The following is a 53,050-nucleotide window of genomic DNA, read 5'->3' on the forward strand; positions in this document are numbered from 1 at the left end:
TGGTTCAAACTTTTGTTTTTCGGGATCGTTGATCATCAACGATCTACCGGGGTATACAAAAGATCATTGTCTCACTGTGATAAAGTTCATCTAGGACAAACCAAGAGAATAGTAGAAATTCGGTTTAATAAGATTTTTGCAGAAATAGCAAAAACCTTGATAGAATCTGATAAGTAAAAATTCTAAATTTTCTTTTTAAGGTAACTTAAGACATAAACACAATAAAAACATTTCTGTGTATTTCTGTTTTACTACAGTGTGATAATAGTGTAATTGAAGTATCACAAAGATCCTCCGCCTTTTGTAATGAATCATAAATAAACACAACCATCTTAACAGCGTGTCGGTTTTACCCCAAGCAAAGGGTGTCGGTTTTACCCCAACAGCGAACATTTTTTACAAATCCAACAAAAATACTGAATAGTTCAAACTCGTCTTTAATGTACCCAGTTGATCATAGGAGAGGCCAATAATAATGAATACAAATAAAAGCTATGCTTTGAAAAGCTTTTGTTCGATTAAAACCATAAAATCTACCAACAAAATCTTACATCCAGACGAGTATGAACGCTGCTGTCGTATGTTTTGTTTGTTTTTATGACATTCGACGTACCAATGTAAATCAAATTCGTCTCTAAATACTCTACATTGTCGTACTAACGATGAACTGCCGTTATGAAATTAATAAAAATTTGATTTGTAGGGAACGTTGTGGGGTTTCGGTTTTACCCACAATTCCCCTACACATTTATGGCTGCCCATTGATTTTCTCCAACTCAATTAGATTTAACTGACCTACAAATATGTGATTATTCAACATATTGTATGAATCCATTATGCTATAGTGCATATCAAAAAAGAAGAGTTAATTTCTACCAAATGCATTTTTCATCAGTTTGTTTAAATAAATCAAACCCGACTGCTAGCCATACGCATAACTGCATCTACACACGAGGACGCAGGAAAAATGTTACGAGCTCTTGCAGTGTAACTGATCTTTTCCCTCACTGGAAAGAGAATTGGACTGCGATGAGCATATGCCTTGAAATTGGACATAAATCAGACAATCGATAAATTTAAGGCGCCGGAGAATGATGAGATAGCGATAGAATGCAAGAGAGAAAGAGATTAAACATGCATGCTGTGACAAACAATAGAAGAGATTCGGTTTTGTGCGCGGTGGAAATCTGAGTCCAGACCATTGTCCAATCGGGAAGCAAGTTCATCGTGATGGACATGAAAGAACGAAGCGCAGTTGAAACAGATTCCAACAGTCGGAATAAATAAATGAATTAATTGCACGAAACCATTAAAAAATAACGCATGCATTCAGCGGTGGCAGAATGACAGCAGTGTGTGTGCGCCCATTGGATAATTGGTGCTGTGATTTATTATTCGTTTCCATTTGAAATTGCAACAATAGGATCGATGAAATTCAATTATTCAAGTGAGTATAATGTTACGAGTAAAGCATAAGAGTTCGATCGCCTCGTATTTGACAACTTGAATATATAAATATTCTTTTTATTAAGTTTGTGTAGTATGTATATCTACATATTATACACTGCTTAGGATCGCAAATTAGTTGCATAAAGGTAGCAAATTCCAAGAAAATGGGACAAATATGCGATCATGAGTAGTGCACCATAATTCATTTTTAGCTTAATCTTGATCTTAACCAACCTAGTTTCAAATGAAAGGCCTAACGTGACCATTTGACGCTATTATTTTTGTTTTTGGATATGTTGTTTACTTTCAGAGATATGGGTGATTTTGTCAAAACACGACATGTTTTAAGCATATAACTTATAAACCAAGCAATTCAATCACGCATATGCAGACAATTAAAAATGCCTTTTGAACAAGCTATGGGTTGTCAAAATCAATTCACGAGCGGTGGAGATTCTAAATCAGAGGTTTTCAATCGAGGGTGAATTAGACTAATGTAGGGGTTGAATTATGCGGGGTAAATTTTAACTTGTTATTTTAACATTCCTGTAGGAAACCTTTACATATTGGTTCAGTGAGTCAAGAATTAAAAAAACTGCCTGAGAGAGTAGTGGCGTTCACTCAATTGAAAATCACTGGTTAGCAATTTTCACCAAAGGGGTACATGATAAGTATCAATATACGGAAAGGGGTACATGGAACGAAAAATGTTGAAAACCACTGTTCTGAATGCTTATTCCCCATTTACCAATTTTCTATAGCAATAAATGAGTCTGATACTGGTCTTAGGTGGTTTAGGGGCAAAACTAAACCGATTTTGAATATCAGGGTATGAAAACACATCAACGTGATTCAAGGAATTCGATTCCGGAAAATTTTATGAATTTGCTTAATAATGAATGAACTATTTCTCAAAAACTAATATGTAAATAATGATAATAATAATGATAATAATATGCAGATAAAGATCAAACTTTTTCCAAAGATAAGGTGACACTCAAATTAGGCATTGCGATCAATCGTGAGTTTGATCGGTTAATGGTATATGTATATGAATACACAGATCGTTATACATTCCTCCTAGTAGTAAGGTAAAAGTTTTTTAACATTGAATATGTTTTACTCGACTATATGGGGCTGGGGCTAGGAGTAAAACTAAAATTTGAAATTCGATCCGCGTCGCTAAACTGTGGCATAATTTTAAACGATTGTAGCGCTGTTAATTGTTGATGGATTTACGTCATTTATTCCCAATCGAATCAGAAAAGTCCAACTTAAAAGTTGTTTGCAGTTTTATTTTGCTAGTTCAACTGTACACAGCGTCATACAAATCTCCCAGCTTGATATAAAAGGAATAATTATGACCGAATTCCTTCGTTGTCATGCCTACTCTGTTAGCAGCATGAGTATGATTATTGCTGCCGCTGGTACGATTTCGCAGCGATGATTGTACGAAAGATAGTGATAGAGTGTTAGCCGATTTTCGCCATGTTCGAAGATCCGTCCGAAATTTTTTAGAATCGTGACCGACCATCTTAGATTCCAATGAAACTTTACACGTTTCACCGTCATGCAAGACTAAATATTTCCCACAGGTAATAAGATTATTTTGACTCAAGAGCAACTTTTCAAAAGGGCGTTAACGTTTCTACGTTCACGCATTTCAATTTTTTTTGTTCGTTCGCTTTCATGTAACTTTCAAATGGTTTACAATATCGCCTTGATGTCAAAGAGAAAGTTACACGAAAGTTTACGGGCCTTTTGAAAAATTATTATTGTTGATGGAGAAACGCGACTAACTTATGAAAAGGTCGTAATAAAACAAAATAATTGTGTTGTTAAAACAAAAGTTAAAATATCTCGAGAACTACTACATTTTATAAAATTTTTGTTAAGAGCATTTCGATTTAAAATGGCGTTTAGAATCATATTCAAAAAGAAAATTGTATTTTTGACTGCAAATAGTAAGAATTATTAAAAAATGTCAAAAGTTGTTGTTAGGAAAACTTTTTTATTGAAAGCTTCTCCATGATCCAAATACACTAAAAAGGTTGCTTTTACGTCTTTAAAACGATAAACATTAAATTTTTGACATTTTTTGATGGGGTAACGCGAATGACTTTTAAAAAGAGCATAATTACACGAATTAATTGTTTTTGAAGGAGCAAAATTTCAAATATCTCGAAAACTATCGCATTTTGGAAGATTTTTGTTAAATGCATTTTGATTTCAAATGATGCTTAGAATTATATTCTGTAATAGAATTACAATTTTGTATGTCTATTAGTATGAAATTTAAAAACATGTACGAAGTTATTGTTAGGAAAACTTTTTTACCGATTTTTTCTCCATCATGCATTCAAAATGTTTCTTTTCTCTTTAGGTTTTTGGTAACAAAATATACAAAATTTAAAAAAATGGGTTTTTTCGCAATTTAAATTTTTATCATAAATTTTTGTTTTTTTGAAAAATGACACAACATTTTTTTCAGTGTATATTTTTTTCGGACAGAAGTATTCATTCCCTGTAACTTGTTCCCAGATATGCTGTATAAAATACAGTAATCGAACAAAAAATTTTGAAATTCATATACGTAGAAACGTTTACGCCCTTTTGAAAAATTACTCTTGTATCAAAATATTCCAATTTCCAGAGAATATCATGGAGATTCATACAGCGAACACACCTGCAAAGTTTCGTTCGAATCGACGATGATCATATTTTGCGGTCGCCCGGTTTCTCATGGAATCCCTCAGTAGTTCATGGACTCATGTTGTCTAGAAAAAAATAGATCATTACATGTACTACTTTTCAATTTACGAGCATTTTCGTAATTCGGGGGGTAACCCCGGGGGTACCTAGCGACCAAAAGGGGCTAGCTCACAATGCACACGTCCTTTCCTTATCTTTCGTTTCAGAGTTGTGGTGTCTTTGGCAAAGATGTTGTGTGACATCTAGCGCTTTATTTGATCATTTCATATTAGTTCGGAATTTAGTTACTAGGGCGGCGCTGTTATCAACTTTTTAATGTATCGAGATAGAAAGATGGTGTCTACGGCAAAGTCGTGTGTCAGTAAATTATAAATATATCTTTTGAAGATACCAACTTTGTAGGTACTACAAGTTTTGAAATATGCCGGATTTTTGAAAACATAATCTGTAAGTAAATGTTTTAGCTAAAACCTTCTCTATCTCGAAACATACAGCACCTATAAGGTTTACACCTTCAGGAGCAATGTTTAAAATGATGGGACTTTCTCGAAGACACCACATTTCTATCTAGATTTATTAAAAAGTTGATAACAGTGCCGCCCTAGCGACTGAATTCCGAAGTAGTACGATTCAACTGAATAAAGCGCTAAGTGCCATACAGCAACTTTTCCGAAGACACCATAACTCGATAACGAAAGATAATAATTGATTCCACATTTTTAACATTCCGATCACCATGTACTGTTTTTCTCTTAATGCCTTATTGTTCGGTCAACTATCAAAGTAGACATGACACTTTCACTGGAATTTTCGAAAAAATACGCTCATTAATATTCATTTATGCAAGAAATGTACATTAGATAGAAAATAGTCATACATAGCAAGTGTGTGAGCGGCCATCACCTTCAGGAACGTACAATGCAATCCAACTAAAAACATCACCGATATATGAGCTACAACATAAAATTTACTGATTGCGAATCGATAGAATACTTTTTCTTGAAACCTCGAAAAACGAACGAGAAAACTCGAAATTCCATAAGACTCAATGTGGGGTTAGCCCCTTTTAGACTATAGCTAGTTACCTCCATGGTCAACTTTGACTGATAATAGCAAAAAAAATCCAAATATTAAAATTTCTTAAATGGCAGTACACGTGAATTACTTGGAACTATCAAAAAATGCAAAATGACCATCTCGGAAAAACATGTGGGTTAGCCCCTTTTAGACGCCAACCATACATATATACTTCAGGTTAAACGATGTTTTACCTGTGATGATAAAAACAAACAATCTGTGCAAATATTTCAGATAATTTGAAAATTAAATCCGAAGTGTTAGTATGTATTACAGAAGAATTAATGAAAAATGAACTATCTCGCATTTCACACGAGTGCCACGCAGAGAGGATTAGAATCTATTGCCGTTTAGGGATTTTTTTCTTGGTACCGTTTTAGTATTAACCGTCTTACCATTCGAGCATTTTTTCAAATAGCCGGAAAAGTATTACGACGTAGTTTTGAGATTACGTACATTGTGCCTCGATAGTAGACACCTGCCATCATTTTTTTTCGTTTGATTTTGTAAACTTCAACAAAATTGGACAAATTTTTTGAAAGTTCTATGAATTTCAAGGGTATTTTTGTCTGCATACGGTATAGAAATTGTGTGCTACTCGAAGTAGTTCTGCAAAATCCAGAAAAAGTATTTCAAACTTCGAGTAAGCCATTAATTATTCGTGAAAATATGAAAAAAATAGTATAAACAAATTTTTTCCAGCTTTAGGGACGTCCTACAAAACCGATTTTTATAACGAAACAGAGCGCCTTCATCTCATGCTTTTTCATTCACCAACCATTTTCATTCATTGATGCTTTTTTATTCACCAACCAAAACCGTCATCTGCTCTGTAGGGGGCAGTTTAGGATGAATGTTTACATATTTAGCATTTTCCAACATACATGAACAATGTCAAGTATGTTTAGGATAGTTTTGTTTAAAAAACTTAGTCAATAAAGAATTATTTGCAGGGTCAATGAAATTGTAAAAGCGGTTAGTCTGTTTGAATGAACGACGTAACTAACAAAAGTGTCGTGTCCGAACGTAGCAGCAGCCAAACTTCCTTGTTCAAAGTCTATCACACAACTGGAGAACCCTTTTTTTCTTTAATTCTCAGCGGTTTTTCGTCCCTTTCAATTTATTTTAGTATATCATTCTCTCGCTCTATCTCAGTCCCTACAAAAAGGACCTGCGTTAAGCCAAAGAGGAGCAAGCGCCAATCGCTATTGCATCCAATCCAACACTAGAAAGACCCTGGTTGTGCTCTCTTGCTGATGAAAATGGTTGTGTCCTCTTGCTGGTGAAAATGTCCTGCATTTGAGCCGCAGGTTAGCCGGAAACGTCCGTCAAATAGTTGATTTCTTAGTTTCCTTGATTTCTTTCGGTTGTGGATCTAGAGTTGGTTGCAATTTTCTCGACATTTGTAAGGGCCAATTCGGACCTAGTAAGGGTTTATGAGCTATAGAACTGGAGCGTGTCAACCGATTCACCAATAAATATTTTATCCTGAAAACCTGATCAATTGCGCACATTTTTTCTAAGGCGACTTCTTCCGATATTGTACCGTATATGAAAGGTCCGAATTACCCCAACCCTGTTCCAATTCGGACCACCCATTTCTTATCGATTTTTTGCAATAAAAATTAACTCGTATTTTGGCCTATGTATTTGATTTTCACTAAATTTCGAATTGTGAAATGAAAAGCTCTCTTTGATATATAAAACTTTATAATAAATATATAATACAAAGTAACTGCTCAGGCCAAATTACCTGTTTTTAAAGGTTAGGGTAAATTGGGGAGAGTTCCGCACATTTCTAAAAATCGTTCCTGCATCAAAATAAACCATTCAATATTTGATAAAATCATTTTTATCAATTACGAGAAGTTTCATAAATTCCGTGAAATAGTTTTTGCCATGAACAAAAAATTCATCAAATTCCCAGGAACATTCATTAAAAAAAAGGTCACTGCGGGAGAAATGCCGCATGTGCGGGTGAGACGCCGTACCGTGGTCACAATCAGAAAAATGGTGAACAAAAGTATTTTTAGCTCTCGATGATATTTCCGTGATTACGTGTATTTAGCTGAGTTTCATGAAGTTCGATTACACCTATAAATCGGCTAGCATCTTCACTTTTCTTAAGGGGGTACTACCATTTCTAGAATCATATTCAACATGTTAAAAATATTTTTCTTTCGCAACCTTGTTTAACGGCTAAGTTGGAGTAACTTAATTAGGGGTATTATTTATCTATATGTTTGTACGAGCACTATTCATCTATGTGTTGGTAGGGGTAGCTTAAAAGCAGTTTTTGGCCTTTTCTCCCAACAATAAATTTATATAACTTAGGTTTGTTCATGAAAGATTCATTTTGAAAAAGCATCAGTTCGTTGAAATTTTCGTTCTTATCCCAATGTTGACATCACCACAAATCAATGCGTTCACGAAAATTAGTGCTTGAAATTTTAAAGAATAAACCGAAATAACTAATACTTATATATATATATATATATATATATATATATATATATATATATATATATATATATATATATATATATATATATATATATATATATATATATATATATATATATATATATATATATATATATATATATATATATATATATATATATATATATATATATATATATATATATATATATATATATATATATATATATATATATATATATATATATATATATATATATGTCGGGGAACCCGGGGCTATTCGGACCTACTTAAGCGAATAGCCCTTTTAGGTGGATAGATGTGAAAAAAGTAAGTTACCGGTCAAAAGTCCTAATTATTAGTTTGAAACCTCAGCTACATTTTGGTACCATAAAAGGTTCATTTGCACCACTTAATGGCAACGCTAGGAAACGATTTGAAAACCTCTGCGTTTTTCCATCCTTTTACAATGTAGGGGTAATTCGGACCTCCCTACGGGCCAATTCAGACCGTCATTTTTCTTTAATTTTTCAATAATGAAATTATATTTACCTATGAATTAGTTACAAGAGACAATTCCTAAGAAGCAAAAAAAATAAATTGCTTTACAAAAACCTAATCTGGTATGTCACAGCTGTCGATTGGCGGCCCATGCTTTGCAGTGGCGTGTGCAATGGTGTGCACAGCCGCAAGCCGCTGAACGGTGGTTGACGGAATAGGCGGTCCGAATAGCCCCGCACACTCATATCGCACAAAAGTGGTGAGCGTCTCGACAATATCTCTGTTTTCACCAAAACAAAAATCATGCCATAAAATAGGAGCCTCAAGCTTTCCAAAACACTTACCTTTTATTTGTTGCTTTAATCACAGTTTTTCCATTACAATGATTTTTGTTTGGAACGAAATACGTAGTATCTCCTTTCTACAAAGAACAAAGAATCAACTTCAGCTCTCAATATTAATGTTTCAGAATAGCGATTCCACGAATATATACGATTTTTTGAGAAATCGAGGGGGTCCGAATTATCCCCACTGTCTGTATAGCCCCGAGTTCCCCTATATATATATATATATATATATATATATATATATATATATATATATATATATATATATATATATATATATATATATATATATATATATATATATATATATATATATATATATATATATATATATATATATATATATATATATATATATATATATATATATATATATATATATATATATATATATATCTATATATATATATATATATATATATATATATATATATATATATATATATATACAGGGTGTTTGGTTCATGGTTAAGAATCTCTCGGGGGTGATAGACTGCCATATTTGGAGAAAAAAAATTTTCTGCACATACCATCAAATCTCAACCGTTACAGAGTTATTGAACTTTTTGTGTAAAAAACTTATTTGTCGTAAAATACCTCTAATTTTAAAAGTGTACTTTGTATTTAAAATATTTCAGTTCCACTCGAAAGGTGAGAAAATTTCCCATTGAATGGTGTTCTCATATCTTTTAAGTAATTAGTTTTAATTACCCTTTAGCTGTAAAGTAGTTAAAAGTTAGTGTTTTTGAGGAGGTTTTTGCTAATTTTCTCGAAATAATGAAGAATGATTATAGCAATATCCATTATCCAAAAGTTGGGTTTTAGGACGATTCATAATTTGTTCTTGGACGTCATATTTCTATCTCTTTTCATTTCTTTGTAATTTCATTACTATACTTTTCCTGTAACCGACTTGCAAGTGCTTAAAAGACTCTAATCTAAAAAATATGCTTTATATCGTTATTTACAAGATTTCATTGGAAAGCTGAGAAAATGTCCTATCAGTGTATGTACACATATCTTTTAGTTAAGTGTACTAAATGATTTTTTACTAACGAAATAATTCAAAATTTGTTTTTTTTTGGAGAGTTTTTTAATTATTCTAATTATTAATCAACAAAATTTATCGTTACTATTGTTCATTTGATGCCCCTTAATGTTCTCTATAACTTTTTATTTGACTATCTATATCTCTTTCCATTTTGCTGCTATTTAATAGTTAACACAGCATGAGCTTGCCTTAAATGTAGTGGGTTCGAAATCGTTATTTTTGCATATGAAACGAGATGATAAAAACGATTTTGCGTCGAAACCAAAAGAGATAATTGAATGGAGTCAAAGAAAGAACTGTAGAACTTTCTAAGATGCATTATTTCCATGATAATAATGGTGATGTTTATTATTTACTATTTTAAGAAAATTGACGAAAATGCTAATAATAGCACTAACTTTAAACTAATTTACTTCTAAAAGAATACTAAATTCACTTAACTGAAAGGTATTAATACATTTTTTACTGTAAAATTTTCCTGGCTTTCGAATAAAAAGAAAAAAAGTACAATAAGTGCCATAATTTTTCAATTAGAGCTGGTACTAGTGAAAATGAGATAAAAATATCCAAGTTGAATAACCCAAAATCATGAAAATAAGAAAAGGTAAGTGTATCATGTCAAAGAACGAATTAAGCAGCTCATCAAGACCAATAATCTAAATTATTAAAATAATGAGGTTAACTATTAGGATTTTCAAGAAATGAACGAAAAATAGTTCAAAATTGTTTAATTTTCAATAAATTACTTTGAAAAGGCTACTTAAACACATTAGCTGAAACATGTGAGGGCATCACTCAATGCGAAATTTTCTCACCTTTCGAATGGAACTAAAACATTTAAAATACAAAGTACACTTTTAAAGTTAGAGGTATTTTAAGACAAATAAGTTTTTTACACAAAATTTCAATAACTCTGTAACGGTTGAGATTTGATGGTATGTGTAGAACAATTTTTTTCTCCAAATATGGCAGTCTATCACCCCCCGAGAGATTCTTAACCATGAACCAAACACCCTGTATATATATATATATATATATATATATATATATATATATATATATATATATATATATATATATATATATATATATATATATATATATATATATATATATATATATATATATATATATATATATATATATATATATATATATATATATATATATATATATATATATATATATATATATATATATATATATTGCCCGTTTAAATATATATGTAGATAGTCTCATAATCCTATATGTCACTGTGTTAGGCGCGTTAGTTTGTGAATATACCCTATTAAGAACCTATACCTGAAGCAAATAATTATTTAATGACACTCCGAGGTGAAAGAATACATTTTAGCTGCGTATAATCCGCCATCGCGTGCGGTATCTCACCCGCAATTTTGATACGGCATCCCAATTGTATGGGAGAGATGCTGCACGACGACATTTTCCTCTGAAATTATGGATGACCGTGACTATGATCAGAATGCCTTCTAAAAGGTCCCAGCTATACAACCGAGTTTATCAAAAAATCGAATAATTTTAAAAAACGAAATTTGGCGCGGCACTGAAAAATTTTCGGCACTCTGTGATGCAACTGGACGCACTTAATCATTAATAAAATTACCGTGAGTTAATAATAAGGATTACTTTACATCTCCAGTGTTATAATTCTTCGAAAGACAAACTCATAATATCATATTACAGTATAAAAGTGATCTTATATACGAGATATAGAGAGTGCGGCATCTTACCCGACGAGGCATCTCTCCCGAAATTATCCTATAAGACATAGCGTCGAAATCTGTTAACCGAATTGCGAAAACTTATGTTTTCCTGAAAGCGCACACTTTCCTCTTAAGCGGTTTTTCGCGATCGCGTATTATATCGTATTTACTGCAAAAGGTCCAAATTAGACCCACCCATATTCTTTTATTCATACAGTTGATAGTCTCACCCAGAACAAGATATAAAAGATATTATCCGGCAAATCCAAAATCACGATAATACGCTTGTTTTAATTAACTGTTGTTGCCCAAAAAAATCTGTTCTGTGAACCTCTATCTCACAAAAATTTGCGATTCTCTGTGAGCCAAAAAACAAGATTTTTTTGGCAATAACAGTTAATTAAATCAAGTGTATTTACGTGATTTTGGATCTGCCGGATAATATCTTTTATATCTTGTTTTTGGCGAGACTATCAACTGTGTGAATAATAGAATATGGGTGGGTCTAATTCGGACCTGTTGCCGATCTAATAAGCGATCGCGAAAAACCGTTTGAGAGGGAAGTGTGCGCTGGTTACATGATAGCCATGAATATGATACACAGTAGGATTCCGTTTTTGGCAACAATTTTATTTTTTTCAGTTGCCAAAATCGGAACCGTGCCAAAAATGGAAACTTATTTTTAAAGTTTGAATTTTCAATTTACTACTTCAAAAATGTTTCAAGGATTTTTAATCATGTGTGAAATGAAATAAGATGAAAGAAAAAAATAAGAAAAATCAATTTTAACCATATGTTTATCAAATTCAGTCTTCGCACAGTGATCACCTTCCATACAAAGTCGGTCAAAACATCAAATGGGATCCGAATTTGATGAAAACTTCACATTTTACGTCGCTGAATTCATATTTGGTGATAATTTTATATTTCTTTCTACTCGAAATTTTAGCACCTAGGGTGGTTTGAAAATTCAACATTTACGAATATAAAGTGCATAGTGCAAAAAACTTCGTTTAGTGAATTTTCAGCAGAATACACATTTTTTCACTTGTTGATAACGTTAAGAGACATTTATAATTTATATTGCGAACCCTGAGTAATCAAACACTACCGAGTGTTTCCTTCAGACATATCATGAAAAATCACCTTTTTTCATACCTCGGGGCAGAAAGGGGTAAAACAAGACATTTATTTATTTTAGAAAGGTACGCAGAATTCTCACAATCTTCGCGCACTTCCCGAGTACAATGCCCCTCATATGTAACATATAATTTAATTCGAATCTCTTTTCTTTGGCCTACTGGACGTCAAAACTCAAACAATGCACTGCATGGTAGTGTTGATTTCGCTCCTGGGGCTGTTATCTCTTCTTTCTGAAAATTAATGAACAATTTTATTTAAAAAACATAGCTCTTTTAAAAAATAAATAAATTTATTAATCCATATCCATACCTAACCAATCGTTGATTTTTCAAATTGAATTGATAGATTGAAAATCGAATTGCAATTCTTGAAGGTGCCATTTTGTTGTCAAAATCACTTGCAACTGTCCAAACAAAACGGATTGAAACATCAGAGCTTCGGTAAAAATGTGCTTTTGTTATCAAAATCACTTGCAACTGTCCAAACAAAACGGATTGAAACATCAGAGCTTCGGTAAAAATGTGGTCCAATGAAAGTTCCAAAAATTTCGAGAACAATGCGTTTGCAAAAAATCAACACTTCAAAAGAGAATATAAGCAACCCGATTTTTCAAGAGCCACCCTACCTCAAATTTTTCAAAAAATCGTTACAAATTAACCAATATAGATAGTCTTGTTTATTCAGCAAACTTGCTTCAATTTATTTGTGTTATATTGTAGGGCATTTGCGAAGGTAAACTTCACACATCTAAACAGTCGATACTTTGAACACCCTAACCACAAGGACTACCCTAATTCCAATCATTTGAAATTTGCCAAAGACATCATAAAGCTAAAACAAACTATTCGGGAGCTATCAGTTTTGTATTCCATATGTGCTGTAAATTTAGTGCCAAATTTTGTAGTGATGTCGTAATAATCGAAAGAGAAAGTGGCTCGCAATTTTACTAAGGTTCTATTGGAAATTTTCTTCAGACCTAGTCTTATTATATAGTTAGCGCATTCCTTTGTACTTGACTCTTAAAGTGCACAGGCTCTGGGTCTTACTATAAAAGTTGATTCCGTCTGACACGAGTTACACTGCTAGCAGTTATATTATACATAAATAATATATTTCTATACTTATTGTAATCATTAAATACGACACATATAGTGTAAAATATAGTTAACCCTTAAATTCATGACGCTGTTTTAAAACAATGTTGCGATAAGCATCTCAAAATTATCACAGTAATGTACTAACTGTAAGATAATTTTAACAATATCTATTGCACATTTTTAAAAGATTTATTATGGACAACAAGAATGTTGCCAAAAACGGAACCCATTTGTTGCCAAAATCGGAGTGTGCCAAAATGGGAGCATGCCAAAAACGGAACGTGCCAAAAACGGAATCTTACTGTATACGCTTTTGATAATATTACCATAGCTGAGAAACAACTGATGGTCCGAATTGGCCAGCGGTCCGAATTGGGCTACTTCCCCCTACACTTAAGATCTCTGTGAATAAGCACTTTTAGGCATAGCCGTAAGACAATAACCCATTCTAGTTGATAGAAACCATAGCTTTCTAAAACTAATGTGCTTAGTTATAGGTCGGTTCATCACTAATTTATCGATAGAAATTATTTTTGTAGAGTTTTATTCAATATTAAACACAAAAAGTAATAGCTTCAAATTTATTTTTGTGATTCGATAGTACGTACGATAAATGAAGCGAAGGTGTACGTATTATCGAGGTATACTGTATTGTAAACGATTTATATGATTCATGATAATTATAACTGGAATGGAAAGCGTTTAATTAGAACTATGTACTGTACGATTTATTTCTATTTGGGAAAGAGGATGGTAACGGATATTCTGCTTCACTTCGGTTATGTCTCTGACATTGGGTGACTAATCTTTTTTATTCCAGTAATTTATTTATTGAATTAGGTCATTATGCTATATATAGTATTCCGTTCCATTGGATAAATTTTAGATCCAATATACATAATATAACTATTTCAAAAAAATTTGTTGTAATACGTAAAAACGATTTTTTTGTTTTTTTGACATTAAAAATGTCTTACTCCACTATCTGGGGCTAGGTGTCATTCTAAAATCTAAACTATCTCCCATGTAACGAAACTATGTAAGGTTTGCACGCTTATAACTCCGATATTACTAGATGGATTTTAATCATTCATACACCAACCGATTCAGAAACACCTAACTTAAATATTGGTAATAATTTAATATCTCCCCAATAAAAGTAGACTTTTGGAAATTGGTAAAATTAAAAAGTTCACGAAAAACGGGAAAATTACCATTAGTGAGGCAGATTTCTCAGACACAGCCGTCAAAAGAGGGCAGCTTAGTGACTCAATGAAAGGCGAAAAGTCATAAATAGAAGCGACGCATGTCCGTTTAAATCAGTTGTTGCTCTTGTCTCATACGAACAACATCGTCTCCGGGCGATGCAATAAGCGCTATCGATTTTCGGCAACGTTGGCATTTGCACACACTCGCACCTATGTGACTAAACCATATACGGTTAGTTTATAAATAGAGGTGACGCGTACCCGTTTGAATCAGTTTTTGTTCTTATGTCGAACGGGTAAGATCATGGCTGCAGCGTGTGGACACTACAATAAGCGGTAGACGCTATGCATTTTCGGCAGCGGTGGCCGTGTGCGGATTTTTCGGGTACCAGCACGGTGTCACAGAATGATTTGCAAAGTGGGTGGGTGGGGTGGTTTGGATTTAATTCAATACGGTGTGTGCTGCTTAAGAGTGTTGCGTTTGAATAAAATATATTTATTTTTATGCATGCGTGTGCGTTGTAACTTGTTAATCCATGTTATCCCCTGCGTAAAAAAACCTGAGTGTAATTGCATCGGAAACAATCACATTCCCAGCAGAACTTTTTGTTTTCTAATTTCAAACACTTTTGTTTCTTACTGTACACAACGGAAAATTTTAAAACAGAACATACCGTCCCAGCAGCAGTTTAGGCGGGTGTTCTTTTTCGATTCAAATTCAAGCCATGTCTTAATCGTTACTGGACTTAAAATTGTTTTCCCAGTTTATCCAGTCAGAGTATCTGTCCTGCCCTATGTAGTTAAAACACAGTTCTAATTGCGTTTTAAAGTATACAACAAATAGAACGGTTAGGTATACTAATTTAAATTTTAAAATATATCTGTTTGAAATTATGCAACAAACCGCTGTACTGAAGATATAATTATGTCAGTCCTATTACCACATAAAACACCTATATAACATAAAACGCTGCAGAATTGGTTTAATAATACAATGTTTACACTACAGAGTTATAACACGTTTTAATAATTAGCAACAAGAGAAAATGTCACCAAGATAGCATAAAACCCGTTTTAACTGGTAGTGCGAACGTTGCATAACAATGTAATTTATCAAATAATTTCATTTTTTTTCACCACTAATCGATCATGAAATACTTAACCTTAAGATTGTTTACTTAAGTTCATTAATACATTATTGAAAATTTTAATGGAAAATGAATTTCATATTTCATGAAGAATCTGTATATTTCCGTTGCTGGGCGTGGGCTTCCTCGTCACGGTTCTAAATATGGAAATTTTCTTTTAAATATATTTTCTGGACAGACCAGCCTATTTTTACTAGATGGATTAGCCAAACAATGCCAATCACCTAGTGAGATACTTGATTAATTAATAGATTACCGTTAAAAGACCTTCAATAAATTATGTTTTAATGGGGAGGGTATATAGCAAATTGTAACATAAAAACGCTTTTAATCCACCTAACAGTGTGATGAGACATTTCTTATAACTGTTATCACTCTCTTCGGATATTATATCGTTTGAGAACATTTAGAACTTGATGCTTCGCGATGTTTTTGATAACACATACTACATGGGATAGTGGCAGGACTCAGAGAATCGCTCAAATCAGCATAGGACAACATCAGTGCTAGAAATCTCAAACCAAATCAATGGGAAAGCGAAAAAATGACCCATTATATAGACATACAAACGAATTATTGCTAATGCTCTGTTAATAAAACATCTAAATTCCTCAATCAATGCATTGTGGTGGGAAAACTGAATTTTCCTAAAGGGGTTATGTATATTGTACTGAGTCAAAAAAAACATTTAGCCTATACATATAATTGGTCATACAACAAAAATAAAATTCTCATCAAAATCGATCAGGACCTGCTAGAGTCGAATGTAAATCGTCATTTTTCATAAATTTCTCTCTACATTCGGAAAGTGTTATCCTCGTTATTAATCATATTACGTTTTCGTCTCAACTTGACGCATTTCCAAAATAAAAACCCGTTTTAATCCACCTAATGGTGCAATTGTGCTTTTCTCATTTGTCCAGACTACGATTCCATGGCTGGTTATGTTCAATACAATGGTGGAAATGAATATTACATGTTCAGTACAATTTTCACATACGAACAATGGATCGACAGCCACGATCTTGAGATACTATGTGATACTGAAACATCGCTTGAAACCAGCGGCGGATCATTTAGAAAGATCCGGGTCCTGCATAAAACTTTCAACTTGTTAAGAAATTTTAAACTAGTTTTAATTTTAAAGTAGCAACCCCTCACTGCATACTCGCTCCGGGCCGGTATGTTCACATTTTTGCCTTTCTCATATAAAGAAAGGCTATGCAATCACTGTAAAAATCGACTTTTTAACCGAGGCCCGGAGGGCCGAGTATCATACACCATTCGATTCAGTTCGTCGAGATCGGCAAATGTCTGTGTGTGTGTATGTATGTGTGTGTGTGTATGTGTGTGTGTATGTGTGTGTGTGTCATTTAAACTCACACAATTTTCTCAGAGATGGCTGAACCGATTTTCGCAAACTTAGTTTCATATGAAAGGTATAACGCTCCCATAAGCTGCTATTGAATTTTTAGTTGATCCGACTTCCGGTTCCGGAGTTACGGGTTGAAGAGTGCGGTCACACAGCAAATTCCCATATAAACTGGTACCACCATAATGTTCAAATGATGTAAAACATATTAAAATTGATGTAACATTACTCTAGTTTGCGGGTCTGGATCACTAATGATCAATCAAAGCAGCTTTGACCACATTAGCCACCTATGACGGTTCATGACGCCCTCGGGGAACCCGCCAAGTTCCTAAGCTAATATCACACCCATTCCACAACGAATTCTCTACCGATTTTTACGAACTTAATTTCAAATGAAAGATACAGTAATGCCATTGACTGCTGCTGAATTTCATTCGGTTCTGACTCTTGCTTCCGGAGTTACAGGGGTGTTAGTAAGGATACACTGGAATTTCCCATATAAATCGGTACAATCGTAATACCTCAGAGGCTAAAAACTATTGAAATGGTCACCAAATTACTTCTAATCGTAGATCTAGATCACTGATTGCCAATCAAACATTCTTTGAATATATTGTCCACTATCGACGATTCCGGAAGTCCGGAATTCCGGGCATATTCAACAATTAAAGTCACATCGGTTTATCGGTGATGACTGAACCGATTTTCTCAAACCAAGTCTCAAATGGAAGGCAAAATATGCAGTTGAGTATTGCGTAGCCGCCCCTTCACCCCCCCCCCCCTCCCCACCTTGTCCTTACACCTCCCTCCTTCATCACTCCCCTCTTCTTGGATCATCCTCACGCCCAGATTTCCTTCATCCACCCCGTATACCGAAATAAGATGAAGGATTTCTGACGCATCCTCCACACCCACTCTACTAAACCCCCATTCCCTACACGTTCAAACGCATTCCACCAACCTTTGCAAATTATAATCACATGAAGATAACATTGAACTCATGCTTATTAAGCTAATTAAATATTATTCTTTTGCCTTTCTTATATAGAAAGGTTATGCAATTGCTCCAAAAACCGACTTTCTAACCGAGGCCCGGAGGGCCGAGTCTCATATAACATTCAACTCAGTTCGCCGAGATCGCAAAATATCTGTGTGTATGTATGTGTGTATGTGTATGTGTGTATGTATGTGTGTGTATGTGCGGATTTGTTAACAAAATGTCCACATCGGTTGCTCGGAGATGGCTGAACCGATTTTTACAAACTAAGATTCAAATGAAAGGTATAATATTCCCATAGGTTGCTATTGAATTTCATTTTCAACCGACATCTTGTTCCGAATTACGAGTTGAAGAGTATGGTTACAAAACAAAATTTGTTGATTTTTCCAAATCAGTTTCTCGGAATTTTCTGAACCGATTTTGACAAACTTAATTTTAAATGAAAGGTCCATCAGCTGCTGTTGAATTATGTGTGGATCCGAGTTCTGGTTCCTGAATTACAGGGTGATACGTACGATCACGCAGCAAATCCCGATTTTAACGAATTCTGCAATGAATGCAAAAAGATGATTTTTTTTCCAAAATGTAAACACAACTGTTGAATTTGTAGATCTAGGTCCCCAACAGTCATTCAAAGTCTCTTTGGCCACACTGGCCACCATCGACGGATCCGGAAGCATCCAAAGTCAGAATAACGGTTATATTGGTTTCTCGAAAACGGCTAGATTTGCTCAACTTAGTCTCAAATGAAAGGTGTTGCGTCCCCAGAAACTGATATTAAATTCCATCTCCATCCGACTTGCAGCACCGGAGTTACGGGTTGTGGAGGTCGATCACATAGAAAACTCCGATTCAAACCGATACCGCGATGAATGCACAAACGTGCTCTTATATATACTTACCAAGTGTAATAAGAATGAAAGACATTTTCATAATGTTATATTGTACGAACCAGCTATTAAATCATAGTTTGGAGAAATGAGAAAGGCACAATTGCACCTCTAGGTGGATTAAAACAGGTTTTTCCACATACACACACATACATACACACACAGGCATTTTCCGAACTCGACGAACTGAGTCGATTGGCATATGACACTCGGCCCTCCCGGTCGCGATTAGATTGACGAATTTTAGAGTGAATGAGAAAGGCAAAAACATTTTTAGCAAATTTTGAAAGTTATGCATTTTTTTTGGTGAGCAGTTCTATGTTTCATAGACATTAAATCAATTTCAACTTCACTTCCTATTAAATAAAGACCCTTATTACAGTACATCTCTACAAAAGCGAGCTCAATTTGAAAAGAAATCTGAGGATTATTATTGATTACAGAACTCTGGAATTTTCTATTGGAATGTTTTCAGGCAGGAATTTGATATTGATGCTATTAGACAACTGTGAAATCAAGACCAATAGATCAGTTACATATCAGGAAGGACCCCATTCCGACAATTTATCAAAAGTCCTCATGATGTTTACAACAACAGGTTATCAATCTACGGATCAGATAATTGTTATTGTAATATTGAATTAAATCAGTCTGCATCAATAAATTTTCAACTTCAATCCAATTTATTTTTTTGGTTTGGTGGGTGGGGGGGTGGGGGTTGTATGGTGTTAAACCCCAAAACCTTCTCTTGGCTACGCCGTTGCTTGGAGTTATTTATTTCGCTTTCCATTTTCCGATATGTTTCAGATCGATCCGATGGTTATAAGTTAGAAAAATTGCAGTCAGAAGGTTCGCACAAATGAACATTTTTGCACTGATAAGTTATCAAGTTCCTTCCAGATAACTTGGAAGTGTTCGGTGATTATTTCTAGCGGTTGTAGATAGTAAAATGAAATACAAAATTCGTTTTATCGAAATAATGTTTAGCTTATTTCAATGGATTATTACTGTATTGAACAATAAATAGGCGAGAAAGAGTAATCAACAAACAACAAGCCATAACTTTTAAAGTATTCAAAATAGATATTTAAAGTCTTTAGTAAAGTTATTCGCAAAAGTAAGAGCTACAAATTTGCTGAAGACATCATTTCGATATAATCACTTCCAAGAAAATTTGTGAAAATATCTCACTCATAGGGAGATTAATCAGCAAAAGCCCAATACCATAAGAAAGGGCATATTGCCGCCATTAAATTCTCCGAAGATACTATTGACCTAAAATAAGGCGTTTTGGCGTTAATAATAGATTACATGTTTTTGGTCATATTTCTGGCAATGGGAAATGATAAAAATCTTTCGTCCGCCTTTAATGTTAAATATCTCTTTTGATAATAGTCCGATTTCAACAATCTATAGCTTGTTCGAAAGGTATTTGTTAAAGTTGTCTAAAAACATATAAATTGTTAATCTATAATTTCAATTTCGGCAGATAATTTAAAAAAACTGTAAAAAACGCCATTTTTACGCATTCAAACATTCATATCTTGGAAACTAAACATCAGAATCAAAAACAAATTAATAGCGTTCATACTGTTTTTTAGTTCTTTCATTTAAAATTGGTTTGGATAAGATCGGTTCAGCCATTGCTGAGAAACACGAATGAGAATTTGTCCGTTACATACACACACACACACAGACACACACACACACACACACAGACATTTTCCCAAATCGTCGAGCTGAGTCGATTGGTGTATAAGACTCGGCCCTCCGGGCCTCGGAAAAAATCTTGAAAGTTTGAGCGAATTCTATACATTTCTTTTATAAGAAATGTAAAAAACAGGCGAGTGAGCAAGAACTTGAGTCGATATGTGTGATAGATAAAATACATTTGCACGCTCTTGAAAAAAGCTACATTTTTAATGTCACCGTGGTCGTGTCCTGTACACAACCCTTTAATTTTTTTTTTGTTCTTATGTCGAACGGGTAAGATCATGGCTGCAGCGTGTGGACACTACAATAAGCGGTAGACGCTATGCATTTTCGGCAGCGGTGGCCGTGTGCGGATTTTTCGGGTACCAGCACGGTGTCACAGAATGATTTGCAAAGTGGGTGGGTGGGGTGGTTTGGATTTAATTCAATACGGTGTGTGCTGCTTAAGAGTGTTGCGTTTGAATAAAATATATTTATTTTTATGCATGCGTGTGCGTTGTAACTTGTTAATCCATGTTTACGGCGCATTGTAGCTGCCTAGGGTAAAGAGCCTATTGGTTTTCATATGTTTCATATTTTGGTTATATGTTTTTTATCAGTAAGGCATCTGACAACGTGCTTCTGTAGTTATTGCACTGTTCAGCAGCGTAGTGTTAGCAGAGTGTAGTTGTGTGAGAAAACCGGGTAGGGTCTTCACCACACTTCAACGAACCTGTAAAAGGGTTTTCTTTCATAAATCATAAATAATACCGCAACCCAGAAACAGTTCAAATAATATGCCTTTCGCATTCTTTATTTGACCATTCTTTAGTATCGGTATGATCGACTCAAAGTACCTTCGAGTTTAGAGTTACATTACATTGTATGAGTCGCCTATGTCTTTATTCTACTCCCTAGTTCGACAGCGATGGATACTCATCACTTTACTACCTTCCCTACTCAGAGCGTCGGCATCGTCCGAACTAATGGCTAAAGCTTTCTCTCTCGCAATATTGCTCTCTTGTGGTATCCCGAGTGTACAGGTGTACAGAATAAACATAGTAATGATGAATTGATATTACATACCGAAAATTGATTTTCCAACACTTCCTCTCAATTTATCATTCCTAAACTGCTAACTAATTTGCAAAATCGAGTTTTATATAATGGTTTAGTAAACAAATCTGCAATCTGATCTTCACTTTTAATGTATTCCAGTATCATTTTCTTCTCTTTAATCAGATTTCTCATATACATATATTTAATATCGATGTGTTTGCTTCTTTGATGTTCTCTTGGCTCTCCTGCTATTCTAATACAGGGTATGTTGTCCTCGTATATAGTGAACGGGACAAATTGTATCCCAACTTCACGCAATATACCCGACATCCATACACCTTCTTTAGAAGCATAGCAAAGCGAAACCAACTCAGCCTCTGTAGACGAAAGTGTCACGAGCTGTTGCCTCTTGCTGCTCCAGGACACGATGTTTCCGTACACCGTAAAAGCATATCCCGAATTAGACCGACGTTCCTCAACGTCATTCGCGAAGTCAGCATCCGCATAACCCTTAAGTGGCACGTCGTCTTTATCTTGATGATATAGCAAACGAAAAGATATCGTCCCTTTAAGGTATCGAAGAATCCTCTTCAACCCAATCCAGTGTTCCTCACTTGGACAGCTCTGAAATTGACTCAAAATATTTACAGCAATTGTTATATCAGGTCTAGACATCAGGGATAAATACTGCAAACAACCCAGAAGTTCCTTATACGGTTCATTAGTTAAGTTTCCTGATTTCACCCATTTACAATTTGCATCCATAGGGGTGGCAACTGGTTTACAATCTGTCATTCCAAATCTGTTCAATATTTTGGCAATGTAAGTCGATTGAAATAATTCTAATGATCCCTTTTCAATATTTCGTGTACATTCCAGCCCTAAGAAAGTTTTCAACTGTCCCAAATCCTTCATTTTAAATATTTTAGAAAGATTGTTTTTAATCCAATGGACATTCTCGGTATTACATCCAAAAATAAGAATATCGTCAACGTATAATACAATGAATAACCCTTTTTCAAAACAAGCATACAGGCAAGTATCACTGTTCAGCTGTTTGAAACCCAACTTAGAAATAGTTTCAGTGAAATGATGATTCCAACTTCTACCCGCTTGTTTTAAACCATACAAACTCTTGTTTAGTTTGCAAATTCTTGTATTTTCATTCTTGGTTCGAGGTAAATTCATAAATATTTCTTCTTCCAAATTCCCATATAGGAAGGCAGTTTTTACGTCCATTTGATGAATTAACCACTTTTTCTTCACAGCAATTGCCAGCATAGTCCTAACCGTGGTCATTTTCGCAACTGGCGCAAAGGTTTCCGAATAATCTAACCCTGGCCTCTGTGAGCAACCTTTGGCAACAAGTCGAGCTTTGTACCGTGGTAAACCACCTTCATTTTTGATGCCGAACACCCACATGGAATTGATAGTTTTTCTTCCCTTAGGAAGCCCACTAACCAATGTCCACGTGTTGTTATCATCCAAAGCCATAAGCTCTTCATTCATTGCTTGTTCCCACTTGTGCCAATCGTCGCGTTGCATTAATTCATCAATTCGTTGTGGTACCTCTTCAGAATTATGAGACATAACAAAACTAGTTTCAAAATTATTCAGCCATGCTGGGGTTCTCGTGTTTCTTTGACTTCGGCGTCTCTCATCAATAGCTATATCTTCGAGGTCATTAGAAACATTCTCGGTGTCCACAAATTCATCTTCACTATCAGAAGCATTAGCTGATTCAATCTGAGGGTCTATTAATTCTTGTTCATTTTCTATTTCGCATTCTGTTAAAATTTCTTTCTCGTGAAATTCAACTTGCTTGCGTTCCTCGTCAATAAAACTTCGGAAATAGAAATTATTTTCATCGAATTTTACGTCTCGTGAAATTATTATTTTCCCTTCGTCTTCGTCCCATAGTCTATATCCATTTGGTGCGTACCCAACCATAGTAAGAACTTTACTTCGTTTGTCTAATTTCGTCCGATGTTCTTTATTAACGTGTGCATAAGCTAAACAACCAAATACTTTGAGCTTACTTACATCGGGCTTACTTCCAAACCACATTTCATACGGTGTTTTCAACACCTTCAACGCACTTGTTGGACTACGATTTAGTGTATAGCATGAAGCATATAATGCTTCCCCCCACAAACTCATTGGTGCATTACTTTCATGTAAAATGGTTCTTACTTTTTCCATTAGGCTTCGGTTCATTCTCTCGCTTACCCCATTTTGTTGAGGTGTATACGGAGCGGTAGGTATCATTTGTATTCCTCTTCCTCGACAGAAGGCCAAAAATTCTTTACCATAATACTCGCCTCCGTTATCAGACCTCAGTTTAGAAATACGAAGAGAGAAATGAGAATTAGCAATAGCCTCAAATTCTTTAAATTTTTCAAGAACTTCACTTTTTTGACTCAACAAGTAGACCATGACAAAATGTGTGAAATCATCTGTGAAAGTAACAAAATACCTGTAACCATCATGTGTCACTTCAGGCAATTTACCACAAACATCGGAATGAACTAGTTCTAATGGCCTTGATGATCGTATTCTTGGATCAATGTTAAATTTTTCTCGCGTTTGTTTCCCAAAAATGCATGAATTGCATCCAAACGGGCTCGCAATCATGGAAGATGGTACTAGATTCAACCTCTCAACCATATTGTCTCTTACCAGTCTGGATAAACTTTGCATTCCCAAGTGTCCAAAACGAGCATGCCATAATTCAGTTTCATTCAATCCTTTACCTGTTAATGCTTTACCAATATTTTGAACTAAAAACAGTTCCAAAATATAGAGACCATTTACCTTTTTACCTGTGATAATAACATGACCTGTCTCATCAAGTATTTCCACCATATCATTCCTGAAAACAACTGATTTTCCAGTAGATTCAATACGAGAAACTGATAGGAGATTTGAGCTTAATTCCGGAATGAAAAGCACGTCGTAAATATCAACCTTACGCATTTTATTGGTCCTCAAACAACAGTTTCCCTGTCTCTTACCAATGATACCGGTACCAGTTTTAGCGGTATCAATTTTTAGTTCCTGGCAGTCCCACATCTCGTTGAACGCTCTTATGTCTTTAAACATATGTTGAGTAGCGCCGGAATCCATCACCACTGGAATAAACGTTGTCGATTGAACGGGAAATTTTCGTGAGTCCATACAGAAAACTCGAGAGTCCTGCACAAAATCGTCGTTCAGCCTTTTTAATGGCACTCGTACCATGAAGCTACCATTCTGACGTGTGACTAACGCTACATCCCGATGCTTTCCATCCGCGTGCATCTCTACCTGAGGCTTATCCTGCTGCTTTTTATTCCTCCACTGTCGACAAAAACGTTGTTTGTGGCCTGGCTTACCACAATGGAAGCAAACAAGTTGTTTCTTCTGTGGTTTTTGCGTTGGCTGCTTGCCGTTCCCAACCATCGCCACTTGTCGATCGAAATTTTGTCCGCTCGCACCAGAATTCTCCGCGTCCAGAAAAATGCGTCTTATCTGATCAAGCGACATCTTCTCTATGTCGTCCTTTCTCACAACCGACAACGCTCCGAGAATATGTTGATATCTCTCCGGTATGGCAACCAGTAGTGTATTTAACTGCTCAATACTGGTAACAGTTTCTCCCATACACTCAAGTTGTCGAACAATCTCTTCGTGAGAAGCAAAAAGCTCTTTGAGAGATTTAAATCTCTGCGTCTTGAGCGTGTACAATCTTGTTCGCAGCCCAAGCATGGCTACCGCACCTTGCTTCTGGTAAACTTGATCCAACCGAGTCATGATTTCTCTTGCATATTTACAATGCAGCACATGCCCCATCGGTTCATCATCTAGTGCCAGCCAAAGCTCATTAACAGCAGCGTCGTCATCTTTCAGACGTTTTGCCAGTTTCTCTTTCCTTTCAGCTTCCTGTTCGGCTGAAGCCCCTACTGCCGCTTCAAAATATTCTTCTTCCTCGGGAGTTTTCTCGAGGGCATGCAACAAACCTTCATGCTTGAAGTGTTGCTCCATCCTCTTTCGCCAAAGAGGGAAAGATTTTTCGTCTCCTTTGAATACCGGAACGATTACTCTTTTCAATCGGTTGTCCATAATTGAAGATATGTCAATACCTGGAAACCTTACAAATGTTAGAAATTAAATAATTTCCCCTTCTTTCAACATAGAGCACTAGCTGTGTAGACAATATTCGGAGCTTTGCCCCACAGACAAAACAGATCTCTGTCTGAGCAAATGCAACGAAAAGTCACTCCACAAAAAGCCTCTGAACCCAACAAAAATAATCGAGAATAATTGTTCCGCAGAAAGGGTGGTCTCCGCCTGAACAATTCTCAATTCTTCCAAAGCAATTATCTGTTAGGACAATTTACTCTGGGCCCATAACCTGTTAGCAGAGTGTAGTTGTGTGAGAAAACCGGGTAGGGTCTTCACCACACTTCAACGAACCTGTAAAAGGGTTTTCTTTCATAAATCATAAATAATACCGCAACCCAGAAACAGTTCAAATAATATGCCTTTCGCATTCTTTATTTGACCATTCTTTAGTATCGGTATGATCGACTCAAAGTACCTTCGAGTTTAGAGTTACATTACATTGTATGAGTCGCCTATGTCTTTATTCTACTCCCTAGTTCGACAGCGATGGATACTCATCACTTTACTACCTTCCCTACTCAGAGCGTCGGCATCGTCCGAACTAATGGCTAAAGCTTTCTCTCTCGCAATATTGCTCTCTTGTGGTATCCCGAGTGTACAGGTGTACAGAATAAACATAGTAATGATGAATTGATATTACATACCGAAAATTGATTTTCCAACACGTAGTATTTTATATAGGGGAGTACACTCAGGTTTTATTACGCGGTATTTTTTACGCGAATTTTGAAATTTCCGCGGTTTTCATTTACGCGTTTTTTTGAAATTTAGGCGGTTTTCATTTGCACGGCCTGTATCCCCTGCGTAAAAAAACCTGAGTGTAATTGCATCGGAAACAATCACATTCCCAGCAGAACTTTTTGTTTTCTAATTTCAAACACTTTTGTTTCTTACTGTACACAACGGAAAATTTTAAAACAGAACATACCGTCCCAGCAGCAGTTTAGGCGGGTGTTCTTTTTCGATTCAAATTCAAGCCATGTCTTAATCGTTACTGGACTTAAAATTGTTTTCCCAGTTTATCCAGTCAGAGTATCTGTCCTGCCCTATGTAGTTAAAACACAGTTCTAATTGCGTTTTAAAGTATACAACAAATAGAACGGTTAGGTATACTAATTTAAATTTTAAAATATATCTGTTTGAAATTATGCAACAAACCGCTGTACTGAAGATATAATTATGTCAGTCCTATTACCACATAAAACACCTATATAACATAAAACGCTGCAGAATTGGTTTAATAATACAATGTTTACACTACAGAGTTATAACACGTTTTAATAATTAGCAACAAGAGAAAATGTCACCAAGATAGCATAAAACCCGTTTTAACTGGTAGTGCGAACGTTGCATAACAATGTAATTTATCAAATAATTTCATTTTTTTCACCACTAATCGATCAAGAAATACTTAACCTTAAGATTGTTTACTTAAGTTCATTAATACATTATTGAAAATTTAAATGGAAAATGAATTTCATATTTCATGAAGAATCTGTATATTTCCGTTGCTGGGCGTGGGCTTCCTCGTCACGGTTCTAAATATGGAACTTTTCTTTTAAATATATTTTCTGGACAGACCAGCCTATTTTTACTAGATGGATTAGCCAAACAATGCCAATCACCTAGTGAGATACTTGATTAATTAATAGATTACCGTTAAAAGACCTTCAATAAATTATGTTTTAATGGGGAGGGTATATAGCAAATTGTAACATAAAAAAACAGGCGAGTGAGCAAGAACTTGAGTCGATATGTGTGATAGATAAAATACATTTGCACGCTCTTGAAAAAAGCTACATTTTTAATGTCACCGTGGTCGTGTCCTGTATACAACCCTTTAATTTTTTTTTAAATAAATCTTATGTAAACTTGGCAACCACACATAGGAAAACTATGGTTGTTTACATCTGGCCTATCAAGGCAACACCCAAAATGAAAAAAAAACTATATGCATTGGATGGTGTTTATGTCAAATAAAAATAACCCTGCGGGAAAACCGGGAAAATATGTATTAATTTTTTTCTGACAGGGCATCATTTGTCGTGAAATTCGATATGTCAAATGCTTCTGATAGTGTCAAATCCAGACAGTCAACATATTTCTTTATTTTAAATTTTTATATTATTTTCACGTTTCCTGAGTTGGAAAAAACACATTGTTGCAATCACGAAAATCAGCTTTATCGATGTATGTAATAAAAAAAGATTTTTTTTTCCTCATTTAATGACCCAATTAAAAGATTTTTGTTTTTGCTTGGAAAAATAGAGAATTTTCACACATCGAGATAGTTTTGTTGCATCAATGTTATAATTTTTCGACAGTTTTACATTTTTTCAGTTAAAAAAAACAATAATTGGCGGAGTTACCCTTGACCCTTTCCTCGAAAACCTCTTTTTATGAGACTTGCAAACTAGATGTCAACTTCAATCCTTAAACTCAAATCAGTCCATTAGGGTGAAGCAGCGTTGCCAACATTTTTTTCAAAAAAACTGGAACCTTTCTAGAAAAAAAAACTGGAAAAAAAACTGGATGCTCGAAAAAACCTACTATACTCTTGTTATGTTTAAGTCAACGATTCAATGAACGTAATTTTAAGTAAACACGTATGTTCCAAACCTTTTATTGAAAATTTGAGTCAGTTTTTGATATTGTTGTCCAAATTTTAAAAAATATTAGAACATCTGAATTTGAATGTAATTCTAATAGTTACAGTCGAATTTTACTGTTTTGAAGATTTTCAATCTACACAAAATCCACAAAATCGTAAATTTAAGACCCTTTACTAAACTTGAGAATGCGCTTAATCCTTTCTTACGATAGTATAGCAACTAGCTGCGAATACAACAAATGTTCATGTAAATATTTGACACAATGTACTGCCACCTTAATGTTTGAGAAAAATTCATTTGAAATCGTATCAAAATGTACATTCTTGTACCGTTTTACTCACAAGTAGTATAAAAAGAGTTCAGGTCACGGTGGATTTAAATCTTATTCTGCGGCACTCTGCATCATCCCATCGCTTGCTTGAAAATTCTGTGAATCGAGCTACAATTTGTGAGAAAGAAAACTAAATAAATGAATATTAAAAAAAACTGGATAAAACTGGCTAAAATTTCAAAAAACTGGAAGATTTTTCCGATTGTCTGTTTGACTGGATGTTGTAAAAAAAAACTGGAAGAATCCAGTTTAAACTGGAAGGTTGGCATCGCTGGGGTGAAGCGATGCCAAAATCACAACATCGGTTATGTTCGGCTATGTTCGCGTTACGTTCAGCATCTGTGTGCGGATAGAACGTACTATACCGATAGGAGATCGCACGCACACAAGCGCATCGTTCAGCAATCAGCTGATTGATTTTTGTACCACGTGTTTCATTTGTTTTGAAAAATAAAAAGGTACAAATTTCCCAAACGAATCAAAATTCTGTGAAAATAATCTATTCATCTGCATGTGCTAACATGCTTACATACAATGATACAATTTCTAAGCAATCGGAGATGAGACATTTAAGTTTCAAACGATTTTGTCTTGCGCGCCAATGCATTGTTTTGATTTTGACGATGAAATAAATGGATTTTGAGTGGAATTAGACGGAAATTGGCATCAAAACAATTGCTCGGCAGTTTAGAGCACTTTAATCGCTTTTTATTACTACGTTACAGTAAAACTGTAATTTTTTCACATTTGAGAACGGTTTTGTCAGTTTAATCTGGTGTAGTATTTCACTTCCCCTACTAAATACCAAGAATATAAAAGCACCAGTAACTCTCGCTGTGGAGGATAAGTCGAACGAGCATTGCTCTCCTCCATAACTAACAGGAAAAGCAGAGCAAAGGAGACTGCGGCATCACATGGTAAGCACTACCCAAGCAACCAAAAGTTCGTATAAGGGAGCTGCATAAGCTTCTCGTTTTAAGTAATTTTTCAGTACGTTTTATGTTCTAATAGCGGCTTAAGCAGCTTTCAAGTTCCATTAAAGCTTAAGCAGCTTGAAAGTTCGCTAAGAACTTTATGTGAACTTTAAGGTGTGCTTTTTAAGTATTATCCGAACTTCTGGTTGCTTGGGTATGTGGCGTCGGTTATTCATCACCAGAGGTCAGGGGCACAAAGAGGCAAAACGCACCCCCTAGCCAACAGTTAAGGGTAGCAACAACAAGGGAAAAACTCGTTTGATGTTGACCTAGTAAGTTGGATTAGAACAAATCTGACATACCTTGGTGCAGCTGGTGATAAGCTCCACTAACAGTGAAGTGATCTGATAAAATTGCAGCAAAATGACTTTTTTACATCATTTTGAGTGACTTAGTGAGATGCCACATTTAAATTGTAGCATATAGCGAAATATTACTTAGTTTGTAGTAAATTTAATGTTTTTCATATTCAACCCAGGTAACCAACAAGCATTAGTGTGTGCAGTAAAGTAGCGTCAAATTTGCATTCTGAATGCTTCTTGCAGTATGCTGGCATTCGTTATGTTGTTAATCAGCATTTGAAAAACTGTTTAAAAACTTCTTGCCAGTAAGCAGCATTCTGAATGCACAACAGTAGTAAAAAAGCATTTTCATAGCACAGCAGTAATGTAGCCGTATATTTTGCCAAAAGCGACTTTTAAATAGCATTTCAAACGACTTAAGTGCTTATCAAGTAGCCGTTAAAACGCATTCAGCATGCTTATTGGTTACCTGGGATTGCTTTGTGAAAGAAATCAGCAATATTTGGTGAACTCATCTTCGCCACCTTGAAACGAGGTAAGTCGGGCAAAATAAATCTGAACCAGAGTAATAGTTAACTTAGACTTTTTAACTATTTTGTAAAGAATCAATTAATTCCAAAAAAATAAAATTATTCTTCTTACACCAAACCCGGAGAGATTGCTCCCGAAAACCGGAGTCTTCGGGTCAAACCCGGAGGGGTGGCAACCCTTAAAGAACCAAATTGGTATAGTAAACGAAATATCAGTGTATTGTATTAAGGCACACGGTTTACTTATAACAGACTAGCTCGTTAAAGTGTAAACATTTGACGAGCACGCGTCATAGAAATCGTCGGCGAAAACAATTACATGCAATTCATATATTGTTTGCTGCAAACGAATGATCGACACCTGTTAAATCACAAGGAAGCTATGTCGATGTCCAAAACCATTGATGTGAACAGAAAATTACGGTGGGATATGTTTTCTATAGCATGCAGCCAAATTCCCGATTTACGCTAATAATCACATGGATGCACTGATTGATTATCCATTGTGTCTAGTGTAATTATGGCGTAATTTACGTCAAGAATCCATTGCACACTATTTTTTCCACCGTAAGAGCTCAAATATTGTCAATTAACAACTTTCGAGAAATCCGTTTGTTTATCTCAACGATTTCTAGACGTCACCGAAAACTCAATTCGCGGAGTAGCAAGCCTCGTTTCTGTGAGCTGTGGTAGTTTTGCATGTTCTATATCAATTAAGCAAAACAAGCAGTGTTACATAGCATTAATTTTGACTGTAATCCTGTTTGCTGTGCTTTTTTAACTGATTCTGCTCAGCGGTTCATTAGAAAGCTTTTTGTTCTACCTAACAGCTGATCAGCAAAAGTAAACGAAGAGCCCAGGAAATTTTATTCTTATTGAGCTGGGACTTGGAAAGTACCGGTATTTAAGCAGGGGTAGGCTGTGGTTGTCAAATCACATATATTTTGCACGTACCCAACATCTCGCTTCGGTCCAGCACTTTGGACCCCGTTTTTTGGTTACTTCACCCCAAAAAGAGAATATAGGGTAAGCGGTTTCGCATGTATCGTGTACTGGTCGTTGATATATTTGTAAAAGGTATTATTTATTGTCGTTTAACCGTGACAAGTCCGGTCCAGCTGATATTGGGTACGAAATACTTGCTAGACACAGCGATGCCACATGTTTTTGTGAAACAACTGTAGAAGAATAATTAAAATGTCTGCAAAAGTCTGTAGACGGTTGTGTAAATCCTTGTAACACTAGAATATTGCTTCAAAATGAGATTGAAATTAAAATACTATTGTGAAAGAATCACTTTTGTTCAAATACAGTTATTAAAGTGCAATTTTACTAAACAATTTTCCTCTTTTAAAAGTCTGTAGATTGCTAGCTACATCTGTAGGAGACTATCAAAAGTCTGTACAATACAGACATGTCTGTAAATCTGGCATCGCTGGCTAGACAGCGTTCCGCTGTATTTAAGACTGCTCAATGCTCTAATGTGAACAGCATAAAAAGCACTTTTGGTGCTTTGTGCATTTCTCCTTGTTTCTGTTAGATAGCGCTGTGCAATAACATGCAAAAAGCTTCTTTTATTTACTTTTCTATTTTTGACATTTCTTTGTCCGAAGAAAAAAATACCATTCATTCAAACTTAGTGACTGTCCCTGATAGTATCAAACCTGTTGCAGCTGCCCTTTTCACGGTAAGATGAAAATCTTTGCACGCTATATCCATTTGTTACGAAATTGCTTTCATTTACAGTCCATCCCCTATAGGAGGAACACCAGCACTCTTTCCTTCAATCCATTTTTAAAAAGTTTCCAACTGCTAAAATCTTAATGTCGAACTATCCATGTCCGTCACTACCTTCTCCATCACCACTTCCTGCACTGCCTATGAACTTAGTAACAACAACAGGGTCGACGATCAATCTTCCGTTGATCGAACAAAAATGTGATTTAGTCAATAGCATTAATAGTAATAACGATAACAATAACAATAGTGCAGGTTTGATCCAACATCAACCACTTACCTTCAATACGTCAGGTGAGTGTATCTGGGCTACCCAATACCCAGAGATCCAAAAAGCATGCTACCTGCGAAGAGTGTGTCAGTTTGCCCCACCAAAAGAATTGCGCGTACAAAACGTTACATCCATCCTGCAGATGGGACCAACCTGTGGTCTCACAGCACTCAGCATGGTCTTCGAGGGATCGCCATCGACCACAAACTTCCTCGATATGGCCATTGATAAGGGGTACTCGAAGAAAGGCGAAATGTTTAGCGCAAAACATTTGAACGAACTGCTTTCAATTGGATTAGCAGACAATCGCCATTTAGTAGAATTCGGACCAGTTAAGCACTCTCTGATAGCAGGTAATCTGGACGATCCTAGTATCAAAATGCAACTGCGGCTTGGGTCTATATTTTTAGTGCCGTATCCTTTTAACTTGATTTATTCTTAAATGTGCTGTGTAATCTTGTAATTGAAAAAAAATCAACGGATAATCGTGAAGCAACAGATTTTTTGTCTCAACACGAAGCCAAATGAAATTTACAATAGGAGAGATGACCAACTATGCCAACATTTAAACAATTTTAATAGTAAACGAACTCAATTTTTTTTATATATGTTCACTAGTTATATTTAGACTGTTCAATTCCACGACTAAGAAAAATCCATACATGTGAGCTAAACTTGCAAAAGGTTAAAACTCCGTATGCTCCAATGCTTGCAATATGTTATGTTTTTCTATAGTTCCATCACATTTGCCCGAAAGTCATTTACCCGAATGACGTTCGCCCGAAAACAATTTACCAGAATGGACCATTTACCCGAATGTCATAAACCCGAATGCCATAATACCTCTTTGTCGAAGACTGCAAATCAATCTAACTTCCTTAGGAGTTTTTTTCGAGAGTTGTCCTACTGGAGCTGTAGAGCTAGGTTCTCGGAAGGGCTCCCCATCAGAATCACACACTACAATTTCAGACGAGACAGGAAATGGCGCCCACTAAAACACTGCTTTAACGCTCAAGTTACTTTCTTTGAGCATGTGTAAGAATTGAACGCTTGGTAGTATGCGTAGGAAAAATAGTGTACCGCTTTGCCGCGGATTTATCCTCATAAAGCATTGATTAAACTCAAAGAAGAAAATCAGTCGATTTATTAGATTATCAGGATTTAAATTATGCAAAATAGTTGGTGGAAAAAGAATTGACCGGACAAGATGGTGCTTTTGAAAAAGTGGCTGTGGGGTTTCACTACGCAGATGTGTTGCGTGCCCCGGGACAGTGTGGGGGTGTGACGAAAAATCACCGCCACTTTTTCAAAAGCACCATTCTGCCCGGTCAATTGTTTTTCCACCAACTATTTTGCATGATTTGAATGGTGATAATCTAATAAATCGACTGATTTTCTTCTTTTAGAGTTTAATAAATGCTTTATATGGATAAACCGGTGACAAAGTTGAACGCATTTTTTCCAACTCATACTATCAAGCGTTCAATTCGTGTAGACGCTCATCGAAAGTTCTTTGAACCTTAAGCCAATTGCAGCGGGCTGTGATGCTGAATGTGATATTTATTGTACGGTTCAGGTATGTGCGGGCATATGGACTTCGCGATCGCGTGTATCATCGCGAAGGACTCGAGCATTTATACGTTAACGTGTTCGATCGCGTGTGCGTTTGTATGTCGTGTGCGCAAACGTGTATGTAACTTCGAGTGTATAAATTCTATATTGAAATCGTGTGCCTTTCGCATATTCATATGTGTTCTAGAATGATCGCGTGCGGACCGTGAATCTAATATTTAATTTTTCGTGCACAGTTAAGGTTTTAGAAGAAAGTGGGTTCTTCCATATCACTAGAGTTTCCAGTCATGTCGCCATGCAACGTGTTGTCTAGTGGATATAAGCTTTATTTTTTGATTGGTATAACTGAATGCATGGATCTAAGTTGCTAGAATGGAGGGTAAAGATTTCCGGACGTGACCGATTCATGTTCGCGCGCATTTGTGGCCGCGTTTGTAACTTCGTAAGTACTAAAACGATCACATTATGATTACCACATCAACACTTCCTTTCTCATCTCAAGTTACGGTAAAGATGGTCGTGGCCCGCAATGGTGGCTCTCAGACGAAACACTTGCTTGGACTGGATCAATTGTTATTCCCAAACAATACTCCTCAAGTAGTCTGGCTGGAAATGTGAGTCATCAGTCTGCAATCTACGAAGTATACCGCGCTTACGCAACGCAACTAAAACGATCACATTATTACCGGAGTGTTATTAAGTTTGCGCGATCGCAGGCATAGGTGTGCGTAGATAATCGCGAAGGGCTTAAGCCTTCGTATGTTGACATGTTTGTCGCGTATACTCGCGTGTATGTGACTTCGCGAGTATAAATTCGTTTTCGTAACCCTGTGGCCATTCACATATTCGCGTATGTTCTTGGATGGACACACGGACCGCCATTCTGATATTTAGTTTTCGGTGTACGAATCACATTCTGACAGGGAGTGTGTTACCCATATCACTGTAGTTCCCTGTCATGTCGCCATAGAACGTGTTGTCTAGCTTTTAGGTTGACGCTTGAGATCGCGTTTGTAAGTTTATGAGTGCTGAGACCTTATCACCGGGGCTTATCATTTTTGCGAGTTCGTGGGCGTAGGTTGCTTGGATAATCGCGAGGGGCTCAAACGTTTGTATGGTGACGTGATTTTGTAATATATTTGCGTGTGTTCTTGAATGGTCGCGTGAACCGTGAGTTTGATATTAAATTTTCGGTGCGCAGTTCAGATTTTAGCAGAGTGGGTTCCCTTATATCGCTAGAGTTCCCGGTCATGTCGCCTTGAGACGTGTTGTCTAATAGGTATTTTCTAATTTGGTCCAATTGAAGGCATGGACCTAGGAAGTGGACTTCCGGACGTGACCGATTCGTGATCGCGTGCGCGAGGGAATTTATCTAAGTTCCCGCTTGAGATCACGTTTGAGAATGTATGAGTGTTAAGACGTTCAGTATCATCGAGGCGTAATCATGTTTGCGAGATCGCGAGCGCAAGTGTGCGTGGGTGTTCACGAAGAGCTTAAGCGTTTGTATGTTAACGTGTTTTTGGGGGTGCTACCGTGGTACCATTCACATATTTGCGCGAGCCGTGAATCTAATACTAAATTTCAGTGTGCGGTTCAGATGCTAGAAGAGAGTGAGTTCTCTCTTATCAAATGTAGTTCCCTGTCATGTCGCCATGGAACGTGTTATCTGGTGGATATTAGCGTCATCTTTGACTGACCCAGCTGAAGGCGGTTGAAGAATGACAGTAGTCGATTCCGACGAACTTTATTTTTCTTTGCGAAATAATGGATGGATTTAGTTGAATAGTAAGTCAGGAAGACTTTTAGTATCCGATATGAGTCATCTTTTAACTAGGAGATTTTAGTTCTACATTTAACCGCCAACACTATTTTTTTAACGTAAAGATACAATAATCAGATGTCTTCTACAAAATTGTAGAATTGTAATTCTTGTGAACTTGTCTATACTCTATCTCTTCCTATGAAAATTAGTGCTGGCAGCCTAGTGTGAAACAAAATAGATGGGTGGGCAATGTCAAAGACATATCCGGAATAAAGTAGCTTGTTAATTCGAAAGCAATAATTTTTACTATCTTCTGAAATGTTATATTAATGTCAGATAAAGTTAGATGCTGAAAGAAGTTTTCATTTAATCACTTGCAGATCTATATACAAGGATTTAAAGAAAAAAAAGATAGCAAATTAACAGGTGAAAGTAAATTCTACTTTACTTCGGTTGTGTCTCTAACATCCATCTTTTTTATCCTTACATCGTACTATCTACATGTAGAAAGATTTGTATAACAGTTAGGAACCTCCTCTGGCCTTTTATTATTATTGTTAATCGAATTGTAATTAGTTAATTCCTTAGCACTTCTTAAATAAGATATGATCCAGATCGAAATCACACACCCTGTCTCGATAGGGGACACAAAGCTCATTGGGCTCTAATCGTTGGCTACCTTATCGATCAATTTGACGATGTAAGTAAAGTATTTTATTTATGTACACATTATTACCACATTTTATCTTGCAGTATTACGTTTTTGCTCGTCACGGGAAAACGAAAAACCTCGCACTATGGTCACTTCGTGATCTAGCGCGCAGCAATGCCAATCTAGTCGAGTTCTGCCAACCTGCCGGTCATCCTGACCAGGTATTCATTCTACCCGATGGTGGTATCGGTGGACGCAATGGATTACGATGTAAATTCATCATGATCGAACACTACAAAGCCAAGGATGAAGTTAAACTGTAGTGGTGTGACTAGGACAAACAGGGCAAAACTGTACATATTTTATCTTAATTGGAAGGGCAGTTTAGAACCACGTTAGTCGTTCTATTCAAATAAAACTTGTCTTGTTTCATCATAGAATCATTTCTGATCAAGGAAAATAACTATCGAATTAAAGTGCCTCTAGCACTATAATCAATATTTCTTTGTGTATCCTTTGATATCAGCATTACTTATTACGATATTTATACATATCAGCAACAGTGAAACTATAATATTTACAACAACGCTTCTGGCTTGAATAAATTATTGTTTCAGGTTTTTAAAGATGATTCAAAGCAGTATTGAGAAGTTTGTCAAATCTAATTGAAAATGCTCTGTATTTCATACTCGCACCTCATTTAAGTTTAATAATCGACAGTTATATTTACAATAAAGTATCAATGATTTTATTCCAATGCTTCCTTTTGACATTAAAAATGTCTTACTCCACTATCTGGGGCTAGGTGTCATTCTAAAATCTAAACTATCTCCCATGTAACGAAACTATGTAAGGTTTGCACGCTTATAACTCCGATATTACTAGATGGATTTTAATCATTCATACACCAACCGATTCAGAAACACCTAACTTAAATATTGGTAATAATTTAATATCTCCCCAATAAAAGTAGACTTTTGGAAATTGGTAAAATTACCATTAGTGAGGCAGATTTCTCAGACACAGCCGTCAAAAGAGGGCAGCTTAGTGACTCAATGAAAGGCGAAAAGTCATAAATAGAAGCGACGCATGTCCGTTTAAATCAGTTGTTGCTCTTGTCTCATACGAACAACATCGTCTCCGGGCGATGCAATAAGCGCTATCGATTTTCGGCAACGTTGGCATTTGCACACACTCGCACCTATGTGACTAAACCATATACGGTTAGTTTATAAATAGAGGTGACGCGTACCCGTTTGAATCAGTTTTTGTTCTTATGTCGAACGGGTAAGATCATGGCTGCAGCGTGTGGACACTACAATAAGCGGTAGACGCTATGCATTTTCGGCAGCGGTGGCCGTGTGCGGATTTTTCGGGTACCAGCACGGTGTCACAGAATGATTTGCAAAGTGGGTGGGTGGGGTGGTTTGGATTTAATTCAATACGGTGTGTGCTGCTTAAGAGTGTTGCGTTTGAATAAAATATATTTATTTTTATGCATGCGTGTGCGTTGTAACTTGTTAATCCATGTTATCCCCTGCGTAAAAAAACCTGAGTGTAATTGCATCGGAAACAATCACATTCCCAGCAGAACTTTTTGTTTTCTAATTTCAAACACTTTTGTTTCTTACTGTACACAACGGAAAATTTTAAAACAGAACATACCGTCCCAGCAGCAGTTTAGGCGGGTGTTCTTTTTCGATTCAAATTCAAGCCATGTCTTAATCGTTACTGGACTTAAAATTGTTTTCCCAGTTTATCCAGTCAGAGTATCTGTCCTGCCCTATGTAGTTAAAACACAGTTCTAATTGCGTTTTAAAGTATACAACAAATAGAACGGTTAGGTATACTAATTTAAATTTTAAAATATATCTGTTTGAAATTATGCAACAAACCGCTGTACTGAAGATATAATTATGTCAGTCCTATTACCACATAAAACACCTATATAACATAAAACGCTGCAGAATTGGTTTAATAATACAATGTTTACACTACAGAGTTATAACACGTTTTAATAATTAGCAACAAGAGAAAATGTCACCAAGATAGCAGAAAACCCGTTTTAACTGGTAGTGCGAACGTTGCATAACAATGTAATTTATCAAATAATTTCATTTTTTTCACCACTAATCGATCAAGAAATACTTAACCTTAAGATTGTTTACTTAAGTTCATTAATACATTATTGAAAATTTAAATGGAAAATGAATTTCATATTTCATGAAGAATCTGTATATTTCCGTTGCTGGGCGTGGGCTTCCTCGTCGCGGTTCTAAATATGGAACTTTTCTTTTAAATATATTTTCTGGACAGACCAGCCTATTTTTACTAGATGGATTAGCCAAACAATGCCAATCACCTAGTGAGATACTTGATTAATTAATAGATTACCGTTAAAAGACCTTCAATAAATTATGTTTTAATGGGGAGGGTATATAGCAAATTGTAACATAAAAAAACAGGCGAGTGAGCAAGAACTTGAGTCGATATGTGTGATAGATAAAATACATTTGCACGCTCTTGAAAAAAGCTACATTTTTAATGTCACCGTGGTCGTGTCCTGTACACAACCCTTTAATTTTTTTTCTGTTATAAACATAAAACAAACTTATAAAGAATACGACAAACTACTACTGGTTGTTCAGTCGCGTCATTTCTCGCAAAGTCTAAGGAATACTCATTCATCGCATCCATGTTTCATACGACGATAAATGTTTGTCTCAGCTCATCGTATCGTTCCCTGTTCTGACGTGTAACAGCTGCAAGCATTATGCTTCTCACCAGATTTTTCTCATCCGTCACTCTTTGGCACTTAGCATCGAACCAGCCGCTCCGCTGGTATCCACGTGTGACACCCAGCACTTCTGTGGCTGTTGCACTGACCGCCTCATGGATACTAGAGTGGCTCGCGGTTGCATGGAAAAACTTCAAAATGATTTAAACTAGCGGGCGCAGCACTTTTTAGGTTCCTTTTGTGGTCCCAAATGCCTGTGCAAAATTTGGTAGCGATTGGTTGCTTCCCGAGTACACAAGACCCCCCGCCCACCCTCTTCTTTTCTTTTTCTGACTACGTCTATGTTATTCAGCAATTCATTCTGAACATTTCATTCAAAGGTACCAAGTCTCGGAGATGACTATATTCTCATTTATTTAAGTAAGGCATCGGATTTATTCATCGAGCATAATCCTTGCCATCGTCAACATCTCAGCCGATAGTCGATATAAATATGTTCAGTCGCATGGTTCTTTTACACTATTGACTTCCCCCCGAAAACTTTTAGCTTCTTGAGAAATTTTAAAATAGTTTCTATTTTAAATCAATTCTAAATTCAAGAACATTCCAAACCAGATTCCATCACCAAACTGATTTTAATTTAATGAGGGTATTACGTGAGGGTATTTAACACCCTGTGCAAAAAACACACGTTTTGGGTAATCGTCTAAACATGTGACTGGTCCATAGTGATGTTTCGGAAATCAACCACAGATCCATGATTTGTACATTTATATTCTAATTGAAAGTCTTTTTTAGCAGCTGATAGGACAGCAGCTTATAGCTTAGGAAACCTGTGTCCGTCCCGCGAGACAAGATTTGCAAAACGGACGAAGTCTGCCAAGTAACACCGGTCCTCGGGAGGTAAAATAAATTTTGCGCCTGTTTATGTCGAAGTGTATAGCGTCAAAACCTCTATTTTGTATAGTTCAATGTACCGTGCTCCTAATAACGCGTACTAAGTCGTCAGTGACGCTATTAAAGCTTCGCAATAATTCCACTTCTGTCTTCTTCCTGATCTCCTCTTGGTTCCCTTATGTCTAAAGCGGATTAGTCGACTGTAAATCAGAGAGCGTTGGTGACCATAATGTACACGATTCCAAATTCCCTGCAACTATTCTTCCAGTTTATTATTCATGTTCTAGTGCAACAATTATTAGTTTTCTTTGATAATCAGAAATAATTTAAAATTTTAATATGTTACAATTAAGTCACAGAGAACAGACATCCAGGTTCGAACAAACAAGATTAAAATACACTCACAAACTCACGTACTAAACGGGATAACGACAGAATCTCCTCTGGTGGTAAATGAGAATTACTTTTGGATGCGACTTAAACTTTTTACTCGTTAGGAATATTGTATGTTTTGGGTCCACTCATAAAGAATGTTTCGCAGGAAAAAAATAGTCTAAAACTTCACTTCCGCTCCAAGCATATTGCAAATGGTTGTTGGTTTTATTATCTCCGCTCCACTAGTACGTCTCAAACTTATTTTTAGTTTTTATCTTGGTAATTCAAGTTACGCCACGCTCTTGCCCAACTATCAATACCCGACATCATTTATGAACGCCCCTTGGGGATATCTTTAGAGCAGACAATCCAATGAAAAATAGGATCGAAAGGATTTTAATGCACTTTTAGCACCTTGAATCACATCTTTATGTTTTTTATACATACTAAGAATACCAAATCATGTGATGTGATGGTCGGAAGTAGAGATGCACCGAATAGTACTATTCGGCTTTCAGCCGAATACCGAATATTTAATGTTTAAATATTCGGCGTAACGAATATTCGACCGAATATTCGGCCGAATATTCGACTGAATAATGTATAAAAATTCTGAAAAATAGCATCAAACTACTTATATTCGAATAACCTCAACATGTAACTTTGTATTAACCAAAGCAAAGAACCCGCAAATTAGCGTACCGATACAGAGATTACTGGATGCAATCGATAAACATTTGATTCATTCACTTATTAGTTTTTATTTATATATATATATATATATATATATATATATATATATATATATATATATATATATATATATATATATATATATATATATATATATATATATATATATATATATATATATATATATATATATATATATATATATATATATATATATATATATATATATATATATATATATATATATATATATATATATATATATATATATATATATATATATATTATAAGGCTCTCGCCTCGGGAAAATGCTTGTCCCAGATGGGGATTCGCTAAAACTCCGACTCCTGGTATGGTAAATATTTGTCGACAATAGACCTCTCGGAGGCATTTTTGCAAATTCCACTTGCTAAGGAGTCGCGCAAGTTCTGCTCGTTCAGCGTTCAAGGGAAGGGGATGTTCCAGTTCACCCGATTGCCCTTCGGTTTAATTAACAGTCCAGCAACCTTAGCGAGGTTAATGAATCGAGTTCTGGGGCATGGGGTGCTGGAACCGAATGTCTTCGTTTACTTGGACGACATCGTCATAGTAACGGAGACATTTGAAGAGCACGTACGGCTTTTGAACGAAGTGGCCACACGACTACGAAAAGCGAACTTGTCAATTAAGCTAGAGAAGTCTCATTTCTGCCGGAACGAAATTCCTTTTCTAGGTTACATTCTGTCATCGCAAGGATTACGAATTAACCCTGAGAAAATAAAACCAATTGTGGAATATGAGCGCCCCACTTCAATCACAAAACTCCGCCGTTTTATCGGAATGTCTAACTATTATCGGCGTTTCGTTGCCGATTTCAGTGAGACTACCGCAGCCCTTTCAGAACTTCTTAAAACGAAGTCAAAATTTCTGAAATGGACTCCTCAGGCGGAGGAAGCATTCCAGGCAGTGAAAGAAAAATTAATTACAGCTCCAAATTTGTCCAGTCCGGATTTCGACCACGAGTTTGCTATCCACACAGATGCCAGTGATTACGCCATTGCCGGGGTTCTCACCCAGAAAATTGACGGCTTAGAGCGAGTCGTGGAATATTTCTCCCGAAAACTGACAACCCCGGAACGGTCATACCACGCCACCGAGAAAGAAGGCTTGGCAGCTCTTCTTTCAATAGAACATTTCCGCGGCTACGTGGAGGGCAGCCATTTTGTTTTAGTCACAGACTCTTCGGCGTTGACCTTTATTATGAGATCGAAGTGGAGAACTTCCTCTTGTCTTAGCCGGTGGAGTTTGTCCCTCCAACAGTACGACATGACAATTACTCACCGTCGAGGGAGGGAAAATGTTGTACCCGACGCGCTCTCGCGAAGCATTATGACAATTTCCACTCGCTCTGACTCGACTTGGTACAACAATTTGAGACAATCTATCCTGGAAGTACCAGATGATTACCCAGACTTCCGGATGGAAGGGGACGTGATAATGAAATATGTGTTCAATGATGATTTAGCGGATCATCGATTCGACTGGAAAATAGTCCCCAGCCCAGAGAGTAGAGAGGACATCATGAAAGGTAATCATGACGATTGTATGCACATTGGAACTGATAAGGCTTTAGCTCGAATCCGCCAACAGTACTACTGGCCAAATATGGTTAGGGATGTTAGAAACCACATTCGAAAATGTGCGCACTGCAAGGAAATCAAGGCCCCAAATGCGTCCACCATCCCTCCTATGGGAGACATACGCGCCCCCTCCCGACCCTGGCAGATAATCGCGCTAGATTACATAGGACCCCTCCCTCGATCAAAATCCGGTAAACAATATATACTTGTGACCATGGACCTTTTCAGCAAGTGGGTGCAACTGCATGCTTTTCCCCAGATCTCAGTCAAAACCCTCTGTACCGAGTTAACTGACCGCTGGTTTTTTCGCAATTCGGTACCCGCGATTCTACTGTCTGATAACGCAAGCACTTTTACGTCTCGAGAATTTAAACAACTTTTAGATCGCTTTGAAATAAAGCACTGGCTTACGTCGCGGTATCATTCCCAAGCGAACCCGGTAGAACGCGTCAATCGTGCCATTAATACCGCGATACGTTCATATGCAAGAGAAAATCAACGCGAGTGGGATTCGCGATTGTCGGAAATAGAAGTAGTTATAAATTCCACTATTCACTCCTCCACTGGATACAGTCCGTTTCGAATCGCGAAATTTGAAGAAGTCGTTCTCAAAGGAGCAGATCATTCGAAATTTAGGGATGAGACAGAAATTACAATCGAAGCACGGCTTGCCCGGATTCGCGAGGATTCACCACAACTGTACTCAATCGTACAGAAACATCTCGTGAAAGCTCATGCCACATCCACCAATATATACAACCTTAGAACGCGTAAACCCGCTAAACCCTTTGAAATAGGAGATACAGTATACAAAAGGAACACTAAGAATTCGAATGCGAGCGAGTTTTATAATGCAAAGCTAGCAGCTCAATATGTACCTTGTACGGTGGTTGCAAAATATGGGTCATCGTCATATGAACTAATTGATTCCATGGGTCGCAACATTGGCGTCTGGCCGGCTAGCTTGATAAAGCCAGCGTAAAATGGCCGCAATCTGTAAAGGAAACTGTTGAAATAAAATGGATACAGCAGGAATGTTTTTATTATTTTGTTTAACTCACCATTTTGCCTACTTCGCTAACGGTACGTTCTGATGCTTTCCGCGGGGCATCTCAGCATAGTTGGCGCATTCTGAGCGCTACAGTCGAGTTAAAGGCCGAGTAATTGAAAATGATTTTCCTCTCAAGGTCGTCCAAACAAGCATCGACAAAATGAGAGTGAATTTACTTAACTATGATCCGATGGGTTTCGAAGCTAAAAGTTAACTGAAACCCGGATAATTGATGAACTTACACAACCTTGTTCGTGAAGTTTGGTGTTGCCCTCTAGCAACCACACGAAAAATCGGAATTTTTATAGCATGAATCGATAATATTTGCACGATCTCGATAGGCCAAGTATCGATTAATCAGGAGATCTCACTCAAACAATGATATTTATCTCTAACAATCGATCTCGATGGCGATCCTACCCAAGGTTCGACAAATAACCGATGCAACTTTAATTTAGTCTTGTGCGATCGTTCGTATCTGTCGATTATCTTCGTAGTATAACCCATGGCGTGTAGGTCTTGTACCCCTGTGCCGTGTAATAATTTGGAAGATGACGTGTGATATGGGAGGCGAGGTCATTCACCTTTCCGGGATGTTCCATCGAATGAACCCAGTGTGCTTTGCTATCGTTACGATCGTCACAACTGGTCAAGGATTTTGATCATTTATTTAAAAAAAAAGGTATTCGAAATGTGCCTAATAATTTGCGCAGCTATTGCCTCGTTCACTTAGTGTTGTAAGATAAGATTTGTTTTCGGTGGCCACCAAATTTTCAAGTGTGATGTTATTTTCGTTTTTTTGTTGTTGTTTAGTTATCTACCGTCAATAGTAAGTAAAAAGTTCTAAAAAAAAATCAATTGTAAGTAAATTTATTTTTTTTTTGCCTGACCAGAGGGGGAATGTTACCGTCATTTGGTAACAATTTAGTACGTGTTGGATTTTAGGGAATATTCTGTATAGCTAAGCTTTCGTCAACGGTCATTTCAAACACGAGTGGGTGGTTAATTAAACTGCATTGGTGGCACTGCTGGGGGTGGCAAATTAAACTGCGTTGGTGGCACTGCTGTCGGTGGGGATTGGAAAGCAATCCACTGAACTGATCCAAAACGGAAGAACGGAGAGAATTTGGTTTGGAGAGAATTTGGTATGGGGAGAAATTGGTTGGAGTCGATTGGAGATGGGAGAAAAATCCCGATATATGAGGCAGAAAAGTCACGACCGCTAAACGAGACGCACGAGTTTTTTTTGCATTCGCAAAAATAGTGAGCCGAATGGCTTCCCTAAGGACGAGCCTCGTTAAACCTTAACCCGCACGAGGCCGGTCCCTGAATTATCGCCAGTTGTGTTTGGGTGAACCCAAATTTAAGCCTGAAAACGCAACAATATCAACGGGTGTTAATACCCTCCGGATTGAGCCGTAAGCTCCGACGTACCACGTGCCGTCCACAAACCGTACCCGTGATCGAAGGGATTTTCGCCCCGCCGCAAACCTTCCCTCCATCGAGAGCCGAGAGACCGTAATCGTCAGGATCCAGATCCGCCGTCCAGATCAGCTGCCATCATCATCACCACCACCACCGCCGCCGCAGATCTTCACTACCCCGCCATCCCACCGTGTATCCACCGTCGTATTGACACAATAAAACGTAGAAGGTATTTATTGATTAAGTGTAGGTTACCACACGTCCGAAATCTCCCCCATAGCCACAACGCCCTGGGACTCGGTGAATAAAAGAGGCCTTGAGTGCCCGCTCCAAGACCAGGAGTCCAAGACCAGGAGTCGGAGTTTTAGCGAATCCCCATCTGGGACAAGCATTTTCCCGAGGCGAGAGCCTTATAATATATATATATATATATATATATATATATATATATATATATATATATATATATATATATATATATATATATATATATATATATATATATATATATATATATATATATATATATATATATATATATATATATATATATATATATATATATATATATATATATATATATATATATATATATATATATATATATATATATATATATATATATATATATATATATATATATATATATATATATATATATATATATATATATATATATATATTATAAGGCTCTCGCCTCGGGAAAATGCTTGTCCCAGATGGGGATTCGCTAAAACTCCGACTCCTGGTATGGGAGTCTTGGAGCGGGCACTCAAGGCCTCTTTTATTCACCGAGTCCCAGGGCGTTGTGGCTATGGGGGAGATTTCGGACGTGTGGTAACCTACACTTAATCAATAAATACCTCCTACGTTTTATTGTGTCAATACGACGGTGGATACACGGTGGGATGGCGGGGTAGTGAAGATCTGCGGCGGCGGTGGTGGTGGTGATGATGATGGCAGCTGATCTGGACGGCGGATCTGGATCCTGACGATTACGGTCTCTCGGCTCTCGATGGAGGGAAGGTTTGCGGCGGGGCGAAAATCCCTTCGATCACGGGTACGGTTTGTGGACGGCACGTGGTACGTCGGAGCTTACGGCTCAATCCGGAGGGTATTAACACCCGTTGATATTGTTGCGTTTTCAGGCTTAAATTTGGGTTCACCCAAACACAACTGGCGATAATTCAGGGACCGGCCTCGTGCGGGTTAAGGTTTAACGAGGCTCGTCCTTAGGGAAGCCATTCGGCTCACTATTTTTGCGAATGCAAAAAAAACTCGTGCGTCTCGTTTAGCGGTCGTGACTTTTCTGCCTCATATATCGGGATTTTTCTCCCATCTCCAATCGACTCCAACCAATTTCTCCCCATACCAAATTCTCTCCAAACCAAATTCTCTCCGTTCTTCCGTTTTGGATCAGTTCAGTGGATTGCTTTCCAATCCCCACCGACAGCAGTGCCACCAACGCAGTTTAATTTGCCACCCCCAGCAGTGCCACCAATGCAGTTTAATTAACCACCCACTCGTGTTTGAAATGACCGTTGACGAAAGCTTAGCTATACAGAATATTCCCTAAAATCCAACACGTACTAAATTGTTACCAAATGACGGTAACATTCCCCCTCTGGTCAGGCAAAAAAAAAATAAATTTACTTACAATTGATTTTTTTTTAGAACTTTTTACTTACTATTGACGGTAGATAACTAAACAACAACAAAAAAACGAAAATAACATCACACTTGAAAATTTGGTGGCCACCGAAAACAAATCTTATCTTACAACACTAAGTGAACGAGGCAATAGCTGCGCAAATTATTAGGCACATTTCGAATACCTTTTTTTTTAAATAAATGATCAAAATCCTTGACCAGTTGTGACGATCGTAACGATAGCAAAGCACACTGGGTTCATTCGATGGAACATCCCGGAAAGGTGAATGACCTCGCCTCCCATATCACACGTCATCTTCCAAATTATTACACGGCACAGGGGTACAAGACCTACACGCCATGGGTTATACTACGAAGATAATCGACAGATACGAACGATCGCACAAGACTAAATTAAAGTTGCATCGGTTATTTGTCGAACCTTGGGTAGGATCGCCATCGAGATCGATTGTTAGAGATAAATATCATTGTTTGAGTGAGATCTCCTGATTAATCGATACTTGGCCTATCGAGATCGTGCAAATATTATCGATTCATGCTATAAAAATTCCGATTTTTCGTGTGGTTGCTAGAGGGCAACACCAAACTTCACGAACAAGGTTGTGTAAGTTCATCAATTATCCGGGTTTCAGTTAACTTTTAGCTTCGAAACCCATCGGATCATAGTTAAGTAAATTCACTCTCATTTTGTCGATGCTTGTTTGGACGACCTTGAGAGGAAAATCATTTTCAATTACTCGGCCTTTAACTCGACTGTAGCGCTCAGAATGCGCCAACTATGCTGAGATGCCCCGCGGAAAGCATCAGAACGTACCGTTAGCGAAGTAGGCAAAATGGTGAGTTAAACAAAATAATAAAAACATTCCTGCTGTATCCATTTTATTTCAACAGTTTCCTTTACAGATTGCGGCCATTTTACGCTGGCTTTATCAAGCTAGCCGGCCAGACGCCAATGTTGCGACCCATGGAATCAATTAGTTCATATGACGATGACCCATATTTTGCAACCACCGTACAAGGTACATATTGAGCTGCTAGCTTTGCATTATAAAACTCGCTCGCATTCGAATTCTTAGTGTTCCTTTTGTATACTGTATCTCCTATTTCAAAGGGTTTAGCGGGTTTACGCGTTCTAAGGTTGTATATATTGGTGGATGTGGCATGAGCTTTCACGAGATGTTTCTGTACGATTGAGTACAGTTGTGGTGAATCCTCGCGAATCCGGGCAAGCCGTGCTTCGATTGTAATTTCTGTCTCATCCCTAAATTTCGAATGATCTGCTCCTTTGAGAACGACTTCTTCAAATTTCGCGATTCGAAACGGACTGTATCCAGTGGAGGAGTGAATAGTGGAATTTATAACTACTTCTATTTCCGACAATCGCGAATCCCACTCGCGTTGATTTTCTCTTGCATATGAACGTATCGCGGTATTAATGGCACGATTGACGCGTTCTACCGGGTTCGCTTGGGAATGATACCGCGACGTAAGCCAGTGCTTTATTTCAAAGCGATCTAAAAGTTGTTTAAATTCTCGAGACGTAAAAGTGCTTGCGTTATCAGACAGTAGAATCGCGGGTACCGAATTGCGAAAAAACCAGCGGTCAGTTAACTCGGTACAGAGGGTTTTGACTGAGATCTGGGGAAAAGCATGCAGTTGCACCCACTTGCTGAAAAGGTCCATGGTCACAAGTATATATTGTTTACCGGATTTTGATCGAGGGAGGGGTCCTATGTAATCTAGCGCGATTATCTGCCAGGGTCGGGAGGGGGCGCGTATGTCTCCCATAGGAGGGATGGTGGACGCATTTGGGGCCTTGATTTCCTTGCAGTGCGCACATTTTCGAATGTGGTTTCTAACATCCCTAACCATATTTGGCCAGTAGTACTGTTGGCGGATTCGAGCTAAAGCCTTATCAGTTCCAATGTGCATACAATCGTCATGATTACCTTTCATGATGTCCTCTCTACTCTCTGGGCTGGGGACTATTTTCCAGTCGAATCGATGATCCGCTAAATCATCATTGAACACATATTTCATTATCACGTCCCCTTCCATCCGGAAGTCTGGGTAATCATCTGGTACTTCCAGGATAGATTGTCTCAAATTGTTGTACCAAGTCGAGTCAGAGCGAGTGGAAATTGTCATAATGCTTCGCGAGAGCGCGTCGGGTACAACATTTTCCCTCCCTCGACGGTGAGTAATTGTCATGTCGTACTGTTGGAGGGACAAACTCCACCGGCTAAGACGAGAGGAAGTTCTCCACTTCGATCTCATAATAAAGGTCAACGCCGAAGAGTCTGTGACTAAAACAAAATGGCTGCCCTCCACGTAGCCGCGGAAATGTTCTATTGAAAGAAGAGCTGCCAAGCCTTCTTTCTCGGTGGCGTGGTATGACCGTTCCGGGGTTGTCAGTTTTCGGGAGAAATATTCCACGACTCGCTCTAAGCCGTCAATTTTCTGGGTGAGAACCCCGGCAATGGCGTAATCACTGGCATCTGTGTGGATAGCAAACTCGTGGTCGAAATCCGGACTGGACAAATTTGGAGCTGTAATTAATTTTTCTTTCACTGCCTGGAATGCTTCCTCCGCCTGAGGAGTCCATTTCAGAAATTTTGACTTCGTTTTAAGAAGTTCTGAAAGGGCTGCGGTAGTCTCACTGAAATCGGCAACGAAACGCCGATAATAGTTAGACATTCCGATAAAACGGCGGAGTTTTGTGATTGAAGTGGGGCGCTCATATTCCACAATTGGTTTTATTTTCTCAGGGTTAATTCGTAATCCTTGCGATGACAGAATGTAACCTAGAAAAGGAATTTCGTTCCGGCAGAAATGAGACTTCTCTAGCTTAATTGACAAGTTCGCTTTTCGTAGTCGTGTGGCCACTTCGTTCAAAAGCCGTACGTGCTCTTCAAATGTCTCCGTTACTATGACGATGTCGTCCAAGTAAACGAAGACATTCGGTTCCAGCACCCCATGCCCCAGAACTCGATTCATTAACCTCGCTAAGGTTGCTGGACTGTTAATTAAACCGAAGGGCAATCGGGTGAACTGGAACATCCCCTTCCCTTGAACGCTGAACGAGCAGAACTTGCGCGACTCCTTAGCAAGTGGAATTTGCAAAAATGCCTCCGAGAGGTCTATTGTCGACAAATATTTAGCCCGTGGGAGTCGGCCCAGAATCCGTCCCGGATGGGGAAGAGGGTAAGCATCACGTACGGTTCTTTCATTCAGCTTGCGGGCGTCCAGACAAAGTCGGATCGCTCCCGAGGATTTTCGAATGGGAACGATGTTCAACGACCAATCTGAATTTGATTCCTCTATTATTCCCCGTTCGAGTAATCGGTCCAGCTCGGCAAATAAACCTTCTTGAATCTTAGGGGATATGGGGTAGGGGTACAGTCGTATCGGTTTGGCGGATTTCACTTCATCTTTCATGATGATTTTATGTTCACACCATTTCGTCGTATCTAGGCGATCAGCCTCGGCGATTTTGAAGTTTAGTTTAGTGGTATCTAAAATTTGTTGTTGCTTTTTAGATAGAAATGGTTCTGGAGTTGGTCTTGGAAGGTCCAATTTTGACTGCGTCTCCTGAATAGCGGCAATTGACGGGTATATACCGAAGGCTCTCCAGAAATCCATTCCGCATATACATTCCTTGGTGAGATTTGGGGCCACCAAAGTGGGAATAACTCTCGTTTTGCCTCGGAACGTAAAGGGAATCATGATTTCTCCAAGCACATCCAATGGTGATCCGTCGGCGGTTTGTAATTCCACTGGTTCAGACAGATTTCGTAGTCGGACCCCGTGCAGTTGACGGTATACTTGTGAGTTAATGAAAGATAGGTTGCTTCCACAATCTAGAAGTGCTTTAATTCGAATATCGAATATTTGGACCACTGCATGAGGTCGATTGTCTAAGAAATTAGAAAACGTTATTTTATTAATTTGACTCGATGGTTTGTGCTCTTCCTCATTATCCGACCTTGGCTCATAAAACCGCCAAATCTCAGACATCCATGAAGAATAATCATTTTTTTCTTGCGCTGTAGGAAGAACCGGCGACTTTAGGTCTTCCTGATGGAGTTTTTTAAACAGTAGGGGCAGTTTTCTGCCGTAAAACCCTTAAGTGCACATCTGGCGCAAAATACTCTACGGGGAATTGGACAATCTTTAAGCTTATGAAGCTCTCCGCAATTAAAACATTCTCCATTGATTGGAGGTACGTAATTCGCAATTAGCTTCATAAGCGGACTTGGTTTACTAGGTCCTGCTTCCTGACCTTCGTCAGGATAGGTTTTTTCGTTTTTATTATACGACGAGGGTTTATTGTCATTTTTCGGGTTGTGTTTGCGGTCCCCCCCGTTCGAGTAGTTTCCCTCGCTCTTGTTACCCTTGTAACGCAATGAGTTGTGTTCTCCTTGACGATTCTTGTTGTAAAATGTCCTTGGGGGGTTGATGACGTCAGTATTTGAATAAATGGCGCATGTTTCCTTCTTATTGGACCCGAAAACTTTTGCAAAGGCAGAGTAATCGGTCGCATCTAAATCTTTGCCTATAGCCATCAATTCTCTGAGCATCCTAACGTTACGTCCAATGAGTGCTTTTTTCCCATCGTAACGAAGGTTCATTTTCAATACCTCCACTTTTTCTACGTCGGCTAATCCATGGTTCATGGCTAAGAAAACTTTCTCCATTTGCAAGTAATACTGCTGGAAAGATTCGCCCTTTTGTTGCCGTGTCTGATAGATTTTTGTCCGAAGGACTGAGTCGAGATCTGGATGCCTAAACTCATTTTTAAGTCTTGGACTAGGTGTGCCCATCCCAACAGCGAGTTTCGATTGCGCTGAGCTGTGTACCAACATAACGCAGCTCCATCGAACAGATGTACCGCGGAATCAAACAGATCGGCTTCATTTACGTGTTCAGAAATGGCTAGTTGCTGAACGTGGTTCAAAAACTCGTTCAAGCTCAAACCCTGGTCGTTTCCGGAGTATTTTTTTATTTTCCATTGAGACACTGGAATGACTTTCCGTGGAATAGCTTCGGAGGGAAATCGCGGCCTGGGTGGGTAGTTAGAATATGTAACGGGTATTTCCCGCTCGAGATGATTTGCATCGTGAAATGGACTGAATTGAATTTCGTCGATTCTGCGGTTAAAAGTTTGGTTTTGTTCATTGTTCCCGAAAAATGGGTTATGCTGTCTAACTGGGTTAGATTGAGCGGTGGTGGAGATGGGTGTTGGAAATGGTATTCCCCTGGTTATGGCTTTGGTGGTTATTGTAGATGAGCGGGATACTTTTCTGAAATCTGGGTTATTGAGATAGGAGAGCTGCGGATTAATTTCTGGTAGATAATCATCTGGTGACAGGAAGGGGTTAGTTTCATTTAGATTCGCCGCTGGTCGGCTCGGCTGCGATACTTGCGGTTGGTTCAAGTGCTCTTTCAAATTGGTGACTTGGGTTGTCAATGATTTTATCAGAGTACCAATACTAACCATAGCTTTATTGAAGTCGTCCTGGGAAACGAAGAGTGTTTCTGTCGGAGTCCTAGGTATGGTTCCCGTGGAGGTTACAGTAGTAGTGGTGTATGAAGGACCGGCCTCGCTGATTCCCCCCGCTGCTTCGTCCAACAATTCGCTGTTTACGACCTCTTGTTCCCTGACCTCTGAAGAAGAGTTGTCTTCCTCCCAAAAATGTTCGGACAAAAGATCGAGAACTTTATTGAATTCCTGGCTAACTTTTAAGCGCAGCTCTTCAT

The 53,050-nt window shown here is 37.4% G+C and overlaps 1 protein-coding gene across 1 annotated transcript; it reads left to right on the forward strand.

Moving 5' to 3' along the window:
* The first annotated feature begins 32,423 nt into the window (after positions 1 to 32,423).
* LOC131677861 (actin maturation protease) lies at positions 32,424 to 37,579 on the forward strand. Its single transcript, XM_058957936.1, has 4 exons — positions 32,424 to 32,515; positions 32,575 to 33,250; positions 36,774 to 36,870; positions 36,924 to 37,579. Exons 2-4 carry the CDS (start codon positions 32,652 to 32,654, stop codon positions 37,143 to 37,145), a joined length of 918 nt encoding a protein of 305 aa, XP_058813919.1. The 5' UTR covers positions 32,424 to 32,515; positions 32,575 to 32,651; the 3' UTR covers positions 37,146 to 37,579.
* The last annotated feature ends 15,471 nt before the right edge of the window (positions 37,580 to 53,050 follow it).

Source organism: Topomyia yanbarensis, chromosome 1 (assembly GCF_030247195.1).
Source record: "Topomyia yanbarensis strain Yona2022 chromosome 1, ASM3024719v1, whole genome shotgun sequence".
NCBI classification, from domain to species: Eukaryota; Metazoa; Arthropoda; class Insecta; order Diptera; family Culicidae; genus Topomyia; species Topomyia yanbarensis.

Coding starts and splice junctions, on each gene's coding strand:
- LOC131677861 (XM_058957936.1), top strand. CDS start 32,652: ATGTCGAACTATCCATGTCCGTCACTACCTTCTCCATCACCACTTCCT. Junction 33,251..36,773: donor GGGTCTATATTTTTAGTGCC/GTATCCTTTTAA, acceptor TTCTTAAATAAG/ATATGATCCAGATCGAAATC. Junction 36,871..36,923: donor TTATCGATCAATTTGACGAT/GTAAGTAAAGTA, acceptor TTTATCTTGCAG/TATTACGTTTTTGCTCGTCA.